Source organism: Vicugna pacos, chromosome 34, assembly GCF_048564905.1.
Source record: "Vicugna pacos chromosome 34, VicPac4, whole genome shotgun sequence".
Taxonomy (NCBI): Eukaryota; Metazoa; Chordata; class Mammalia; order Artiodactyla; family Camelidae; genus Vicugna; species Vicugna pacos.
Genome location: NC_133020.1, coordinates 11,518,023 through 11,590,111, shown reverse-complemented (window position 1 = coordinate 11,590,111; position 72,089 = coordinate 11,518,023). Strand labels below are relative to the sequence as shown.

The following is a 72,089-nucleotide window of genomic DNA, read 5'->3' as shown; positions in this document are numbered from 1 at the left end:
ATAAAAAGTGATTAATAGCATTTAAATTGCAAATAAAATTATGTACATGTTTAATACCCACCCAGCCCCACTCCAGACAGTTTAATTTTCTTTCATGTATGTTTCATCCAGTTCTGATATAGCTTTTTCTTCCCCTTATTTAAAAAAAAATTGATGCTGGAATTAATCAAATAACAATTTGGAAAAGGTATGGAATCCATTGTTGCTGGGTGTAAAGCTTTATTAATGTCAGTTAGATCATTTTGGTTGATAGTCTTGTTCAGATTTTCTCTGTAATCAGTTTACCAAATACTGAGAGAGAAAAGATGAAGTAATTTAACCAAAATTGTAGATTTATCTGTTTTTCTGTCAGCTTTGTTTTACATGTAATGACCCTATATTATTATGTGCACACACATTTAGTTTTACTTTATCCTCAAAGAATCATCAACTTAATCATCATAGCATGACTACAAGAATCCCTGGTAAGGTCCAGAGTGACTCGACACTGTGATTAGTTCAGTTTCACTCCTGATGTATGGCCCTTTTGGCGTCACGCAAAATGCCATCCATGTGTGTTCCATGAGGTTCTCCAGTCTGGCTAGTTAAACCCCACACTTTCCCAACCCTATGAGAATTCTAGGAGTTTTCCGTCTTACAGCTCTATGGCAATGGCATTTCCTTAATGGTTGTTCTTTGACTGGCCTTAAGGAGTCATTCTGTGCATGTGCAATTTAGCATTCAGTGAAAGAATCATGGTGATCCTTGTAGATTCTTGGAGCTTTTTTTCTGAGAAGAAAAGACAACTGAGAAGTTGTCAGTACTCTGCCTTCCAGATACCAATTCTCTAAGACTTGCTCATCTCCAATTTCTGTGTATTCAATTCAGCAAGATTATGAAACCATGCTTATGCCACTTCTCCGTGGGCCAGGGTCCAGTAATTAGCTCCGTTCAGAAAGCTAGGGCACTTTTAGGGCACATCTCTGGGTCTTTTGTTTTGTTTTTTTTTTTTTTCCCCTAAATGTTCACAATTTTTTTGATGGTTATTCTCAAATGATTGGAAACAGTTTTTACATAAAAATTTCCAGTTTTATAGTTGATTATGGCTGGATAGAAATTTAATATTCATTACTTCATCATGGTTGAAAGGTGGAATAAAAGAAAAATGACACAAATGAACTTTTTAAAAAATGGAAACAGACTTACAGAGATAGAAAACAAACTTGTGGGTACCAGGGTGGAAAGGGATATACTGGCAGCTCAAGATTTGCAGATACTAACTACTATATATAAAATAAACAGCAAATTTACACCATACAGCACAGGGGAACTATGTTCAATAGCTTGTAGTAACCTGTAATGAAAAAGAATATGAAAATGGATATTTGTATATATATGTATGACTGAAACATTATGCTTTATACCAGAAACTGACACAATACTATAAGCTGACCATACTTCAATAAAAATATATTTAAAAAGAGGGAAATATTAAAAAAAAGTAGGACCCATATTCCATTTTGAAATACTATCATTTATATTTCCTAGGTTAAAGTAAATCTATCATCTTATAAATTTTATCCATTACTCTTCATTTTCCCTTTTGACATAAAATGGATTTTTCCTATACTTCACCTGCTTACATTATCACAGGCATTACCTTACCTTACCTTACTTTACATATTCACAAACAACACTAAAGTATGAAATAAATAGTAGTTTTATTTCTATTAATTGTGTCAGCCAAGCACTGAACTTACCCATTTGTGTTCATCATTGTATTCTAACATGGCTTCAGTAAACCTTTTTTTAAAAAGGGTTTCAGAAACCTTGTCTGTTTATCTTAGTATTTTAAACTCTATCCTCACCTATTTATAACACTTTTTGGCCCTTTATTTATATTTTGCCTTATTATTTCATTAAACAGTAATATGTGCCCATTAAAAATTAGAATACAGAAAACTACCAAAATAGAAAAAACTCATAACCTATATAACCTTTTCTGTATCTTTTTCATTGCCATACTTTTTAAAAAGCTTTGTTTAGTTATGTTTTGTAAGGTGTCCAAAATAGACAGTAAATCTTGCCTAAGAGAAGGTTTTTCCATAAAAACTCCTGTCTCAAATTATATTGCCATAATAAGAAACATCAATATATAACAACGTTTTTCTTTTTAAATTTCAACCAAATGCCATTTGGAAATAGAGCATTGACCCCTCCACATTCTTAAAGAATTCTTGATGTGGCCAATTATAATGGATGTGATTTCCCTAAATGATGATTTTCTTCAGAATATTTGTGACCAGCTGGAGTATGCCAGTCACCTCATGAAGTAAATTCCCCATTCTTCAGTTATTAGCTATGATTTACACCTCCATTGCTTAGTATATATCTTTGAAAGTATAAATATTTTAAAGTGGCCTCACTAATACAAAATTCCAGTTGTTTACATAATGACACAAACAATAATAATTAACATTTATTAAGAATTCCTTTATATTTTATGTTAAGCTGTTGTGTTTTACACGCACCACGAATTTAAATCAACACTCACTATTTCTTCATTATCTTCCTCCTTCTTTGGTGAGTTGATAATCTTGCTTAAGGATATCTTCTTATCCTCTCTCCTATTGTCATATTTAGTGATGCAAACATCTACATTATGAACATAACTAACAATGTGGTCTTACCCCCTCTGTGTGTCTTCTATTTCAATACCTAGACTCTGACTATTCACCATTATTCCAGCATTTTGGATCTCAGCAACCTTAAGACCTATACAAGTTCAAAAATTTTTCAAAATTAGACCCTGTAATAGGAACTCATTAAGAAAGTAGACCTCCTCTCTCTCTCTTTCTGTACTCAGCCTCACACCGCCATACACTCTTTGCATTTATACAGTATAGCATCTTTTACACACTGCAGTAGCCAAAAGGATACATTGAGATGATGCTGAGTTTGCTCAGTGTACTGCTTGGTTATGAATGAAATGGAACATTGATTTGAGAAATCCAGAAGAAAATTGAAGTTATGAATCTGGAGCTTCAGAAGAAGACTAAAGTTACACATATGTATTTAGATTAGCCTATTTGCTGGCAATCTTCAGATTTTGAGTTAAAGTTTTCCTTTTTCTTGAAGATGTATTTCCTTTACTGATGTGATCATTGTCCTTTTGAGGTCCTGTAATAGGTTAAATGCTGTTCGAGTAATGAATATGGATGATGGTGTGGGTTGTATTTGAGACTATTTTGCCCCAAACATGATGCTAATCATGCATTCTACCTCATTTCATCATAAATAGACTTTTGATTTCTGTAAATCTCTAAAAGATAAAAAGATAAAAGATCCCAGAAGATAATTATAATGTTTTTCAGTTGATCACAGCTACAATTTTAAATGTCTTTCTCTGAATCCTTATTCATTTGTGTTTTATTTTTATTAAAGTAAATGTCAGAAACATTGTAATTTATTGCTCCAAGAACAACTCCTTCATTGAGATGTACATTGTGTGACTCAATCTTCAAATTACTGTCTTTTCTTCTCCTAGAGATTATTCTTAAGAAATTTAGATCCTTTATAACAGAAGCTTAACTTACTATGTTAATTTTAAAAGTTATAATAGGTTTTCTGAGCTGTGAGCTGATGTTTTATACAAGTTAACATTTTTCTCTGCATAAACTGTTTAATTTATATCAAAAATATGCATTTACTGACAAATACCTCTACATACTAGGTTAAAAAAAGTAGCTATGTATCTAATGTTCCGCTTGAAAAATGTGGACTCCAATTAGCAGAAGTTAAGGAAATTTTGCCAAACCAGATTCTCCTAATAAGAAAGACACCAATAGAAAATAAGTTTTAAAGACATTCACTTTATTGTCGTGGAATTATATTTTCAGCTACTTCGTGAATACAATGAATATTCATTGAAAATCAATGTTAGATGCAGTACTTATCTGAATCTATCTTTCAGTTGCCTTTTTTTGCAAGTATTTTTTGTTCTTACAAAATCTGTTGAATGCAGTAGGACTGTTTTCATTCTGCATTGTATCTGGTAATGAGGACCCAGTAAGCAAAAACAGCACACAGATGCCACAGGCAAAGGTGAGCCCTTCTCATAGGTCAGGAAGACCTTGCTCTCTCAGTGGAAACGCTAGAGTTTTCTAAACTAGAAGGCTAATCATGAAAATCGCCTTTTCTCTCTAGAAGCATTAGAGTCGAAATATATTTTATTTGACCTATGCTAAGTTTATTCTGTAACCAAATGGTTTGCTAATGGGAAATGTAGAGGAAAGTATTTATTTATGAATAAAATAGTAGTGTTTCAAAAGATTTCCACCTCTGTTCTTCAGTGATGCTTACGATTCCTTTTCCCCGTTGCAAAGACCTTTTAATTTCTAACTTAAGAGAAGCTTAAAGGATCTTAACGCTGATTTAAATGTTTATTAAGTCATAACACAACCCCTTTTCTTAGTATTCATGGTGGAATTTTAGACAGAAGGAAAGAATAAGTGGACCTTGGCTATTTAAAAGGGGGGGGGGCGGGGAGTAACAACCGGACCCAAGCCAATTTTGCCCAATTTAAATATGTACTTATAATTAGCTTTGCAAGATGTTTGCCCCAACCCATTCCTAATTTAATTTTTGGCAGATAAACAAGGAAATCATTTCCCTTTCAGTTTTACCTGTGCTGAGTTTGTGGTCAGTGACATAGAAGTTAGTGGCATGTGCAGCAGCAGACTGATCCCTGGGAGGGGAGTGCAGGGGGCCAAGAGGAGACTGGACGTGCTGAAGGCTATCGCTTTCTTCTTTCCAGGTGAGTTCATCCCTGGGGCTCTCCTTAGCCAGCTGCTCCTCTGAACTGTCTCTTCCCCCTTCGTCCAGCGCAGGACAGCAGTGATGCATTAATAGCTCAGTGCTGGGAACACCATGGTGTGCATGGCGGTATTCAGAAATCCTTATCCTCGCATGCTTTTGCTGAGCAGTTCATTTTTTAACAAAGGACTAGAAACGAAAATGTGGATGTCAGTGAAAGAGAGGAGCAGGGGGGTGAAAGACCATTTTGTAGCAAATGAATTACATTCAAAGTCAATTTTTAACTAATTCTTCCTGTGGCTATTAAAAGAGCTAGCGTTACGTCGAGTCACAAACCAGTCCCCAGAAAATGAGTATCGGTGAGAGATCCACTTCTGGGCATAAAGCATTCTCTTTAGAGAAAATCATTCTTAAAGTCCCTATGTTAAGTTTGTTCTTGCTATTCTGAGGCAGGTTTAAAAAAATACAACAGGAAAGAAAGAAAAACTGTTGGATTTATCCATTTTAAAGAAACCATAAATTGACCTCCTGCTGATGACAAAGTACTCAGTAGGGGAAAAAAACAAAAAACCAACAAAGAACCCCTCCACAGCCAGCGATAGAGACTGCTTCAGTTCAATTTCCTCTCATATACAGAATCTTGCTTTCTGTTTTAGCCCCATAAAACATTTATTAGGAGAAAATTCAGGAACATTATCAAATAACTGAAAAATAAAAGCCTAATGCACGTGGGCACAAAACATTTTTTATAACCTCTTTGCCCTATCAGATGTAATATAAACTTTTCTGTTTTATTCCTTTATTTGTACTGTGCTTCCTTCATTTTTCCCTCCCTCCCTTCCTCTCTCCCTCCCTTCCTTCCTTGCTTCCTTCTTTCCTTCCTTCTCTCCTTCCCTCCTTTCTTTTTTGTTTTCCTCTATGAAAGGCCCTATTCTAAGCTGTGGGAAGTATTAGGGAAAGCTAAATTTCTTTTCCTTAAAGAACTTATACTAACAGTTCCATTTATTAGCTTGTACCTTTAATGTGGGGTCTTACACCCTTAATTCCATTGCAGTATACGGTAACAACATCTATTTTAATTGTACCCTAAAGGAGAGTCTCAGAAAAGTGCCTTTGTATCTAATCTGTATAATAGCTGCTTTGTAGAAACTTCTTGGAGGTGACCTCTTCAAGATATGCACGTCTTGCCATCAACAATCCATAGGAGAATTTGAAATGGGGTGTGAGAACTTGCAACATTTTACTCAGTATCTTGGGAGACACCATTATCATGACCCCTTAAATTTACTGTCTTTGTAGACAACTTGCTATGGGAAAGGGGGACTCTGGAGTTAACTCAGCAGCTTCTGCAAATGAATGTTCCATGAGAGCATTACTGCAAACCCCAAGAGGGGACATTAGTCTAGCTCTTCATTAGCAGGGGTGAGAAAGAGCTGTCCTTTGTGTTCCTGGATAGGCAGACTTTATTCCAGTAGGGGTTTCTCTCTGGAATTCAATTCTCTGAAATTCTTAGTGCTCCCAAAGTCAGACTTGTATTTAATGGAAGTGGGATAAGGGGAATCTGAAAATGTCAAGTGCAGAGTTTTATTTTTCAAGGAGATTGTGGGTTTACAAATTGGGAGAAAAAAAAAAAACAATTCCTTTAAGCAGAATGAAAGTGCAATGGTAAAAGTCCAACGCATTGCAATTTGACAATGTGCACTAACTGATAATGCCACCCACTTGACTCATTTACCAATTTAAGGTTATTTTGTAATTTCCCTGTGAGCCTCCCAACATAATAGAAGAACTCTTTGTGAATGTGTGTGTGTGTGTGTGTGTGTGTGTGTGTGTGAGTACATGTGTCTATTGCTCTGAAACAGTAAATAACTTCCCACAATGCTTAAGAAAATATAACTAACAACTCCTTCCCTCTCTGTTACCTTACGTAACAAGGATATTTATGCAGAGGCAATTTTTTTCAAAGTTAAATTTTAGTGCAGTGTGTGGGTGAACAAAATGCAACTGAAATTTCAAAAGCTTGTAAATAATGTTTAAGAAAATAATTGAGAACAGATGGGAAATAGGGATGAAATCTCTGGAAGTATTTAAATTTTAATAGATTGAAAGTGGAGTCTGAATAGAAAAAACTCGATAATAAAAGTATTAAAATTGACACAACCTGATGTACTGATTTCTCTGTTCCTAAATTTCAAGTGAATACCCACAGAAACGAATCTAAAATAAATTTGTCTTTTTCTTCTACTTCAAAATGTGCTGATAAAGTTGAATCATAAATGCAAAATGACTTCTCCTGACTAAACTTTTACATTCCTTATATTTTAGAATTTTGAAAATATCTAATTTATGAGACATATCCTATATGTACGAATTAGAGAAAGAGATTTTGATTGGGACATCTTTCTATACCTTAGATGGATATTGTAATGAGTGCTAAGCTCAAATCAATCATATCATTGTAATTTTTTAACAGTACTTGTAAAAGTAGAAAAATGAATAAAGGACATCATTTTAAAACATTCTAATAATGGTCTCTGTCAGAAAAATAATTACAAGTTGTCTACTCATCATCATGCTAGACTTAGCTCTTCAAAAAAAATTCTGTATAAATTCTATGCTCTAGGAATTTAAAAGTGAAGAGATGAATTGCCAAATTAATTTGGTACTTTCTGTATGCCGCTGAATATTTTTCGAACTTGATAGTACGTATAATGTGTGGTTTGAAAAGATGATAAAGATATTCTATGAGGTCTATGAAAGGTGACCCTCCTGGCTCTGCTTGAACAATTCTAAGAGTGGGGAATTCATTGCAACATGCGGGAAACTGATCCTTTGAAGAGAAGTTCTAAGTCTCTCTCATCCATTAACCAATGGGCCAAAGATTATTTTCCAAACTAATCATGACCAAGTTCAGCTCTTAGTTTACTTGAAACCACTTGTCCTAGTTTGCTACCTTAAATTTCCAAGGCTGTCCTGTATTTTTAATAAATCTTTCTATGTCTACCTTTCTTCTCATATTATGGTAATTATTAATTTCCAAGCCATATAGCCCATTAGTTTCAGAAAGCTAAGAGCTTACCCTTTGATCCTTTTCCACTGTGTAACTTGTTAGCACTTCTAGAAGTCTCTGTGCTTCTCTATTTTGCATTCTTTCTCTCCCCTGCCCACCCCTTTCTCTCCATTTAATGTCCTTCAGCCTCTGTTGTGTTTTATTTTTGGCCCAGTCTCCATGGGCTTGGAAGCTTGGTTGGTACTGTTTATTCCCTTCCTGGGATCAGCTACACCTCTAAACAATATTTTTGGTCCTTCCTCCCACAGTCTTCCATGCATATCCATAGTCTTAAGATAGCCCCACTCCAGGTGCACACCAACCTAGTTAAAGGAATCTGACCCAAATCAGAGCTCAAGCATGCTAACTTTCTCAGAGATTTTTGAATAATTATTCCATGAGTTTCAAGTCCCAGTGTCTCCATTGTGTCCCTGTCTCTGAGCCTTAACAGAATAGTGGCCCGCAGTTCCTGAAATTTCGTATCTGCGGCAAATTCTGGCTAATTCAAGCACAGTAGAGAGCCCTATTGCTGCAGTGGTGAGTCTAGCTCTCCTGATTGCCCATTGACAGTCTTCTTAGCCCCATACTCTGCCTTCTTACAGAAGTCTTTCAGTTAAAAATTCATTTCCGGGTTCTTGGTAGGTGCATGCATCACATTTCCCTTCAAGGGCTGGGGATCTAATTCAATGCATAGGTCAGATGGAGAGGATGCTCCAGCCACTGATACCACTGTAGCTGCTAGAATGAGAGAAATTCACCAGTGCTGGAGACTCTCCTTCCTTAGGAGCTGACTGTACTCTGACACAGTAAGTTAAGTTTGTAGGGAGTCGATTTGTACCAACTTCTTGAGTGTGTAATGTATTTCCTTGAGCTTAGTTGGATTATTGCCAGAAGATTATTGAAGCACCTATTCTAGCAGCATTGAGGGCTGTTTCTTTGACCCTGCTCAGATTGGGATGAAAATAAATCTTACATTCAGGATTTGAGAGGAGGCAGAGTTATTGACCCATACAAGAACAAGAATACAATGTCTGGTATCTGTATTGTTGTTTAAGGAGGTCTTCAAATGAACCATACATGGTAAAATTGTGTGATTTCTTGTAATTCCTAATTTTTCTAAGCAGGTGCCTTAGCTCCAGATAGAGTCTCCTGATAAGATCATATCTTTTTTTTAACGTTTTTTATTGATGTATAATCGTTTTACAATGTTGTGTCAAATTCCAGTGTAGAGCACAATTTTTCAGTTATACATGAACATATATATTCATTGTCACATTTTTTCTCTGTGAGCTACCATAAGATCTTGTATATATTTCCCTGTGCTATGCAGTATAATCTTATCTATTCTGTAATTTTGAAATCCCAGTCTATCTCTTCCCACTGCGGGGTGGGAAAAGATCATATCTTTTTGAGGTTTCTACTGATGACTAATTCTTATACTCTATGGATGAAGGGCTTAACCTCAATGGAGAAATGCAATGGTCCTTACCCTCTAACTCAGTATAGTACCTAATGGAATTCTGATCTGTGGGGTTCTACTCTCAGACTGAAGTTATTAGAGACATAGCACAGTTGGTGGCTTTGAAGATAAGCCATGTTGTATCAGACCCAAATTTCCACCTGATCTAAGACTGGGTCCATGTGGAGGAGCACTGCTGATGGATTGTCCCAGGTGGAGGTAGAAGTTTATTTCCATTGCACTCGTCCCATCCAACTACATATGGAAGAGCAAGTTGAGAGGCATGTCATTTATTTCCCATTGTATCTGGCCTCTCCTAGCTGGAAGCCAACTCATCGTGATCTCCCTCCCCTCCACAGTTATAAGTTTAGACTCTTGATTTTTTTAGCAACCATGTAACACTATGGGTTTATATTGAGCTTGTGGAAAACTAAACTACCAGTGCTCTTTTGAGTAATTTTTTTAATCCAGGTTTTCGTATATCCTGTACTTGTCAAATCATTTTTCTTTCTTAAATAAAAATGGTACATGTATCATTGGTCTAGAAGAAGGAGATATTTAGAATCTGGACTCAGTCACCTATGAGCTACTCTTTGCATATCTGCCTTCTTTTTACATTCTGTTAGTTTTGGCTATTTTCCCTTTACACTTAATTTATTCTTTTACCAATAAAACTTGTTTTTCCCATGTTTCAGACTTACAGGAAAGATATTTGTTAGTACTTGAGATTAATTGGAGAAGAAATCTTCAATTACATTCCTTGTGATTCAAAAGATAAACACAAGGCTCTTTCAGCTTGGTAATGCCTTATTCAAGTCAAGATGGATTTTGAAGTAAGGTGTCAAACCCAATTTTGCATAGCCCTACTCCAAGATGGCCAAAGGCTGAGGGGAAATGGTGCAGCAAAGTTTATTGGCTTTGCTTTTCCTCAGGTGCAGACTTATATAGTACTAGTATTACCAACAGAATATCTCCACTCAATATCTCCATGAGGCACCTCAAATAAAGACACCTATCAAAGGAAACATTACTGAAATATTTTTGACTGTCTATCTGACTGAGTGAGGAGAAAAATTGAACAATTATATCAATGAGAACCTCCAGTTCTGCCTGGAAAAGCACCATTCTGCCTGGAAAAGACTATAGCTTTCAGTCATAGGAATTTGGGGTCAGAGCTATGCTAAACATTTGCTCACTTTGATCATTTTCCCATGTGGGCCCAAGCCGAATAGTTGTGTGAAATGGTAATAAGTATTTCTTCAAGATATTTTACTTAAAATATATTCAAGATGACAAGGATTGTACAGTAGAACTCTCACTGACAATTACTAGCATACAGATGACTTCTTATGAAGAGGTAATATATTTTAAGTACACTAAAAGTACTTTCAAAACTGCTAGCATCTCATGGGAAAACTTTGAAGAGAGTATTCAGAAAATTCAATTTAGCCTATATTCTGTTGCTTTTATTTTTCTTACTCTTTATTGATAGAGACAATGATCTAATTTTCAATTATTCTAAAGGTCTCATACATGTTTTGTAACTCTTTCCTCTTATTTTATAAACATCAAAATTCTTCAACTCTATACTATCCTAAAATTAAATTTATTTTTCTATGTCCTATTGCAATCAATTTCTACATGAAAATGGGAATTCAGTGACATTCATCATTATATTTTTTTTTATAATTTCACATACAATTCCTGTGTTTTCTTTAGCATTTTTGATTTTAGTTCTGGTTTAGGGTGTTTTGGGGAGGTTAGCATTTTTCTCAAGACATAGTGATTTGAAGACAGAAATTGTGTATTTCAATACCTAACTATTTTTTTTACTGATCCACTCTTCCTATTACCCCTCAAATTCTATTTAAATAGGATTTTAATACCTGGACAATTTAAATAGGATTTTAATACCTGGCAAGGCTGTGGATTACAGTTACAGATTACTGTTTCTCTCGACAATGTTTAAGAACTTAGCTACTACCGTTCATTTCTTATCAGAGAAGAGAATCCTACTTTGGGGGCCTTATATGTCCTGGGTAATTTTCCAGTCTGCTTTGCTTAATTCTTTCAAGTTCATTTGATCCACAAAAAACTTTATCTAGTAAAAAATCGTAATTAAGGTGTGCACAATCACCAGAGTCACCTTGGCCATTTTTCTCATTCCTACCATCTTTATTATCTTTCACCCTACCAAAGAAATGACAAATAGAACCCATCTTTTAGCAAATATTCTCAGATTTTGGTCATAGACATAGCTTTTCATGAAAACCAAATAAAGGGATTGATATTCCTTTTTAATACACTACCTGATTTCCATTGGACTTAAAATTCCCTTTAGGCCTTGGGCACGTGGACCAGTTCCATTTTCATGAATTCATTGGGCTGTCAAAAGTTAAGGGCAATGACTTGACAAATCATCTTCAGGAGAAGGTGAGTCTAAGAAACATATTTGCTTTCATGACTTCACACAGTTAAAATAAAGAAAGAGAGATGCATAGTTTATGGCCTGTTATAGCAATAAATGTGTTTGTGAAAGCTATTACTCAAACTACTGTTTTTTCCTGCATGGCATCCATTTAAACACAAAGACCCACTTTTCCTATATTTCTAATTTTAGGGCTCTGGGATTAGACAGGCATGGCCCTTACCAACACCGTGTTCTACTATACAATTTCCTATTCAATGCCAAACAGCAAAGCTTATCTCTGGGATGAAAAATCCCATGCCAAATATTTTTCAGAACTTCATACTCTTAAAGCTTACATAGGTTTATTTATTTATGCAACTTTGATTGAATACTGTCATGAACAAAGTACTTTACTGGACACAAGGAACATTAAAATGAAGATGAAACGTCACTTCATGCTCTCAAGGACCATAGTTCCTAGTAAGCGAGACCACTTGGGTAGTGGGTAAAGTAATAGGAAAAATTACTATTATCATCATAATTATTTTATTGTACATATGTGTGTGTTCATGAACTCAGATACAAAACTTTAATTTTATTTGCTTAAGGCATTCGTTGATTATAATGAAGCCCCATCCCCCTGGAAACCTAACCTCAGGACTAGGGCCTCCCACTCCTTTTCCAGAGTGCCATCCGTGTTCTGGGAGGATTTATGTGATAGCAAAATGCTGCCGAGAGTGGAGGTAGGAAGGCCCTTTAATCTTCCATCATGTATTTGTGTTTGAGAAAACCTGCACTCTGTATCTAAAAAAAAGTCACTCCAGCCAACAATAGTAGATCACATTTGCAGATCTCAGGTCTGAAGTAGTAGTTGCTTTCTAACTTTCTTGCTTTGGGAGTGGCATCTTCTCACCCCACAGCAACCTGATACTGAATGCTGCATGTTTTACCAGTTTCATGTAGTTCAAGTACGTTCACAGCTACCTGTCTTCCTCCATCTACACACTGGAAATTTTCATCTAGAATTGTCATTATCATTACAGTGGTAGCAGTGGTCGTGCGAGTCAGAGTCATGAACAACTAGCTAACATTGTTGAATCCCATTCGTTGGGGGCTTTGTCTGTATTGTCTCTGCTAACGTGCCAGGCTTCAGTCCTCTCCTGAGAGAACTTGGACCACACTCTTTCTTAAACTGAGGGACTCTCAGGCGATTTTTGCCTAATGCCTACTCATGCTTCATGTTTCAGAGTAGGTACAATTTTCTAATAAACCTTTCTTGACCCCTTCAAGACTGAAATAGGTCCCCTTCCTAGGTGACCTTTCCTGTACTTTGCACCAACCACTATCACAGAACATACCATACTGTAATAAAATTATCTATCATCTCAACTAGACAATAAGCTCTTTGAAGGGACACACTTTTTCCTGTTCTTTTTTTTTCCCCTCCAGTGCTTGGCACAGAGCTTGGGATAAAGGATGGGGTAACAGGATGGATATATTTCCCTTTTTCCAAGGACAATTGCATATTTCTCTATCAATTACAGCTTAAATTTTAATAAGATGATACGGTCTATTTAGCGGCCTTCAGTATTTAATGGTACTAACGAACAGTCTTGTGTAGGGTCCCTGTAACTTGGAGGCTCTGGTTAGGGTCACCCTAGCTGTGACCTGGTCATCCATGGAAAACAAATGTCCTAAAGTAAGGGAGCTGATCTGTTTATTCTTAAGAAAGAGGATTTGCAGACTCAGCAGCAATGTAAGTAATACCACAGCTCCTTTCACAAATACGATCACACAGTGGTGTCAGGTCCCTCATGTCGTGTGACCTGGGGCCCCTGATCAAGCAGAGCCTGGACATACAGAGATTAAATACTGTGCTTCGGAGGACTGCTGGTTACCTCCCTCAGCCACGGGAAGGGCCCCACTCGTGTCTGCTAGCTCAGTTCCGACACTCACAGCCTCTTCCTCTGTAGGCGATGACACGTGTGGATTAAGGAAAAGGCAATTCTGTCCACACACTTTTATAAACAGACCCCCTTCAGGTAGCATCTGAAGTACCTTGGGGAAGCTCACGGGCTTAAACCAGTCAGCCCTAAGTGTGCCCAGCGCCACCTGAAGCTCTGGAAATCTGTCTGAGCCTTGGCTGACTTCCTTCTGTCTCATTCTGCCCCAAGGTTTCCACAGTGCCGTCTACAACTGAAAGAGGCCGTCGGTGTCAGCTACCCTCTGAGATGTTCCTCTACCTTGCCTTACCTAAATGTTGGCTTTCTCCTAAGAACAGTAATTTCTTTACGGTCTTCTCTAGGGGCGTTACTCATTTTCTTAGATAGAATTGAAAGGAAGATGACACCAAGTGCAATGCAGGTTCCAGATCATACTTCTGTGCCTTTCTTTTTAAAATAAACAAAGGCACTGCTTTGGCATTCATGCTCCTCCTGGTAGGCTTCCTGCTTCCTGTCACTCACCTACTTTCTGGATCTTCCACCCAAAGTGCACTTTGTCAACTGGCATCCTGTCTTCCTCTCCACCTTCAGACTTCTGTCATCATATCAGGTGATTCTGATCTCCTGATCAGCAGCCTGACATAAATGAGCTGATCAAAGCTATCATTTTAAATTTCAGAGCTGTTAAATTTTACTGCTAATTCACTATCTGAGAGAAGTGACATCTAATAATTAGCCATGTCCAGCTGCTGTATATTATCAAATAACCCAGAAGTAAAACAAAATTGCTGATTGCTTAAAATCCAGTTTCTCATGGTGAAAATGTATTTCTTTAAAGAAAATGAATTAACACTTCCATGGTATTAGTATCTCAAACTGAAATGCATCCATTTGTATCCCTTTATAGGGTTAGATTGATAAGAACAACTTCCAAAATCCCAAGTATTTTCTTATTTACTTGGTCTTCCGTTCAAGATATTTTGTTGACCAAAAATATATTATCACCTCCTAGTTAAAAATTTAGGCTTTCCACGTAGAATGGTTAACTGAAAGATGAGCAAAGGTAGCCTTTAATTATCTCTTGCAAAATAAAATTTACTCATGCATACTTTGATATTTAATTATTTAATGAATTTACAAGCTTCATAAAAATCTAGACATTTGCTACCATAGGGGAGGAAAACTTTTCTTCTCCACTTCTCTGGTCTTTGGCTAGTCTAATAATTAAATTAACATAGGACAGATTAATGGGAAAAAAACGGATTTAATTACATACATACAGAGGTCCCATAAGAATATGAGACCTACAGACAGTCAGGCAACTGAGGTTTAGATGCGATTCTCAGTTAAGGAGAAGTGGGTAGAGGTCTGGGACTTCAAAGGCAATTCACAGGAAGATGGGAGGAACAAATGTTTGGCAAACGAAGGTTTGCCATACCGTGCAGAGACAATGAAGCACAGGGAGTATTTTGATCTCCAGGTCCAGCTCAGCTCCTCCATAGCTTAGGACACCTTGCTCATTTTCTCTGTAGTCATCTCTGGTGATGGTTCTCTTCCTGGACCAGATTTTCCGTCTAAATTCTTTTAGGCAGTTAAGGGAGTGGTAAGAGTTTTTCCTGAATCTGCTGGATCTTGATTGTCTCTGAGTCAAAATCATCCACGTGCCAAATGGCCACATTTTTGGGAGACTTTTTGTGAACTCCTTCACAACTGAGAAGGAACCATGCCTTTTTAATCATTTTTATTAATTACCATGATTGATTCAATATATGTTGGGTCATCAAGCAACTGTTTTGATATTTGGGATCTTAGAATAAGCACTGAAGTTTTGAGCAAGGATATTAAATTTTAGAATAAGTAAAGATATTTCCCAGCCTTCAGATGTATAGTCTAGGAAGGAGATAGTCCATGATCTAACCATATTCTAATTTCATTCCAGAGGTGAGATAGCATAAATGAATTAATGTTCATTTTTATTCTTGCCAGCTATTTTCATGTCCCTACTCCTCTAAATTAGAAGAAAATATCTTCAAACTGAAAAAATAATAGAAAATATTTTAAAAGAAGAATATTGATTTTAGGAGGTGGTATTTAAAATGAGAAAAATAACAAAACCAATTAAAAGTCCTCAAAACAAAGAAGGGAACTCATTAAAATGGCAGGGCTAACATCTTCATAGTATTCTTATTCAAGGCATACTGAATTTGTATTTTTGACATGATTTTCACAGAACTAAATTTAGTCTTGAATATTTTTGTTCAAGAATATCACACATTCATTTTAGCGAATTATGTAGGCTTCTAGATAAAAATTCTCATGATATAACTATTTGTCTATTTATATGAATTATTTTTATCTCTTGTTCTTAATCTCTCATTCCATAACACACGCGTAAGCTCAGAGTAATTGAAAATGTTGGAAAACTTGTATTGAGCAACAGGAAAATAAAGTTATGTACCTTCTAGCATATTTAGGATAAAGATAATATTTAAAACTAAGAAATTCAAGAAAATTGTGTTTGCCATAGAATTTAAAAAGTGCAAATGTGAAAGCATTAGAGAAGTTTCCTCAGGAAAACAGTCATGACAAAAGAGTATTTGAATGACAATATAGAAGAAAAATTAAAACAAGAGAATTAATCTCTGTCTTCACACACACTGGCTGATGCTAACCCAATTGCAGAAACCATGTATTTAAAGCTACATTTTATACAACCTCACTGGCAAAAATCAATAGGGAGCCTTAGTGGGTAGAATGTGTGTAACAGTAACAAGTAGAAAGGTTAGTGTAGAAGTTAATGGTTCTATCAGGAATAAAACAGAGTTAAAATGTGAGGGAAAGGTCTGCCACAAGTGGTTCATTAACCTTTTCGAACCCCAGCGTGTCCTCGCTCTGAAGATTACAACAAACCTGACTCAGACTTCCCTGGATTTTGCTGATACTCCAGCTCAGCACACTGCTGTGGTACCTTTCCTAAGACAGAATTATTTCCATTATTATTCCACGTTACTGTTAAAACCTAAACGGTAGGACTGGATCACAGCACACACCACAGAGATTTGTTTGTTGGTTTTTTTCCCTCCCAGGCATTCTTTTTCCTTCTTCTGCATCTTCAGACACTGTCATGTTTTTAATGGATAGCCATACTTATCTCAGAATTCTGTTAATTTTCAGCTTACTCTCAGCATTGATTAAATATTGAGAAGGGTGAAGAAGTTCTCAGGCCCTATCTGTATCATTTATAGAAATAAAATCTTATCATTGTCTTCTTTTTGAATAAAAACATATTCTATGACCTCTGAATCACCTGCCAAAATGTTTTGGAAAAGGATGAGGATTTGACTTGCGCTGTAATAAATCAGAGGTACAATTATGGTTAAAAAAAAAAAAAGCAAACTGTGTTAGATACACAATGGCGTTGACAATGGCTTAATGTCTTTGGATAAAATTTAGTCACAGTGTTGTCCCCTATTTTCTGTAATTGCCTTTGATTGTATTTCCATCTTAACAAAAGGATTAAGGAAAATTCCATTCCAAATTTCCCTCCTCACACCACGGCATCCTTCCTTCTTCCTTCTTCCTTTCTCCTCCTTGTCCCTTCTCTCAAATCTTTCTTGTTTTCCTTTCAGCAGATTTCAGGGTAGAAGTTTAAATGAGCAGCTGCCACAGCAGGCCCTGCCAGTGTTCTCTGGCCAACCAGCCAACAGGGGGTACCCTTGTACAGGATAGCTGGCTCCCCTTCGGAGACAGAACTAACCTCTGTGACAAATTCCGAGTCCACCGGCTTGGAGCCTGAAATCCCAGACCTTACTTTCCTTCCAAATTTTCCAGTTGGTAATCTATCCTGCTGGGCTAATTCCTTTCAAATTTCCATATAATCCAAAAATGAAGTTATTTTTATTTCCTCCTCTATTTTTTTTTCCCCAAAGAGGGGAGAATTCGGTTCATAATTAGAGGAGGAGTAGTTTTTGGATTCTGTCCCCTACGTGAAATCTGTTGTAAATATGTCCTGCCAAAATCCTCCACAGTAATGTGCCAGTGTTGTAAAAGGTTTTAGTTCCTGGTTTTTCCCTCTAAGTCCAAATTCTCTGTCATTTTGTCACATTTTGTCCTTGAAAACCTTTTTTTGCTCCCCCCTCACAATTTTCTTTTTAAAAGACAATGTGGTATGCGTGTTTTAAGCCATCCCATCTGTCTAAGCTAAAGACAAAAACGTCAGCCTGAGTTTTGGCACAACTTGGGTCCCTGTCCTGTAATCTCATTTGTGTGTGTCCTAGAACTGTTCTGATTAACCAGAATTCTTATCTCATGGCCACAGCCGACGGTGGTATTGTGGCTCTTTGAGCACAATTGATGCACTGGCTAAAGCCGCATCCCAGTCTTTGTCAGAGCAGACACCATCTTTGGAACGGATTCTGATGTTGAGAACTGCTAAACCTCTTAATCCGTTTTATTTCTCTTGCTTGGATGATGGTCTGAACCGGGTAACTTCAGAGAACAATGGCTCTGGCTCTTTGAAATATGTCATCTGTGCCATGATGTGATGAGCACATAAACTTTTTATATAGTTGGTCAATGATAATAAGGCCAAAGAACACCAGTATTTACCATACAGTGTTCCTCTCACTTGCCAGAAAGCTTTGTCCTCAAACACACAACAGACTTCATGAAGCCTAGAATTAAAAGAGAACTTTGACTTAGCTGCAGTAATTTTATTTTTGATTTTATTTCACTTCTTTTATATAATTTTAAACACAAAACTTTATTAGATCCTGAGTCTTTTGGAACGAGAATTTTTTTATGGAGTCAAGATTCTAATTTTCTTTTTGCTTTGAAACTTACATTTTTAAAAAAATTGATAAGCTTTTACATCTTCATGCTGTATATTAAATAATACAGAAATCTTTATAATAAAATTATGGCTATTTATCATAATGTTTAGCTCACAGGATCAGTCCCTCTACACTGTTGCGCCTCATATTATCTCTGTGGCATAAATAATTTTTATGAATTTTCAGTAACTGAGGAGTGTGTTTATTATCCTGGAAGAGTGACTATATAAAATATAACTCCATACAAGTTATTTTGTATTGTTGAGACCTTATAATTTTTTATTAAGTATGGACTTATTTCTTTCTGCAGTATATAAAACCCTAATGTTAATCTATTATCTTTGGAAATATCTCAAAATCTAAAAATTATATCTAATTTACAACTCTAATATCCCAAATAATTGATAGAATTTTAAGCTTTAGAAAAAGAAGCATAACATTTTGCTGTGTTAGAATAGTCGAAGTTAAAAATAAATGTCTAAGGACATAAAAGCTACAATGTTAGTTAAGAAGTAGTTTTCTTTGTACTTCTTATACCCTGAGGCCAATTTCATCAGTTTTCAGTATTTGCAAAACCTACATATGGGTAACACCCTTACTTGAATAGATTTCTTATTTTCATGGTGTAGAATAGAAATGACTCTCATACTTTATTTATTTTGATGTTCTCAATCAGAATCTAGGGTACCACATCCTATGGGCTCCCCAGCTGTAACTGTTCTGAACCCACTGTCACATACTGGGCGGGAAAAAATGTGTACAGGTCGTGGAGGGACTTGGAGTCTCAGGGAACCTCACAGACTGCGTGATGACGGGTTGTTTAAATTGGCAATGAGAGACAAGGTCTCAATGAGCTAGACTCAACAAAGAGAAAAGGGATTATAAAAATCTAAAACAAAATTTCTGGGTGCTGAAAAGCAAGAAGAACTGGTGAAAAGCCATGATTCCCTTCTAGTTAATTTGATTGGATAAGAGATGAACAATTTTACAAATCAAATGAAACAGAACATTTAAATAAGTTTTTTTATAAATTTGATCATGAAAACAGACTATCAATCTTTCAGTTTTGTAAGTTACATGTTGCTTATTCTGTTCATTAAATTCATTTGGAAATTCCTTTTCTGACATTGTTTTATTTTTCCGTGACTTACAAATGTGTGGGAAATAAGCTTCTGATCTCCAGTCTTTATATGCTTAGTGATCTCTAACCATTTTCAGTGTGGGCAACAATCTAAATGTTAATTTACTGGTCAGTCTTCATGCTCTCCAGATCTGCACACAGACCTGACTCCAGTACGTATCAGCTTGTGATGTGTGGCCATGTGCTTAATCCCTGTGAGTTTCAGTTGCCTAATTTATAAGATAGGGATAGCAAGACATTTTTCTACTAAGGTTCTTCAGATTAAATTTTATACTGTTTTCCTCTACCTCCCTCTAATCTCTCTCTCTCTCCACTACCTCCCACTCCTGAGAGTATTCATCCATCATTCTATCTATCTATCTATCTATCTATCTATCTATCTATCTATCTATCTATCTATCTAATAGACTGTCTGTCTGTCTGTCTGTCTATCTATCTATCTACCTACCTATCCATTCATCTGCTTATTTACCTGTTACCACAAGAATCTGGAAATAGATAGTCAATATCTACAATACGAATGAAAATACAGTGCGATAAAAATAAAGAATGATACAAAAGGCAAAAAAAGTTATTAAAATTTAGATGTAGTCAATAGAGTCAATTGATTATACAAAAGGGGAAGGAATGTAGTCCTTTTTGTATAGCTATATTTTCCAACTGCTTTTTTTTTTTTTGGCAATTTAGAATATGGTTGTACTCAATTCTATATCATCACCATAAACCTTGGCTTTGTTTTCACCACCAAATGGAATCGATAGGGCTGGCAGCATGGATGTAAAGAACGTCATTTTGAAAGAGAGCTGTAACAGTGTCAAATGTGCAAACAGTGCAGTGTGTTTTGCAAAACAGTACATTGCATTTTGCCAGTGTGGAAATAACCATATTTTTTACATTTATGTCTTTATGAAGCCAGGATCAGTAAACCTAAATATAGAAAAAATACTTAATTCTCATATTTCTATAATCATTTGTATCAGTTTTAATGATGATAATACAAAATGTTACAGTCCAAATAATACACTGGCTCAAAACAGTAAAAAAAAAAAAAAAAAAGGATTGAAACTTTAACTTTGCTGGCTATAAATGATACAATTTAAACTCCAATTTTCAACATTCTTTCATATGAATTAGCTAGATGATTGAGATACTCCCATTTTAATTTATAGGAAGAAAACAATAGAGTTTACTACATCTCACAGGATAAAACAAGACAAGAGGATTTAGCAAATTCCACTCAATCTTGGATTTTCCCGTATTTGAACATATTTCCCAAAGTTTAGAAATTGTGACTAAAATTAACCGTTTGAAACCCTAGAAAATTTAGTTTAGTTATTCATGCTTTAGGATGGATTAATCAAACTCACAATTTAGAGTCAATGGGAATAATTCTTAACTATTCTTTTAGGAGGACAAAGAATGATCATTTTTCATCCACTAATTCTACAGATGATTTCGTACTGTCTATAAAAGATCTTACATGTATGAGTTCCTTGGAAGTATTTGAATGCAACATTCTCTTAAATCATTAGCTTGGTATATCTATTAACTCTTGGCCTTAATTAACACATGAAACTTACTGTATAGGAAACACATACCCATTAAATGAGCTTGTAATTGTTAAGTAAGGACTCTGCTACTGGCTGTGCCAAAAATCCTTAGGAAACAAATGTGTCTTTATTCTTTCAGTAAAATACCATTAGATCAAAAATTTGACAATATATCTCAATTTAAGTCAGGCCAAAATTTCAAGCAATAAAAACATTCACCATTTACCTCAGAGATCAAGGAAAAAATACTTGGAATCTCACGAAAATTTCAAGTCTGTATGCGTGATGAAGACTCTCTCTTTGGCTCAGACAACCAAGATGAATAAGCATTCAACTCTCCGGGTTGAAACATTTTCCTTTATGCATCTTGGTTGGCCGTTTATCTCTGTGTACCTACTTTGCACGGTTCTTACGAAGACAAGTGGAATAGTTTACTCTAAAGTGCTTAAACCCTTAGGAGGAAAAGAACGCTATTAGACAAATTATGATTATCTTTATTACTGTAACAAACAAGGAGATAATTGTTTTTGAGTCAGAAAGAACAAGGCAAAGTGTGATTCTGTATCGAAAATGACATGGTGGGTGGTAAATGGTTTTCACTTCTGTAAAGAGCAATATAATAATTTTCACATCGCACTGCTTATAACATGCATCCTCTAAAGACCTTGATTCTTGTGCTTGCTTTATAAAAATTTTGACTATCTTTCCCCATATAACTTTGCTAAGTTTTATTGTCCTTTGTGTCATCTGTGTAGGTTTAACAAAACTGCAGAAAAGCAGCTAATTTTTTTTTGCCAAAAACAAGACTGTCAGGATCCCAAGACCTCATGCATAATAAGTCACTGCACTGTGTATTTTCTTTTACATTATAGTTTTAATATAAGTTTGTAATTTTTAGTAGTTTCTTTTTTTGCAGTTTTTCTGTGATTATTTCTTGTTTATCCCAATGTAGCATGAGAGACTATCCTATTAGCTTTACAAAGAAGCACTGTTTCTGAGCTTCATTTCCTATAATGCATACATTTCCTGGTTTGCTTTAATTGCATATGTTGTGTGGAGCTCTTACTGAGCTTTAATCAGTTGCATTTTGGGTAACAACAGGGGAATAATCCCATTCCTTAGGTCTAGTGTTCGTACAAAACTCCCAACTAGATTTGCAAAGGATTGTAGGTAAGAGCCACCAAGAGGTTACCACTTCTGCAAGTGACAAGTGTAAAAGACTGGTCTCCTATTTGGAGTTTTCTATCTTCTCTTTTAACATAATACTCTTGACATCTCTCTTTCTCTCTTCTGATACCTCTGTATTTGGGTTTTAGCAGGACACTCAGCCTTACTCCAAATGTCACATTTGGTTACCCACAGAGTCTAGTTAATTCTTGAGTTATTTCCTGGAAATCCTACCCTATCCTCTCTTTTCCATACAAGCAGTTCCTGGCGTTAAGGGATTAAGACAGGAGGTAACTGAAGAATCCAGGTGTGAAACATGACTCTATCTACTTTCCTCCTTAACCTCATTAATCACTCTGGGACACATGGCAATAAAGCAGTAATTATATATTATTTTTTATTCTATGACTGTCTCTCTCTCTCTCTCTCTCTCTCTGTCAGTCTTTTTTTTATTGAAGTATAGTCAGTTTCCAGTGTTGTGTCAATTTCTGTAATATGTGTGTGTACATATATACACACGTACTACAGCTTCTTTATCCAATCATCTGTCAATGGACATTTAGGTTGTTTCCATGTCCTGGCTATTATAAATAATGCTGCTATGAACATTGAGGTGCATGTATCTTTTCAAATTAGAGTTCCATCTGGACACATTCCCAAGAGTGGGATTGCTGGGTCAGAGGGTAAATCTAGTCTTAGGTTTTTGAGGAATCTCCATGCTGTTTTCCACAGTGGCTACACCAAACTATATTCCTACCAACAGTGTAGGTGGGTTCCTTTTTCTCCACACCCTCTTCAGCATTTATCATTTGTGGACTTTTGAATGTCAGGCATTCTGACTGGTGTGAGCTGATACCTCACTGTAGTTCTGATTTGCATTTCTCTGATAATTAGTGGAATTGAGCATTTTTTCAGGTGCCTGTTGGCCACTTGTATGTCCTTCATTGGAGAATTGCTTGTTTAGGTCTTCTGCCCAGTTTTGGATTGAGTTGTTCGTTTTTTTGTTATTAAGCTGTATGAACTGTTTACATGTTCTGGAGATTAAGCCCTTATCAGTCACATCATAGTATTTATTCTAAATAGATTTCATAAATCAGAAATGAATTTATTCTGTCAATCATGCATTGCTCTAGGCTTTGGACATATACTGTTGAGCAAAACTGACCAAGAACACTTACTTAGTGGGGCTTATATTTCAGTATGGAGAAACAGACAGTGAACATTAGGTTCCTAAATAGGTAAATTATACAGGATCTGAGAAGTTGCTGGACTAAAGAAAGAAAGCATCATATGAGGCTTTGTGAGTAGCTAGAAGTGTGTGGACAGGATGAAATGTTAAATAGGATGGTGGATAATTCCCATGAGAAAATGAAATTTAGAAAAAGAGTGAGGATGTAGTTAAGTGGATGTCTGGGACAAAATAGGCGCAAAAAGAAAAAAAAAAAACCAAACAGCCCAAAACAAAAACCTGGAACAAAGGCCCCAAGGAAGAAGCATGTTTGGCAAGTTCCATGAAGAAGAGCAAGTGGGGGTAGTGTAATGAGCACAGGGCATCGGGCTTGTCAAAAAGCAAGTCAGAGATCATTCGGCCAATTAAGTTCTGCTTTTGCTTGGAGAATGTGGAGCCACTGCAAAGTTTTGAGCAGAGAAGTGACATAATCTGACTAATTGGAATTTGTATTCCACTAGAATGGAGTCAAGGGGTAGAGTCAACATAGGATACCATATCATACAAAGAATAGCAAAATGTATCTTTCTTTACCCAGCAAATATGTTTCAATTCTCTGTAGATCAAGATTTTTTTTCCCCAGTTGAATCAATTAGAATTCACTTGAGGATATGATTTTTAAAGGAATCCTATAGTCACCCTTTTGTAAAGTCACATCTTTTTTATTTCTTTGCAAATAATCACATCATAGTTTATACTCAAACCATGCATAGTGTCATTCCTAATAAAACGGAAGTTAGAATAAAAGGAATCCTAGATATTCAAAGATAACCAGGACCGATCGCAGATACACTGATGAATGTTTTATGGGGTGAGGTCCGAGTGAGGATATATATGTTGAAGAAGTTCCACAGGTTACTCTGCAATTGCACTGGACTTCTGCTTATGTGTGTTTGTGTGTCTGTGTGTTTCAGAGAGAGAGAGAGAGAAAGAGAGAGAGAGAAACAGAATGGAATAGCTAGATGAACTGACAAATGTAGGAATGAGCAGCTTATCTACCTATCAATCATCCATCTATCTATATGTAATTATATTTTTAAAAACAGCAGTGTCTGATTTCATTATGGAAAATCAACAAAACAAAACTTATCTGGCATTACTTGTCAGTAGGGATAATGTCAGGCTCCCAGGACACTGTGACAGAATGTCTTTTATCCCAAGCAGCAGAAAAGATAAATCATTAAGGAAGAACAAGTAATAAAAGTTGGTTTTGTCCTGCCATATAAGTTCATGACCCTCTGGACCCTACCTGTTTCTCACCTCCTGCTTACAACAAGGACCATGCCAATTGCCCAAGTGATCAATGTTTTTATTAGAATTGTTAATCTCACTTCCTGTCATTTCACTATTTTACTTTTGTTCTATATTTTTGTAAGTTGTTACCTCAATTTTGAATTAAAACCTGAGCAACAATATATAGGAAATAATATGTCAGAATAGGGTACAAAGGAAATATCTGCAGGTAAGAACTCTTAGAAAGAAATGCCACAAGGTACACAGACATCAAAGTAATGTTTGTGTATTTTCTCTAGGATTCACTGAGGTCATTCTGCACAGATTCACCTTAAGTGTCGTTTTGTGACCAGTGCTGCCACGTGGCTCATCACTGTTATTTGGATATTTCTTACCGTTCTTTTCTTTGTTTTGATTTCCTTATGTAGAGCATTCCTAAAACTTCATAAAATTTTGAAGTTCCTTATTTACAAGAGACGATTTAACAAGCAAAAATTAAGGAAGCTTTTAAATTATTTTAGTTAACTTTCTTTCCTTTACGTGTTCTGGGTATTAACGCTTTTCTGATGTCTTGTTGAAGCCAAAGAGAAAACAATATCCCAGAAGATTTTTTTCTTTAAACCTAGGAAATCTTACATAAAATGCACTCAAATTGAAAAGGATTTATATTGTAAGTACTAACAGTGTATTGCTGGTAATAAGATGAGGAAAAAGTCTAGCATACGTTTATACACAGTTCATAAGTACACGTGACCTCCAAAAAGTGATAGGAATATATATTGTAAAAATAAGATTTTATACGTATCTCTATCAGTATGAAGATTTTCTGTCAACATGCATTCACCTTGTCACGCTGGCTTTTCATAATTGCTGTCTCATGAGCTTTAATTATGTCTTAAAATTGTAAGTATTGACATTGGCTTTGTCTCATGATTGTTTACCACTAATATGTCACTTTTTTCCCCATGTGTGATGACAACTGGTCACTCGTCATTAATAAAATGACGAGTCTGTCATCCAAGCTGTAAACACAGTAGGTTTTTAAAGCAAACTTCAAAGATGACATGTTCTCTGTGATTTCCTACAGAGTGTGCACATCAATAGAGCTGACTGTGTGCTTTCACTTTACTCCGTGAAGGCTAACGGAATCATCCGTTCCGTATTATGTACTTAAACTCACGGCATTCTTTGAAAGACTCCAGTTGAAAGTGAGCAAGCAGTGAGAATACTTGCCTTTCTTTTGGGAATCCAGGTTCATTTATGAAATGGAAAACGAAAAATATACCTTCAGGTGATCTCACATCTCATTTGTATCTAACTGTGTTGTAGCTAATGGTCCTATATAATTTTTCTAAACTTTTTCCAGTCACTAGAGAGCTACATATGTTAATTTAAAATAAATAAATAATTTTGATGGCATGTGTGCGGGGAGCCACTCGTGACGGAGGGCTGCCGCGCACAGAACTTGGGCGTAAAGCCCCAAAGTGCAGGGCGCCAGGCTCTGAGATTGAGGCTGCCGAGCACAAAAGTTGGGCCTAAACTCCCACAGTGCGGGGCGCCCGGCTCAAAGGTCAATTGAGTTAGAACAATCTCTGTCCCGCCACCCCTTTTACTAAAGAATGCACCAGGTGCGCTAATTCCTGAGGCCATTAAGTCACAAAGGACCTTCAGAGAGAGAGAGATATGATCGGCACACAAATCAGTGATCTTTATAGAGAACAATCACCTGAGTTAAATATATACGAGTCACGATGTTAGTTTATAGTTTAGAGAAACAATACCTAAGTTTATGACTTTGGTCATATGATCCTGTTTTGGGGAATAGTTGATCCGGGTTTATGGGAACAGTAAACAATAATGATGTCTTTTAAGTTAATGATTTTAGTACACGTTGTTAATGTACCCTAAAACAATACCGCTGCCTACGTGCAGGAATGTATGAGCTAATGGGTTAAAATCATATAAATGAACTGCTGAAAATAAACTCGAGGTCCACTCTTGACCTAGCGTCTTGCGGGCTAGAGTGAGACCCTCTCAACCCCAGCTTGTCTTGTCGTCTCTTTGTCACGTCTTTCCTTTTCTCAGTCCTGCAGCACAGGTTTCTGGACCTGATCGATTGTCGGCAGGCACCGACACATGTGAGTTTGGATAGCTTAAGCCATCCTTGAATCAGTTATCAAGGTCTCAGATCAGGGAAGCTGAAGAAAGAATTGACTTTGACCTGCACTGCCCTTGTCAAAGGGTCCTTGGCACAAGTGTAAACCAGGCAGGACCCTATTGTCATTGGTGACAATCCAATATCTGTAATGGTGTTTGTAACTGCTTAACTGTATAATGGGTTAAAGGATTTTTTTTTTCATGCTCTTGCTGACCAGGTTAGGCTGGAAAGAAGGGAGGCTTGTGTGCTCTGCCCGACCTCCTTGTGGTGCCAGTGCTGCATGCAGGGATGATGCTCAGTGCCCTCCTCTTGACCCCTTGTGGTTTCCTTGTTTCCTGTTGTTCCAGGGTGGTTGCGGGAAACCCGGCAGCCACTAGACCAGTTTTCAGTCCACCCTTTCCACTCTGCTTCAGGAGCAAGCCAGCATGTGCACACTCCTCATGAGCAGAACCCAGGCTCCCCACAGCCCTTCTGCTACACCCGACAGTGCTCTCAGCAGGCCAGGCTGCTCATCTCCCCTGCAGTGGACCCAGGACTGGGGCACACAGTGCACAGCTAGAACTGCCCACTCCCCAGGGAATATCTCCACCCCATGTAATCTCCCTTTTCCTTTGTGTCCCTTCCCAGGGGCACAGGTTCTGACCCAATTGCTTCTCTTCCCGTCCTACCCAATCCTGTATGGATCTTTCTTACAGCTGTGGTTGTACAGGAATCTTTCTGCCAATTGCCAGTTAGTCTTCAGTGAGAATGGCTCCACATGTAATTGTATTTTCAATGTTTTAATGGGTTGAGATGAATTCCACATCCTCCTGCTCCACCGTCTTGATCAATCTCCTGCAGTATAAGTTACTTAAGCTTAGTAATAGCAGGAATTACTTATTTTTAAAACTGACTTAGCAATTTGATATGGCCCACGTGTAGGGTGGGTTATTCTTTAACAAAACTTTGTTAAAAGAAAATGGATCATGTCACAGAAAGTCAGTCTAAGAATCTATTTGTGTGAAACAGATTTAAGGATATAGTATCACCTGAGCCATTTTTGAAAAAAAGTGCAGCTTGCAAAACTAAATAAATACATACTGTTGGATCACTGTGACCTACTGATTGTATTTTCTTTCATTGTTTAAACTCTATTTTGCAATATTCTAAAATAAACCAGTTATTTTTTAAATTCTGTTCTCAGTTTTTGTGGTATACAAGACTCTATTTTAACTTCAACTTTGTAGGATTTAGTTTTCCCGCTGGGAATAGACTTCTGGTTTGGCTGTTGTCTTTTGTCTAGCACTTTGAATATAGCATTCCACTGTCTCCTAGTTCTCATCATGTTTGCTTGGACATCAGCCGTTACCTGTTTTCTTCATTTGAAAATATTATGCATTCTTTTCCTTTGGCTGCTTTAAAGATTTTTCTTTTTGTCTTTGGATTCTAGCAGTTTAAGATATGCTGAGGTGTTGTTTTTATAATTATCAGGGTTCTCAGAGATTTCTGAATCCGTCGGTTAATGTCTTTCCTAAATTTTAGAAGTTTTAATCAGTATCATTTAAAATACTTCTTCCTTTCTACTTACTTTCTTCTCTCCTCCTGTGACTCCAACTGTTGTTATGTTAGCTGTTTTCATTTGTCCTACATGCCACTTACACTTTTTGTATATTTTCTATTTTTTCCTCTATATTTCACTTGATATGTTTTCTATTGCTCTATCTTTAGTTCATTCACCTTTCTATCTAATATGTGTTTAAGCCCTTTTATTGATTACCAGTTATTATTTTCAGTTCTTAAGTTCCATTTATTTTTATATGATAGGCTTAATCTCTGATAAATAACTTCATATTTTTGTCTATGTTCTTAATCTTTTTCATACATTAATTATAGCCTCTTGAGAGCTCTTGCCTGCTAAATGCAATACCTGGTTCTGCTCTGTTTTTTTGTTTTTTTCTTTTTTCCTTTTCCTTAGTTTTCGGTCTTTTGGCTTGATCTTGTGAATTGATTAAAGATTTTTTGCTTCATGCAGAGGATTTGGGGACTTTGCATAAAAGATGAAGCAATCTTCCTCCAGTGAGGCTACCCTTTATGCTTCCAGTCAGATTGAACTGGACTTATTCACGGCAGGGACAGACTCGAGAGGGGGCTAGGCTTGCCTTTGCTCTCACAGCATGACGTGTTGCTTTTCACCTGAGAGCCTGGCACGTGGTGTGTTCACTGGGACATCTTGCCCTGGCAGTTCCCACACTCTAACCTTTATCTCCTTAGCTTGGAGAGGCGGCCATCAAGAGACGGTGCCTTTTGTAGGCACTTTTAAATTCTACCCAAATATCTTCTGAATTTTAGAATGTCTTAAGGAGAGAGCCAGAATTCACAAGGTTCAGTTCTCCAACTCCCCTTCTCATCAGGATGTTTTCATCTCAGGCTCCCAGTTCTGATCTTCTAACCACATGAGTCTGGACCTTCTATTTGCCTTCTGCCCAGGCAAGTTTGTGTTCTTCAGCTCATGTCTTGAACCCAGTAATGGCAAATACTCTCAGGGCATGGAGATACTCCTCCACCTCCACCTCCACCTCCACCTCCACTTTGTAATACTGATCCCTTAAATCCTGGTTGCTTCAGCTGTTTCAGCTGGCCTCCAAATGTCTTTTATTCAGCAGCTTTTCTTGCTAGTTTTGGTAGCAGTGTTTCTCTCCCACATATGCACAAGTAGAAGTTCTACAAAATCTCCTGAAAAAGTAATTTGAAAGCATGGAACAAATTAAATACAAATAGTGAATATTAAATTTCATAATCTTACTTCACAAGATTGATTTGGAGTTCATACGAAATTCAAAGTTCAGAAAGTGATGTGGAATTATGTGCATATTTATTACTTTCATCATTAGTAAGAAACTAACTTCAATTTTAGAATGTCTTAGCAATCCTATGTTGTGTTACTCACAGAGACGTGTTAATAAATAGTGATACTGATTATTAACAAACATACAAATAAACATGTCAGTATCAGGACAAGCTTGAACCTTCTTTTCTCTAAAAGTCGCAGATGTGGGTGAGCAATATAAAACGGCAGTCAGTGGTGGCGGGGGTACAAGGCACAAACTTCTGGCTATAAACTGAAAGAGTCATGGGGATTTAACATACAGTACAGTGACTATAGTTAGTAATATTTTATGACATATTTGGAAGTTGCTAAGAGAGCAGATTTTTAAAGTTCTCATTGTAAGAAAAAAAAAAGACCTTCAAGTTCTTTGGCAAAAAAAAAAAAATTGAGAATGCATGTGATCATCTGTTAATTATGGACCTCTTATGTAGTAGCCATTAAGAAAGTGAACCAGTTCCCTTGATGCTCAACTTCCTGGAGAAGAGTGTGTTGAGTGTTGTAAAAGCATGTGACATTGGTATAGTATATAATTTTACTGAACTGAAAAAAATATATGAACAGTTAATATGTGGCTCTAATCTGTGGACTTCCTTTTTATTGTGATAAAGAAATTCTGAATTACTTGAGGTATTATCAAATGTATAATTCATATTTATGTGAACACTTTCATCTACAAAAAATGTAGTTAAATACAGTAATGGCAAAATTAGTTATAACATTTTTGAAAGGGGTGGAAAAAATGGGGCCTATTCTGTCTTTACCAAGAAACTAATATGCATGGCTGTGTGAAATTAGATGTGAATGGTGGTAATTTTGGACACAAAACCCCCAGCCAAAGGGACTACTTTGAACAAGACCAGCTATAAAATTTAACAAATGCTTCAGACATTTACAACTCTGCACAAATATAATGGAACCTGTACCTAATACTTATATTAAACTGCAGATTTTATGTGGTAAAATGCTATGCTCAATGAATTAGAAATGACCTTATCAATCTTAAGGTGAATGTGAAGACAATTGACAAAAGATCCTATTTATTGTAAAGGATAAATAAGGTAAAGCATTAGGTCTTAGTGGGAAAAAAAAAAACCCAAAACTCATATATTCCCTTAAAATAATAGCACACATGCTACAATCCAGAAAAATAGTTTCTGGGGTTTCTGATTATGAAACAAAACCTGAATTTCAGTAAGAATAAAGGATTGTTTTTAAAGATATCACACAGTATTAAATCCTAATCTGATTCAATGATTGTGTTATGAAGGTTTAAAAAATAAATTTTTGGGGCATGGAAGACTTATGTTTTGAGGTAGAGCATAGTTACTAGAGATATTACTCATTGGTTTTTGTAGGGACTGCATCATGAAACAATTTTCCCTTTTCTCTCCATTTTAATGTAATACGTCAGAAAAGAAGAAGACGTTTGATCTGTTAATTTTAAGCACTTGAGTGGAAGTGTATTCAAACTAAAAATTGAGATAGCAAAATAAGGATAAAGATGGTGTACAACTATTTCTGCATTTAAAAACTTATTGAAGTTCTTTATAATCTTTGTATAATATAAAAATGTTGATAAAAATTACGATGATACTACTTTAAGGCAGTTATTGTTAAAATCTGGACACAAATGAAAAATCGTTGCCTCTTGACCCCATGACGTTAAGTTTAGGACCTGATCAACTGCCTGATCTCACATGTTACCAGTCACTATGTTTCCTTAAAAACAGGGTTTATTTCCACTGACATTACATGTGTAGCAGAATGTTCCCTTTTGAGTACTGGCACTTGCAGTAACACTGTGCTAAATGTAGCAGTGGTTAGTTAGCTAGCTACCATCTTTCTTTCTCTCACCAGTTTATTTATCATCTATCTCAAATCTCTGTGCAGAAATACAATTTATTATGAAATCAAGACAAGATCTATGGATGCAATGATTTCTCCCTTTCTCCTACCCCCAAGGCCTTTCCATAAATTCTACATTACACCTTCCCTCTCTCTCACTACCCACTGAAGGAGAGAATTTGTAAAGCCACCTATATTTAGTAAGTATTTCATAATCTGCAAGAAAGATTTAACTATGTTTAAAAAAAAAGAAAAAACACGACAGAGATTTCTAACAGATGGGGAGGAGAGAAAGTAATAACTACTCAAGTGTGGGTCTGGAGGCAGAGGTTTGAGATTTGGCTTGTGATGGTCTATGCATAGGTTGGTGTCACCAGATTATCAGACAAGGGAGATGGGGTTTTTGAGTGGCATTGCTTTGAGATATAAACTGGATCTCTTTTCACACTTTTGAGAGATGAGATCAAAACTTTCTATTGTTTTAAATTATGGGGCCGTTGAAACCCTGCCCTTATTTAAATATGAGCCTTTGCTAGGTCTACCACCGAAAAACAAAATGAACAGGTGGAAGATGATTTGGTGATCCAATGAGAGTATGAGAGGAGGCATCAGACATGTAAGTGGACGGAGAGAGAAAGGGGGAAACAATCTAACACTATGTGAACCCAAAGGGACAGCAGTGGTCAAAGAGGTACATGAACATGGAGCCACTGAGTGAATGTCAGCACATTCTAACTACTTAAGAGCCTCCAAGCCAACCACCACCATTTCCTTGTCCCTCCTTCATTAATTCACTGTGACCTTTGGGCAGCTAATTAGCACTGAAACTTCACAAGCCTAAAACCAAATTCTTGATTTCTCTCACTGACTTTGTTCTATTCCCTGTTCTAACTCTCTCGGTAAATAGCAACCCCTTTTGACCAGTCACTTAGGTCAAAATACTGGAAATCATCCTGAATGCCTCTCTGTTTCTCACTTTCACACTGACTCCATCAACACATCTTATGTGCTCTGTTTTGACCATAGCTCCCGAATTTAACCATTTCTTGCTGCCTGTGCTCTAGCATGCCCCCCGACCCCGGCGCATTGCCCTCACTCCTGACCCTGTTCTCTTCCTTCTGCCCTTGCCCTGACCCTGTTGTCAGAGGGATTCTTTTAAAACATAATCCAGTGGGGAGGGTATAGCTCAGTGGTAGAGCACATGCTTAGCATGCATAAGGTCCTGGGTTCATTCCCCAGTACCTCCTCCAAAAAATAAATAAACCTAATTACCTCCCCCCACTCCAAAAAACAAAACAAAACAAAGCATAACCCAGATCATGTTCTCTTCTGCCCAAGCTGACCAGTGGATTTTATTTTACTTAGGATAAAATCCAAAGTCCTTTTCTTTGCCGACAGAGCTTGCATGAGTCTACTTATGGTTTTCTGATGTCATCTTCTACTTTTCATGCACTCTTTCTTCTTCATTCTCCTCCACTCTTTCTTCCCTGGTCTTCTTGCTGTTTGTCAATCACTCAGAGCAAACTTCTCACAGCCTTGCCACTGCTAGTCTCCTGGTTTGGAAAGCTCTCCCATCAGATATGGGCATAGTTTGCCCCTTCAAGTGTCATAGGTCAATTATTAGGATGTATCCATATCTGACACATATGTTTATTTTTTTCCACCTCCCACTCTTATGTAAGTTTCCCAACACCAGGCATTTTATTTGACGGCTGTATTTTCAGTACCTAGAATTGTGCTTAATGCATAGTGGACCTTTATTTAATGTAATATTTAAATGAATCAGTGAATAACTCCACTAGAGCAACTGTTTGTTTGCCTGTGACTTAATACTACTAATATTGAACATGATTATTATTTTAAGAGTCTAAGAGACTAAATTGTTCCATGACAGTTTTTCAAAAGATCTTGAAAGATCATTCAGTCAGAAATCCACCTAGTAGTGCCACCTTCTAAATTTGAATTGACTACAAATATTCACCACTTAGAATTATGTAAATAGACTATTATGGTGCACTGCTTAATGGCTAGTTAGGAGTACCTATTACTCTGAGGGATTAAAAAAATGTAATACAAATTCCCTAAGTAAAATAAATATTCCCCAAATTAACTCTTGAACAAGAGCGATCTGTTCTTTGCTTGAGGATCCTGTTCCCTCTGTCGCACATCTGTCTAACAGCTTGACTCTTTTGGAGGAAAGAACTGATAAAGTGTAGCATGTAAACACTGATAACTTTATCAGCTTCTGCCTCTTCTTGAATCACTTTCCTTCAAAATGTCATTGAGAAGACTGAGAAAAGAAAATTTACCTATAATCCATAGATATGTGATATATTGAATGCTTGTTCATCTGGTCTTCTGATCTATAACAAAAAAACTGTTTACACTAGACTTTGTGATTGTTTCCAGTGTTGTTCAACTGACCAAAATTATACTTTGCTTGGAGAGCCTGATAGACAGGTATCAGAATATAAATGTTAGATGCCATCTTTAGCAATTGTATCTCTGTCCTTCCATCCTCATTGTGCACTGGTGTTTTAGGTAAAGACAATCAATATTGTAAGATACCAAAAATTTAGTGCTATCAGCATGCAAGAAAAGCGATTTTGTGCTTATAATTTGTCAGCCTTATGCTGGATCTCAGTTATGAAAATTACAGAAGGAAATGTTTGCTTCTGTGGGATTCTTCAATTGCCGTTTCTTACAAGGTGTAATGTAGCACTGTGAGGAGAAAATCATGCAGTTCACTATCAAACGTGTAAAATGATCATTTACAAGCCTTGGGATAAATCCAGACATCTGTGGAAAATTTTTTAAACTACATATATCTTTTGCCCAAAAGCATAAAAACTGACTGAGAATTAAAGTCTAGGGTTTGGGGTTCTGAAATTTACATACAGGGCATTTCTACATGTAATATCTTTTAATCTAAATATTTGATGTACAGGGAAAATGACATGTAGTCATTTTAGACTTCAAATCGTGTATAATCCATGCTCAGTCAATGATTGATCCTGTTGTTTAAAAATAATGATCTCCATCTATCTTAATATTCTTATTGCCATGGTTTTATTTCAAAAATTTAGTCAACAATTTTGATTTAGAGTTTACCAAAAGCCTTCTCCCTGGCTCCCCTGTATATTATTTTGCCTCTTTTAAACTTGCCCTGTACCAAATACTAGAGTAATCTTTCTAAACTGTGGAGTTGATTGTGTCACTCTCTGACTTAACTCACTGCTTTTTTTAAAAGTTCTATTTTCTAAAAAACAAAAACAAAGCATAAATACAGGACAGAAATAGACTCATGGACAGAGAATACAGACTTGTGGTTACTGGGGTGGGGGGGGTAGAGGGTGGGAAGGGATAGACTGGGATTTCAAAATTGTAGAATAGATAAACAAGATTACACTGTATAGCACAGGGAAATATACACAAAATGTTATGATAAATCACAGAGAAAAAATGTGACAATGAGTGTGTATATGTCCATGAATGACTGAAAAATTGTGCTGAACACTGGAATTTGACACAACACTGTAAACTGATTATGAATCAATAAAAAATGTAAAAAAAAAGTTCTATTTTCTAGAATGTTGTTCAAGACCTTACCTTGTGTTCCCCCTCCCTGCATCTCTAATCTCAGCTCATAAGACTTTCCACATGCACTCTACTCTTCAGCTATGCAGAACAGTGAACGGTTCTTGGATTTAAAGCATCCTGTCTCTTTACTGCTATGTCTAGCCCATCCTCTTTATAAGCTTCCCTGCTTTCCTCTGTCATCTAGCACCCACTCATCAACCCCAGCACCTTTGTCATGTCACTTACGGCCTGACTTTCTAATTGTTTGCTAACTTATCCAACCATTCATCTATATTGTGAGCAACTCGGAATGGAATTTACCTTTCATCTCTGAGTATCTAGTGGCCAATACTTATAGGAATCATCCAGTAAGCATTGTTAAATAAATACATTTCCTGGGACACCTGAATATCCCTTTCAATGGAAAATCTTACTTAGGCAAATGTATACAATCAAGTAGCCTATAGGATATACACATATATATTGTTATTAGAGGAAAATAAATCACTTGAATCTTGGTGACCAAACTTGACACCAAGAGTTTTCATATTCACTCAGCCTGTTGTAATCCTCATAATTTCAATGTATGTTATTTGCATGTAACCAGCATGTAACTAGCAACATTTCTCAGACCATCTAAAAATGTCTTATTAGGTTGAAATACACTAAAGTCTTTATTGAAAACAGACATGAAAGTGGGCTAAAACTGATGAAAATCTGAGGTTTATTTAAATTGAATTTATATATAAAACACTAAAAATAATCAACTTCAAAATTCAATCTGACAAATACTACCTTAATGAAAGTTTTCTTGAAATAATGAATAGACAACACTCTCAAGTCATATTAAAATAATGAAACAGAGTTGTGCACATGTGGTTATATGCTTCTGGACTTTTTTTTCACTCATGTGTCCCTTTTCACTCTTGATAGGTAGTCATCCAGGTGGTCAAGAGCTATAACAGTCAACAAAACCAGACCTAAGGATGAACAAGATATTAGAACTATCAGGCAGGGACTTAAAAATAGCTGTGAAAAAATATGCTAAAGGATTTTGTGGGAAAGGTAAACATAACCAATAAAAATGGAAAATATTATCAGATATATAAGCTATAAACAAGAGGTAACTGGAAAACCTAAAGTAAAAAAACACATCAGAAATAAAGAGTTCTCTTAATGGGATTATTAGACAGACAATAGCGGAAATAAAATCAATGAACTTAAAGATAGAGCCAAAGAAATTATCCACAGTAAAACAAAAAAGAAAAAGAAAGAAAAGAAGGTAACTACAGCATTTAAGTGTTATGGGATAATATCAAGCATACTAATATATATGTAGTGGAGTCCAAAAAGTAGAAAATACAGAGGAGAACAGAATGGAGAGGAAGAAATACTTGAAGCATCTGGGTTTGGGTGGAAGTGAGGAGGGAACCTTACATGATGAAATGAATGAAAGCTAGCTAGTTATCTGTCTATCTATAGAGAGAAATTACAAAAGCTATAAAAGAATAGAGTAGTATCTTTGAAGTCTGAAAGAAACTATATTGATACAAAATTCTATGCAAGAATTTGTTCAAAAGTGGCCACTAGACTTCTGGATCTGGTAAGAGGGAAGATTGGGAAAAGCCCCTGTGGTTTGTTGAAGCGTCATCGTTGAGAATTGGGAGAATGTTGAAAAGGCTGATTAGAAGTCTGAAGGTGCTTAAATTTTTAATAATCTCTTTTCTAATGCCTTGGCTTTTTGCAGTAATAGCAGAAGCTAGGAGGGTTTTGATTTTATCTTCATTTGCTGGATCTGAAGATTAAGAATTTTAGTGGTCTTCCTTTTCGGTGACTCATCCAGAGTGCAAGAGAGCAGGTTTGCCAGATTAACTAAATCTGGAGTGGACATAGACCTAGTGGAATTCCCATCTCCTCCTGGTCCTTTTTACTAGAAGTGAAAGATCCCAGTTCAGTTCATTAATAGATGTAGAGCTAAAAGCAACCCAGGTGGAGCCAACATCTGAAGGAAGAACAGATTTTTTTTTTTTTAAAGACAGTCTGAAGTCAGTTGTAACAGTCGTGAACAAGTTCATCAGATTTTTGTGTGCATGCCTGGATTTTGTTTTCATCAACAGGCTTTGGAAAAGCCCTAGAAATGGCTAAATGAAGTCACGTAACAGTTGCCTGAGTCTGATTATATAATAAGTCAGCAGGCTGGTCTCCTGGTTATAATGCTAAAAACTTTTCAGGAGTTTTTCCAATTAGCAGTTTTCACCTAATGTTGGGCTTGGCCTTTATCAACAAGTATATGAACTAGCTGATGTAAGTTGGAGAAACCAGGTTGCCAAGTTTGAATGAGGATATTACGTTCCTCAGCAAATGTGTGGGGATCTTTGGTTCCTTTGGGATAATCTTTGACTGTGGCTCACCACGGTTCAACCTTAGGCTTAATTTTAAAGTGACAGGTTCCAATAAGTTCAGAGGAAAAGGGAGTGCAGATAGTTTCAGGGGAAAAGGGAAGTTCAGTGAGATCATTAATGTGGAGGAACTGAGGCTGTACAGGCAGCATAGAAGGAAAGGAGGGAGACGGCACCAGAGGTAGGGCCTGGGCAGAAGGAGCAAGGGAGAAAGACAAGATGGTGCCAGAGGCAGAGCCTGAGACAAAGCAGCCCAGGAAGAGGAGCATGTGGAAGCCATTTCATTTTTTTTTTCCTGAATTGTTAGTTTGCCTCAGTTAATCTTAAAATCTTATTTTATAGAGAGGCAATTTTAGTCTCCTGCTAACATTTGGAAGTCGCTAACATTTGGAAGTCTCAAAATACCAATCAAAATAGGCATTCCATTCAATTTTAGAAATTTTGGAGTTATAGTTGTCCAATTCAATTTTAAGAAAAGCGTATTTAGGGATTTCAAAGGTTCCCCATAATGGCCACTGATGTTCTAAATTGCGTTTGAGTAGGTCGGTCCATTTAGCTGAAAATGTGCTGGAGGAGAAATGTGGTTTTCAAACATAAAATTGGCCAGAGTTTCTGTAGTGGGAGGCACCTTCAAAATACTTAGATAACTGGGACCCTATTTTTCAGAGGTTTTTCTCTAAAGTAAGACAATAATTTTCAAACAATGTAAATAGCTCAAAAAACTCAAAGAGCCCAAAGAGCTCAAAGAGTTCAAACAGACTGCAGGCCAAATAACCAGCCCGTTCTAAGGAAATCGTCTGGTCCTGAAGAACAGGCTGAAGGCAGCTCAGTTCCAAAAGGATGGGTGCGTAAAAGGGAATGCGCCAAAGGCTGAACTGTCACAACCCCAGTGAAATAGCCCCTATTCCTGAAGGAACGGGCTACTGACTAGAGAGCTCCTGGAAGAGCCCCTGTTCCAGAAGGAATGTGCCGAAGGCTAGCCCATTTCAGTTCAAACAGTCTGATTTTAAAATCAGACTGAAGTGCCCAACAAGTACTCAGATGCAGAATAAGGCCTTACTCAGAAAGGATGAAATCTTAAAATCATTCCCAAATAAAACCTGGAGCATGTCAAAACTCAAAGAGGGAGGCAGCTCAGACCCAGGAAAATGATTCACTCTCAGACTCCAGGGCCAGAGAGATAGGCTGCAGCTACAGTGGGCGGAGTGTGGGTGCCGCACCTGTGTGTGCACTGGCCTCACACTTGTCAGCGGTCTTCTCTGCATCCCCCTATGGGCCACCTAAATGTTGATCTTAAACAAATAGCGAACATAGGTTTACTCAGGATCAGAAAAAAATTGCAATTTGGAGTCTGCAACCATGGTGAGCCAAGTACTAGTCCTCAGGAAAACTGGAGAGGAGAACTCTGTTAGAAAGGGGGAAAAAGAAGAGGGGAAGGCTATAGCAGACAAAGAGTCCATGGCTTTTCAAAGGCTGAGGTGTGGCAGTCTCTCATTGGCTAAGCTCTTACTGGGAAGGAAGAGAAAGTCTTTCCTCTTCCTGCTGGGTTCTGCTGTCTTTGTAGGGCATGAAAGCTCCCCCTGCTGGTCTCCCAACTCTATTTAACTGAGATTTCTGTTAATTATCATTTTACATCAGCAAAAGAGCTGGTCATATTATTTGCTTTTTTTTTTTAATTGGGTACCTTATCCTAGATATGGAATTGCAAAGTTTCTTAATATATTTTGGATATAAATTCTTATCAGATGCATATGTTGCAAATTTTTTTTAAATTGTTACTTGTTGGCTTTTTAATTTTTAGAACATCTTTTGAAGAACAGCAATTTTTAATGCTGATAAACTCTAATTTATTAACTTATTTTTTGATTTGTGATATTTTCGTCCTGTTTAAGAATGCTGCTACACCCATATCACAAAGATTTTCTTATATGCTTTCTTCTATAAGTTTCATAGTTTGGGCTATCCTAATTCTATGATTATTTCAAAAGTTAATTTTCATATGTGCAGTGAGGAAATATTTTTAGTTAGTTTTCTACTATCTGGATGCCCAATTCTTCCAGCATTATTTGTTTCTTTGCTTGCTTCATTTTCATCCTATTAAAATGTATTCTAATTTCCCTGCCATGGGTTATCTAGAAGTGTGTTATTTGATTTCCAAATGTGTTGAGATTCTGTAGATCTCTCTCTGCTCTTTCTAGCTTACCTTCATTGCTGACAGAAAACACATTTGTGTGATTTCAGTCCTTCTGAATCACTGAAAAACATTTCATGGCATAAAATATGAGCTGCACTGATGAAAAGAATGCATGTTCTTGTGTTTTGGGGTGAATCATTCTCTACATATAGTTAAGACAAGTTGGTTTAGTGTGTAGTTCAGATATACTATACCTTCCTTATTGTTTGTCAATTTATTGTTTAATTACAGAAAAAAAAATGTTGAAGTCCCCGGGCATTATTTTATCTTTGTTTCTTTCTCCTTTCCAACCTATCAATTTTTCCTTAAAATATTTTGAAACTCTTATTAGACACATACACATTTAAGATTGTCATGTCTTCTTGCTAATTTGACTCATTTATCACATACGATGTCTCTACCCACTGGAAATATTCCTTATTCTGATGTCTGTTTTGTCTGATAGTAGCACAATGTCTCAAGCTTTTTAATCAGCATTTACATGGTATATTTTCTTTGATGCTTTCACTTTTAACTCAACTTTGTCTTTATGTTTAAAGAAGGTGTTTTGTAGTAAGAACATAGTTTTCCTACTTTATCAAGTTAGAAACGATCTGCCTTGTAATGAAAATATTTATATTACATGTAATTATCAACATGGCAGATTTATGTCTACCATTTTGCTATTTGTTTTCTATTTCACGTTTTTTGTTCCCTTGTTTTTCTGCCATTTTTGTATTAGTTGAATATTATTAAATTTTTCCTACTACTGTCTTATTGTTATCTTATTGTTTATTTTTTAGTGGTTGCTTTAGGGTTTATAATACACATCTTTTATTTATCAAAATCAACACTCTAATGTATCATGCAACTTAAAATTATATTGTTGGAATCCTACAACAGTGCAATTTAAATTGTACCTTCTCATTTTTTTTTTTTATAATTGCCAGATGTTTTATTTCTACATATGTTAAAACCCCCACAATGCATTGTTACTTACTTTTTTTGTTTTGTTTTCGGCCATCAACTATCCTTTAAAGAAATTAGAAATAGTGACTTTACTTGGAAATAAAGTTATTGCAGATGTAAGTTAAATTAAGGTGAGGTCATTAGGGCAAGATCTAATCCAGTAAAACTGGTATGCTTATAAAAATAAGAAACTGGTTCAAAAGGTAAGATCAGAGCAGAAATAGTGTGAAGAGACACAGGGGAGAGCCAAAGGGAGAGCCCTGGGAAAGACCTTTCCCCTGCAGCACCTCAGAAAGAACCAATCCAGCAGATACCTCGATTTCAGGCTTCTAGCCTCTAGAGCTGTTGAAACAATACATTTTCCATTTTTTTAACACACCCAGTTCATGACGCTGTTATAGCAACTCTAGCAAACTAATACAGCCACTCTAGAACACAGTTTGGTGGTTTTTATAAAAATATATACTTACCATACTAACTAAAAATCCAGCTCATAGGTTTTTACCCAAGAGAACTGAAAATATATATTCATTCAATGACCTATGTGGGAATGTTTACAGCGTTATAATGACCCTACACTGGAAACAACCAGGGCATCAGCTGGTGACTGTATAAAGTTACTGTAGTACATCTATACACTAGAACACTGCTCGGCGATAGAATGGAAGGAACTACTGAGGTATGCAAAAACAGATGAATCGGAATTGTGTGATGTTAAATGAGAGAAGACACAAAAGGCTGTATTCTGCATGACTCCATTTATATGATTGTCTGGAAAAGGGCATCTACAGAGACAGAACAAATCAACCATCAGCAAGGTCTGAATGGAGAAAGCGATTACTGTAGTCAGGCAAAGAATATTTTTTGAAATAACGCATGAAAAAAAAATGGGACTTATTTTTGCATTTTGCATCTTTGTTCCTTTCTGAATCCTTATTTTCTTCACACGTGAAAGGAAGCTCTTGTGTTCTCTAAAAGTTGAGTGTTGTAGTCTCATTGCAGTTGCCACACCATAAAATGTTGCAGTAACTTGTAAATAGAAGAGATTTAATTGATCAATTCACAACTGGAACCAAAGCAGGGATAGAATAAATAGGAAATGGGCACGAAGATACTGTTTTAAATAAGGGGAAAACCACATATTCCTCATACATGTAATTTGCGTTAAGTGTGAAAAGAAAAAAAGATTACAGAAAAAGTTGGAGTTAGTCAGCTACCTCTGTCAGAAGTTAGCTGTATTAGTTTAGTCTAGCAAATTTTTTCAGAGACTTCAGTTTCTTCATTAGAATAATGAAAGAAGTTGAAGGAATAATATGTAAGTTTTCTACCAGCTCATCACAGGAAGACAGACTCAGATCTGAAACTTTAAATTGCTAGGATATGTCCTCGCGGTCCGAAATACAGCATAAGGACATGAAGAACATGTTAGGTCTTAAACAGGACACAGATACAGATGGTGAGATGTGGCAGGGATAAAGCACATTTAACAAAGATTTGAAGAATTTCACAAACAATAAACTCCACTGTAACAGTGATACCAGAAAAGCTTTAGGAGTTTTAAGGAAAAATAGAAGAAATGTTAACTACAGACAGGAAAATAACACTGCGTTACACTGTGTTAAAGAAACCATGCTGGAGTGTTTCCTTCATTCTGAGAATCCCGTTTTTAGAATGATGTAGATACATTAGGACATGTTCAGAGGAGAATGGGCACCGTATTGAAGGGTCTTCAAACTGTAACGTGCAGGGAAAAACCAAAAGGACTGAATCATCCTATCCTCTGTTTCACAAGGATAGCAGGCCATTTTCAAATACGTAAAAAGGTTTGCATATGAAGGAGAAATTAGACTTATTTAAATTGATTGTGTGACTCAAAGGTCTAAAACTGAGATCTGTTTATAGATTAAGCATAGTTTTAGGCAAACTTTTTTAGTTAACACCTGTCTAAAGATAAATGCACATGATTAAAGAACTGTTTAATATCACAAGGGTTATTCATGCATGTGATGAATGGCTGGGTGTCCTGTGAATTATAAGAATCAACTGAGTGGTTAGAATAGATCAGATTCAAGGGTTTTTTTCAATGCAAAGTTTCTAAGATTCCCTCATAATTCTTTTTGTGCTACATAAGTAAGAGCAAGTGTGGAAATTAAGGGAAGACAAATTTCAGTTCAAGATAAGTAAGAACTTGCAAAGAATTATGGTTGCACAATGATCTAATATGTTCTCTCAATAGTAAGGCTCATTCTCTACTAGTGGAAATGTCAAGGTGTATTCACTGTTTAAGATCATTTGTAGGTCCCTTGAATGCTATTACAATCAGAATATTCTGCCTGGCATTCAGGCCTTTCCTGAAGGACCCTCCTCTATCCATCTGTATTTATGTCTAGTCCCCAAGTTAGAATCTCTACTGCAGAAAAATTAGCATTTGTACTATGCTCACATATTGTTTCCAACCATTATAACTTTGATTTTAACATTCTCCTAAAGAACACCTTCTCCCTTTTCTTCCTTCTATGCAAATCATATACATTTGTTAAAAACCAGTTCAACTTACTCTGTTCCATGAAGCCTTCCCTGATTCATCCCATCATGCTGTTTTTTCCCTCCACAGAGTGCTATCAGGTGCATAAATCTGTCTCTCCAAAACCAAATCAATTGTTTCTAATACTTTCCTATATGTATATCCTCCATTCTCAATTTGAAATGAGAAATGGAATTGTATCCTGCTCCTGTATCCACCAAAGCCCCATAGTATAGTTTGACACAGAACTGATATTTGGTGAATACTTGCTGTTGCTATTAACAGAATCCTAGGCTTCTGAGTAATTGCAGCATTCTCTGACTCCACATTCTATAATTATCATTGTTACTTAGTTACATTATAGTCATCTTATATTAGCTAGCTATTGCTGGGTAACAAAGGACCCCAAGACTTAGCAACTAAAAACACAAATATTTATTATCTCAAATAATTTCTGAAGGTCAGGAATCAGGGAATGACTTAGCTGGGTAGTTCTGGCTTAGGGTCTAAAGTGAGGCTCCAGTCAAGGTATTAACTGGGGCTACAGTCATATGAAGGCTTTTCTGCAACTGAAGGATCTTCTTACAAGATGAATCACTGAAATGTCGTGGTCCGAAGGCCTGAGTTTCTTGCTGGCTGTTGGCAGGAAGTCCCAGTGTCTTCCTATTTGGATCTCATCACAGTGCTGTTTGAATGTCCTCTTGACGTGACAGTTAACTTAAACCACAGGTAGAGCAAAGAGGGAGTTGCCTTGTCTTTCATATGTGTACATTGTATTAGAAAGCACACGCCATTACTTCTGCCATATTCTGTTGGTCATCTATACACCAACTGTAATTCAGTATGAGGGGGAATTACACACAGGCACAAATATCAGGAGATGGGTGTGTTGAGGGGCATCTTGGGGGCTTGGACCCACATATCTCCTATTAAATGTTTAATATAATCAAACTTAAAGGTGATTTTCATGTGTGCTTCATATAATTGTAAAATAATAACAAAGCACATCAAGTTATTTTAGCTATTCCTTCCTTTTAGTTTTACATATTTTGAGTTTTCTTAGTTGAATTAATTAGATGTCTTATATTTTGATTTCTTAATGGGAAAATAAAGAAAGTTGAATAAAGAGTTTAATTAGATTTCTTTAAATTTCATTCTCTATTTTCAGTGTGAATTTTATTGAATCAAGGGGGAAAAGAGCTTAGATTTAACTGACAGGAGACATGATCTTAAAAGATGTTGAAGAACCAAATGTACCTTTCTCATAATACTTGCAAAAGTTAACTATTTTTCTAGAGACATCTAACATTTTCCTCGTATCAATGAAAAAATACTTTTTATGAAAATAATTTTGAACAATAAGTGAGAAAAATAAAGGATGAAAACTATAGATGTCACTTTAAAACATGCAGTCAGTTTCAAATGTTTTCTGAACTGAAACATTTTCACATATTTGTTCACGTAAAATTAAAAATAAGTTGATATAGTCTTAACATCATTGACATTCACAAACTTTGTCTAATATAAATCTCTTTGAATCTGAATTTCCCTTTGTTGCAAATGTCTTCATCGGTGAACATGTTGATCTTCTCTTTCGTGTAAGTTGATCATCCCAAATGAAGGTGATTATTTCATACTCCAAATTCTACTTCACTTGTTGTCTAGTCAGTCCACTTGTGCAGGTATCATTTTCTGTGTAATTTGACCCCTTTTGTGTTTTTGTGGTAACGTTTTATCTTCCCAGCTAGAATGTCATCTCCTGAAGATGATGACTGTACTCCTCACACCTCACACTATGCCTGGCACATGTCAGTTTTCCCCAAACGTTTATGAAAATAACATATCCTGCCCTTATTTCACATTTTATTCTAAATTTAGAATGTATGTTGTATTTATGTCTTTATAAGCCTATGTATGACATTTCTTCTGTATGTATAAGTGAGTTTACTTAAATTGCTGTTACTGTTAACACAATCAATCCCTTATTAATTCTCCTCTTTAGTAATAAGGTATTTCCAAAACCATCAGCCATGCTCTACTGTAAAATGCTTTTTTGTGTGTGTGTGAAGTGATTTTAATATATTATTCTAGCTGGAAATGCTTTCTGAATCATCAGAGATATATGTTATATTTAGCTTGACTATAGTATTATGCAATTGTATTTTATTATTAACTTTCATATGGAAAAGCTGCATATGATAATTTAGTATTTCTTTACCCTTCTTCAGATAAATATCCTTACCCTGGCTTTTGTTTGGAAAGCTTTTTTTTTTTTTTTTCATTTCTTAGTCCTTGTCCTGTAAAAAGGGCTCCACTCCTGATGGGTAGAGGATGGCTCCCAGGCTCAAACCATTGAGATTATCATAAAGTCATCAGTTAAGTGATTGACATCATGCAACCATACTTTCAAGACCAATAAGAAACAAAATGTATTTAGAAAAGATATTTCTGTTTTTCCTTTACTATATTTGAATTTGGAGTGAATGCAAGGTGAATTTATTCCAGTATCTTTGCATCTATAAAAGAAATACCTGTCTTAAAACAACCCAATATAGAGGATTGAGCCAAGAGATAGAAAGAAATCAAGTTCTTTCATCATTTGAATCCTTGGTGTTTGTCTCATACAGAAATCAAATGCTAAATTTTTCTACTGCTCTTGATGAAAGCATGGTATATACAAATGGCTAAATAATATTAGTATTTTTAGCTTTTAGTATTTGGGGACCTGATAAGTATCTTTTTTCTCAGAGTTTTCAGTGGCTTTGCTTACTTTTACACATTCTATTAGCTAAATACGTCAAACACCACACCTGTTAGCTTTTTTTCTATCCTACCTAACCTATCAGATAATCACTTACTGCTTGTATACTCTGGCTATGGTCACTTTCTAAAGATAGCTTCAAATGCTTAGTAAGTATATAAGGGCATTTTCTTCCTACGTAACTATCATTTAGTAATTTCACTGAATTCTAGAAATGGAATTGTGACTTTGAGATAGGCTTAGGGATTGTCTATATGATCAATACACAGTTGGGAAGTGTGACTTGGTTTTTGGTGGAGAAGAAATCTATAAACCTGAATCATTACAGTGCATTCAAGTCTGTATTACACTCAGTACCAGATCTTGTCATTTCCCTCTATATTTATGTATATCATATATATTTATACTTACTTTATCCTATAATTATGAGCTAGTAACACCCATGTTATATCAGTTAGGCTGCTTTGCTTCAAATAGACATTGTATGTTAGGTTTCTCCAAAGAAACAAACCCAAGAAAAAACATGTGTGTATAAAGAAAGATTTATTTTAATGAATTGGCTCATGCAGTTATGGAAATTGACAAGTCAAAATGTACAGTGTGGGTCCACAGGCTAGAGACCCAGAGAAGAGCCAAGGTTGAGATTCAGATCTGTTGGCAGAAGTCTCTCTTGCTCAGGGGAGGTCAGTCTTTGTTCTATTAAGGCCATCAAGTGATTGAATGAGGCTCACTCACATTATGGGGCTCATTCTGCTATACTCAGAGTCCACTGATTTAAATGTCAATCTCATCCAAAAAAACCCACCTTTGGACAGAATAATATTTGACCAAATATCTGACACTGTAACCCACTAAAGTTGATATATCACAAAAATTAAAATCAACCATCACAAACTTGATAACAAGACTATGAATACTTTACATGAAATTTCTTTAATGTCACCTATTTCATGTTAGCTTTACCTTCCTCTTTGGTATCCTTAATATCTACTTACATTTTTGATTATTTCATAATAAAGTTTACTGTTGACCTTGGTCAACAAACTGTCTTCCTGCAGTAAATTGCAAAGTTCATATTATGTTATCGCTTTTATCAGATCAACTCTCAGTTTGGTAGTCAACATTTGTTTCCCTTGCCCAAAGCAATTCCTGAAGTAGCATCACAGAGATTAACACCAATCGGCAGGAGTCTGCCCTAAAATTTCCACAAAGAGTTCGGGGTCTTAATAGGTCATTGGCTAAGACCTGATGAAATTTTAAAAGGGCAAAATCTTATGTCTACAGAATATCTTATCTTAGTTTTTAATATCTACACATCTTAAAGGATTCAAAATCATTTGAATTTTTAACTTTTCATAAATCTAGTTGCACTACATTTCAACCTACTAAAAATACTGTATTAAAAATAATTAGATTGAATTTAACATTCTCAGTGTAACGGTTTCCTGGGTTCATTATCTTTTACTAGAGCAAAGCTTTGATGTAACAGATAGGTGTAAACATCTAAACATCTAATATCAAGATCTCCTGGAAAAATGATTGCTTTCCTGGTGATAAACAGGTTTATCAAACTTTTATCAAAGTTCAAGCTATAGTTCAAGACCTCAAAAGAAAACTGTAACTTCCAACCTTACAGAAGTGGATTTCTTGCTCTTTAACTATCCTTTAATTTGTCTCCCTTTAATGCAATCTTTATTATATCTTCACTTGTGTGATCTTATGCTTTAGAACAGTTTGCAAGAAAGTTTCTAGGAAATAACTCTGCCTGCTGTACTGAGTTACAGTATTTCCTCAGTCATACCACATCTGTGATGCCACTTAACACCTGCAGCACACTTATACTGGTGAATTGCTGTTGCCTGTTCTGTGACTTAATGGCACAGAATATATAGCATATGTTGGTAATTCTTTTGTAATATGTTTGAAAATGTGCATACAAATGAATCCTCTTCAGGTGCAAAAGCATGAATTTATAGTGCAGTTAACAGTTTGAGCTCACACCTGCTTTAAATACCACATAGGCTTGTATTTTAATTACAAGGTATGCAGTGAGACCACCCAAAGTCTCTATTCCATATGCAGTCTAAAGTATTGGGGCAGAATCCAATTCCAAGTTTTGAGCCTTGTTTTCAAAGCTCACACATTTTATACTTAAGAAATAAATATTCTTCTTCTAGACAACTCAACTATTTAAGGAATTAAACAATGAAATGCCATGTATTTTAAGTAACAGAAGAGGAAAATGAAGATTGATTAAATGATAGAATATTGATTGGTTGAAAATATACTAGAATTCTGCACCTAGGAAGAATTAGACTTATACTCTTAAATATTTCTTGAATCTGTACCTCTTATTTGTCTAGTTCAAAATGTCTGACCTGGGTTATAGAAATAGTTCCATAACTAGCTTTGTCAGTACCGTTTTTATTTCCAGAAGCAGTGTGTCAAGGTTATTTTTGCTTCATATCTTTACCAGCGCCAATATCAACAAACTACTAAATCTCGGTCAATCTTGCAGTTGTATTACTGTGGTTTCAATGGACATTTCTCTAATCCTGATGTGGTTTTGATATTGTGATTGGACATTCTTATTTCCACTTCCTTGAAATGCTTTCTGCTAGTTTGTCCCAATGTCTTTTTCTTATTTTAAATGGAGTTGTTCATCTTATTGATTGGAAGGAATGTTTTGTGCTCTGCATATTAATTACTTTATGACTATGTCAATTGCAATTAGTTTCTCTCAGGAGCTATTTAGTTGTTTATTGTCTTTGTAGAGTCTTTTCATGAATAACAAAGCTTAATTTTAATGTAGTAAATTCACTAATATTTATCTTCATATACAATTAATATTCTCCTTCATATATCAATATTTGAGTATGTACAATAATAATAATAATTAATATTTTAATATGTGCAATATGATAGTAAAATAGAGACAAAAAGATCTGAAAAGTAGAATCTTTTTTTTTTTAACATTTTTTAATAGTCATTTTACAATGTGTCAAATTCTAGTGTAGAGCACAATTTTTCAGTTATATATGAACATATATATATATATTCATTGTTACATTTTTTTTTCACAATGAGCTACCACAAGATCTTGTTTATATTTCCCTGTGCTATACAGTATGATCGTGTTTATCTATTCTGCATTGAAAAGTAGAATCTTAAGGTCAATTTTTCCAGGAGCTTTTATCTTTCTACTAAAAATTCAAAGAGTATTTCGTTAATTAGTATTTGCTTTAATGGAAGACTTTATCAAGACATTAATTAGCTACCTTTCTGTAAAATTCAAAAATAAAATATGAAATTAAAATGTTACTTTAAAATAAACCTGACAAAGAATGCTTAATTAGAAAACTCTTAATGAAGACCTAAATACTGTAGATAAATATATTCATGATGGAAAGTTAAAATATCCTATAGATTATATAGATTTCACTTTTTCCTAAATTTATTTATATATTCAATACTATTATGATAATAATCTTGAGTTTTCCAGGAATCTTTCCAAGCTAATTTCAACATTTTAATCACAGAGCTAAGGTCCAAGAAGAATTAGTATACATGTGAAAAAAATAGATTACTTTTTTTTTTAAATAGAGAAAAAGAAAAGAAAATAGATTGAGCAGGGTTATATACCATAATTGACATATATAGAAATTTAGGATAAAACTCCTGAAATTAAAGTAGAACAGAATTGATGCCCATGTAGCAAATTAAGCATTGAAATATATAGAGGTCCTAGAGATACTACACATATATGAAAACTAATATGTGAAAGTGGAATAAAACAAATAGGATAAAAAACATGGACTAATCAATAAAGAGTGTCTTGACAATTACCCATTTTAAGGGTTAAACAAAATTGGATCTCTTCTGTCTACCATACACAAATGATGGGTGAAGCTCTTAAGTATGGAAACTAAAATTTCAAATTACTATGGCAATGTAGAAACATAGTATTTTGACGATGAGGGTAGAATTATACACTAACACATACATACAAATACATGCTAATCACAACATAAAATACTGATACAAATAAAGCATTTCTAATATTATGAATTTATCTTCATCAGAAGATACCATAAAGAAAGGAGAAAAAAGTCACTAAAGAGAAACAATAATAATAAAGCACATAACATTAAAAGATTAGCATCCAGAATATCTATAAAACCATTTCAGATGAATAAGGAAGACATGTTGCCAAAAAAAACAAACAAACAAACAAAACAACCCAAAACAACAAAAAGATATTTCATAGAAGACATAATTTGAATTGCTAAACTACAAATGAAAATATATCAACTGTATTGTTAATCAGAAAAATACAAAATAATATTTGCATTGATTATATTTAATATCCATCAAATGAACCAAAATAGAACTGGGAATTGGCAAGTGTTAGTGAAGATGTGGAACAACACAGGAAGCTGAGTATGAACACATAACGCTTGTGTAGCTGTAGATTTGCAAAATTGTTTTTCAAAATAGTTTCCTATTACCTAGTAAATTTGAATACGTATGAGCCCAGGGTCCCAGAATTCCCACTTATAGGAATTCTCCTTAAAGAAATAGTTGCTTATTGAAGGATATTCAAAGAAACATTGTTTTGAAATAGCAAAAAATTGGAAAAAAAATTCTAAAATCTCTCAGTAGGCAAAAAGATAGAGGTATGGTGGATATAATGCTAAAAATATACAGTGGGACACTATGTAATAGTGAAAATCAACTATAGTTATATGAATCAACATAGATTTTTTTTCTTTAAAATGTTATGTTGAACATGATAAAAGCATCTCATTCAAAAACCTATTCAGTATGATTCCACTCATAAAATTTTTTTAAAACTTGAAAAACTTGAAAAATAATTCACACATATGTGGAAAAGCCATCAAGAAAGCAAGGAATAAGTAACATAAAATTCAGAATATTGCTTACTTTGTGCGTAGGAAATGCAACTTGGGAGAAGTTGAGAGGAGGTTTGAAAGTTACTGTTAATACTCTGTTTAAGCTGTATATTATATGTTTAAACATGTATACACAAATATAAAATGTACAAATTTCTTACGTATATTATAACCTCCCCAAGATGTTACAAAATATTATATACATTATTTCTTCTCTTTCAGTTGAAAAAAAGTAAAGTCTTTGAAAATATAATTATTTAATCTGAATCAGGTAAGCTGTTTCACTGTATACTATGTATTTGACTTTTTTTTTTTAAATTCCATTTGGCAAATACTAATGGATGACATATCAGTAAAGAAGAAGTTTTGAGTATTCCAAAGCAATGCTGGCAAAAAAGGGATAACACAGAAACTGAATAAATCAAGAAATGGTGTAGATAAAACAGATTTGGCCTTTTCACGCTTGACTGTTTTGGAAAGAACCACAGATGGTTGTACATATACGACTGAGGACTTGCAGGTCTGTTGGAGCCAGAGTTTGTGGTTCAACTCTAAACAGCATTTATACAATGTCTACCACCAAAATCTGGACAATATTTTAACATTCATTTTATGATTTACAGAAAAGCATACTTGTGAGGTAAATATTATTCCCAGTTTACAACTGGGGACACTAAAACTAAGACAGATTAAATTACCAGCTCAAGGTTATCTGATATGCAGGAGTGTCAGTTTCAACTTCTGCCTCCCTATCTTGACCCAGTTCTCTGAAATTCTGATGTATTCAGAGACAGGTTATGTTGAAGATGAGCATCTGGAAATAATCTCGCATTCCTAGGACAGCTCCAGTGAAAATCCCACTGAATCTGCAGCTAGCCTTAAACAATAGATCTCAAATGAATGATGTTGTGCTCCAAACTCCAAGTCTGCTGCCCCAAGCCAGCAACCTCTACTGGTATTCCCACCAGAAATAGATTCTGTGTGGAGCCCATCACCTCATTCCACCACAAGAGCATGTATCACACATCTGGGTCATCTCTGCCAGGCAGGGTGAAGATACAGGTTTTTCCCCAATTCCCTAAAAGCTATAACTCACCGGGGGAATGTACACAAAAGATGGATGGTCAAAATATACGTGACCACAATTATGCCACACATGCCCTCATTATATCTATCAAGATGTATGTCAACAAAGTAAAGGACCCTATTCCCTGAGGATTCAGAGGAAGGTTCGGTTCTGAAAATTGTTGATTATAGAAATGAGAAGGAAATGTTTAAACTCTTTAAAGAAAGATTTCAATAGGATAACAAGAAAAATGTGACTCCTTTAAAAAAGATGCAAAGGGCTATAGAAAGAGAGGATATGGCCATGATAACTGACCCAGGATAAGGAAATTTGGGGGGGAAAAGCATGCAATATCAAAATTTAAATTACCACTAGTAACAGTAAGAGCAAAATTGACTTTTAGAAAGTTGAAAAAGTAATACAACGGATAGTATCAATCAGAGTCCCACCAATGAATGTGCACTAAAAGGGGTAATTTGAGGAAAGTTGAGTAAAGCAAAGATATAGTCAAGTGTAAGGAAACCAAAAAGCTATTTAAATGGATACAATATTTTTTGTTTCAATACCATTTTTCTGAGATTAAGAAAGCATGAAATTCAAAAGAGAACAGTAATTTATATCCAAAATTAACTGAAAAAATTAAAATGGACCACGTGCATTGACAATTTGTTTTCAAATTATAAACAAAACCATACAAATCTTATAAACATGTCGGAAAATTAGCAAATATTTATATCCAACCATACAACCAACTGGAGTGGACTGCCCTTTAAATTATTTATTAACTAACTTAAATTTACCTTTTGAGATACCTTCAGGTAAAATGACTGCATTCTGTTGTGAAGACTTTAGGTGCTATAAAAAGATCCCCAAAGATGTCAGATCATCTGATCCTTGGTTAGCATGAAGACTCTTCCCAGTTGGAACATGCAGTTGTCTGGCAATCAGCTAATGCCTGATGATGGCCAGCAAATGAATAGCCTGGCCAATATGTTCACAACCTGATCATTTTCTTATTTAACTGACAGCTGATATCTTCATTCAAGGCTATTAGTAAATTAAACCAGATTTCTAGCGCTTGTCGGTGTTGTTTGTTTAGCCTAACATAGCACTAATCACTACAAGACATTCACTGTTGCTAGTAAGAGGGATCTTTTTCTTCTACATGGAAATACGTAATCTAATTTATCTTCCCAGTAATTCCAGTTATCAAAGCCAAAGATCTGAGCATCATCCTGAATTCTTTACTTTCTTGAAACCAGCATAATTCAAATCGTCCCTTCTTCTTAGAGGATTTTGTTTTAACTTTTGACCTATCTTCTCTCTCCCATTTTTCTCTCTTCCTATTTGCTCGTCTATATTTAGATTCTGATAAAAATAAACAGCATCTCAACCGATCTCCCAGTATCCAGACTAATTTTATTTTCCCTCTTCCCCTTTCTTCGGTATTTCTAAAAATGAACATCATATGTCACCTTTCTGTTCAACGTGCTTCAGTAGCGCTATGTTAGCTACTCACTGAAAAAATACTTTCAAGATTCTCATCCATTCCTCATTCAAAGAATAGGGAGTTCCTTTACAGACCTGTGCTATGGTGTTATCCCTCTTAGAAAATCTGATCTCTAGGTGAGGATTTCTCACTGCTGCTTGGCTAGTGCAGGGAGAGGGAGGCTCATACGTAAAATAATCCTGAAGAAGGCAGATCACATTTACCCTGAGATTCATTCTCAAACAATTTTCAGTTCTTACTCTCTTCGTTTTCCGTGGTGTTCTCTCTCTCTCTCTCTCTCTCTCTCTCTCTCTCTCTCTCTCTCTCTCTCTCTCTCTCTCTCTCTCTCTCTCTCTCACCTTTCCTTACCATCAGTTTGGAAAGATACTGATGGTAGAGTTCTAGGGTAAAATGCAAGTTGGAAGCTGCCAATGAGGGCTTTGCATTAACACTTATTACTGTGGGTTTCTAGAACCAAAGTCTAACACAGAGCAAAGGAATTTCTTCCATGGCCTAAACCAGTCCAAGATGATTAGGTTGGTGCCATTGATAAAAATCTTATGTTAATAAAGTTGCAAATTTGTCTGGTCTGTGTGCTATATACTATTTTTTTCTTAGAGACCTTTTTAAGGAAGTGATCATGGTAAGTAGAACTCTAAAGTTCAGAATTTTGATCCCTGGCCAAAGAGCATTACTTACTATACCAGCTAGTCAAACATCTGAACTAGGAAGGGAGGTCTTGTGTCCTGTTTATTGCTGTTAATCTTTTTCATTCTTAAAGCCATCTCCCCATTCTCTCCACTCGCCCTTCTTTCTCACTGCCTGAATTTCTCACTCTCTCTATTTCAGCCATGTCTTTAAAAACACCTCTAAAGTACGTAAAATAGTGGGGGGGGGTTCTCCTTTAATATTCAATCAAAAAAATTCTCATTGAGTTTAAATGAATATATTTAAACCTAGGAGGGTATTGTAAGTCCTGTGAATATTCATTGTTTATTTGATATCTGTAATAATCATCAATTCTTCACCTGTTGAGGAAAATCTCAAAGGAGTATCAGATTTGTTAAATGTTAATAAATAGGTAACATTTATTTATATCTTTGCATATTAAACACACTTCACTATTTAATGATATCCCTTAATAACCAACACACAGTTTGTTTCTGTCTTTCAGATCTTGGCCTAAGCTCTGAAGAGTTTTGACATGCAGTTATAGTGAATGTGAATATAATTTTAAAAAATCTAAAACATACTTAGTCACTTTAATAAAGTTGATGTGAAGGCCTGCCACTTTACTTTGCATTCTAACTCAAATCAAATATGATTATATAACAATTTTGATGCGTTTCCTCATCTTTGTACCCCCAAATCATTGTCTGAACCCATCCTTTGCATAAGGTCTAGAGATGGCTCACTCAGAGAGCTAGTGGTGATGGTTGTGGGGTTATGCTTCTCCAGGCAGGCGTTTAAGCAAATCTTCCTGCCCAGGAAAGCATAGAATGTCACAGTGCGGAGGGACAAGTAGTAAGTAATCATTTATTAAGAAAACTGGAACTATGAGATGAAAATGAGACAGGGATGAGCTGTAATCTGAATAAGAGCAGGAGAGAAATAAAGAGGTGGAAGAGATTTCCAGGTATTCACAGGCCACTAATGTCATTACTAAAGATCAGCTTCATGTTTTATAATTATTATTACTTTGAGCTCTACTAGGTAATGTCCACATTGTTGCATTTAGAAAAGCAACTTGCTAAATTATACTCTAATAACCTGAGAGACTTACATTTGTCAAATGTTAATTTGATATCGATGATTTAGACAAAGAGGCTCCACAGCATAGACTATCCTGTTGTAACTGCAAAGTCTTGAATTCACCTAGATATGAAATACTATCTTAATGCCTAGGATCAATGAAAATGACTACTTTTTTTCTCTAGTGCATATGACACTACACATTGCCTCATGTTAATGCGGTTGGTTTTACACGACGCTTATAATAATCACAGAAAGACTATGAAAAACAAGGAAAGTTGATAATTAGCATTTTTAAAAATTCTTGATTCCTGAACAAAAGAGACAAAACTAACAGGAAAAATGACATGGATGATGAAGTAATTGCCCTGTTTAAAAAGCAAGACACTAATGGGAGGGAAGGAAAAAGGACGAGAAAGCATAACCACAGTGATTGCTTTAAAAAAACTGGGAAAAAAATTATAGGCAAAAACCAGATTTCTTTTCTGCTTCAAGAATTATAATTTATATAATTTGAAACTGTTATCTTTTTTTGATCAAGCACACTTGATCATTTTCCTAATTTGTACTTTTTCTGCATCCTTGCCTGATACCTTTTATCATTTAATTACCTTATCAATCACTTTTCCCCCTTTAGTTCTTAAGTGCTACTGAAAATCATCTTCACAGTGTTGGAAAGCAAAATTGATTTGCTCTTCCTCTTCCTTTTTTTTTTTTTTTTTTTCCGGCTAGCGAAGAATGAGCCCAACATAGTTTAAAATTACATATTAGATTTTGAGTGGTTAAGTGTTTATTAAACTTTGACCTTTCTAGCTTGTACTTGTAGGAATCTAGTGGAAGAGATATAATTTAAAGAACAAAATGAAATGATATATTGGAACAACCAGAAGAAACTGAGCATGCCTTTAGTGGGTTCATTTCTTAATTACAGCCAACCAAGGATAAACTAAATTAGGAAACACACACACTTCTTTAATTATTTTGAGAAATCCAGAATTGCCCTATCCCAAATTTAGTAAGGAATGCATGAAGAGTAGAGTTGATGCTTATTTATTGCATTTTATTATTTATTATTGCATTTTATTTATTTATTACTTATTATTGCATTTATTATTTATTATTGCATTTTATTATTTATTGTATTTATTTATTATTATCTGCATTTATTGCAATAATCTAGCTGTGGCTTCAAACACTATTCTGAGTTCTGGAATTATTTCTAAATTTTACAGTGTATTTTAAGGATAAGCAAATAGAAAAAAATCACTATGACTTGACAATAGCTTTATTTTCATAAACCAAATATCATTACCATCTAAGCCTGAAAAAAGAATAATCAAGATGGGTAATAATTTTGCCAAGAAAATAAGGCTGTTAGTCATTAGATCTTAAATTTATCTGAAAACATTTATTTGTTTTGAGATAGAGTTGCATACAATAAGATATGTTTAATAAAAACAAGTTGCGATTTCTGGGGGGAAGAGGCAAGATGGCGGAGTAGAAGGACGCTCGTAAGTCACCCTCTCCCACAAATACACCAAGACCCACATCTGCAGACCCACTCAGCCAACCAGAGCACCTGCGGAACTCCGACAGATCATCGCCCTCTTCAAAAGATAAAGACGCCAAAAATCTGGTAGGAGAAAAGGCAAAAAGAAAGAACAAAAGGCAAAGCAGCGCGGGACGGGTCCCGCGGGGAGGGAGCGGCAAAGGAGGACTGGCGCTCGCTCGCTGGGTCTCCCCTCTCCAACTGAGAGGCCAGCGGGACGGAGGGGGAGCCTCCGAGGCTCGGATCTGTACAGAGCAGCCCTTGTCTGACAGAACTAAGTTAAACGGGCACAGAGCGTCCCCCCGACACCCAGCCTGAGACGCGGGCCGGCAGCGGCGGGCAGAGCCAGGCTGCCCAAGCCGGGCGGAGGACGGGGGCGGCTGCACAGAGGCAGCTCCGGGGGACTGCAAGGGGCTGGGCCCCGGGGCTGTGGGTGTACAGGACAGAACAACCTGGGCCCTCCATAAAACAGCCAGGTTGATGTACTCTCGGGGGAAGGGTGCATACACCCATCTCTGAAAACCCGCGGAAACTTTTCAGGGGAAGAGAGGCGGGGCCCAGGCAGGGCCGCCATATTCTCCGGCGCTGAGCACTCAGGCGGGGGCAGAGGCGAAACCTGCGTCCGCACCGAAGGGCTTAGCAGCCTCAAGGGCCAGACTGAGACGGGCCTACAGCCCTGGGCAGATAGGATCCTTCCTTTCTGGTCCCCCAGAGAACTTGCTCCACAAAGACAAACAAGCAGCTGGGTCTTGGCTCGGAGCAGGGACGAGGCTGCCCCTCGGTCTTCCCCGAGCCCACCCGCGGAGCGCGACCAGGGCGGAGCGCGCAGCCGCACAGAGCAGCGGAGCTACCGGCGGCGCAGGCAGGGGGAGAGCGGCCCCCTGCCTGTCAGGCAGGAACACAGCCCCTGACCGAGGTGCTGGGAGAGGGCACGACCCGCCCTCCTGCCTGGCCAGTCTGCAACATCTGACTGCGGCATCCGGAGGGGCAGTGCCCCGCCCGCCCGCAGCAGAGGAGAGCTGCACCTGACCCCGTGTTAGGAGGAGGCGCGATCTGCTTGCCGACAGGTGCTGGGAGCAGCACAGAAGAGGGCGCCAACGGAGGGCCTATGAAAACAAGCTGAGCTTCCAATACAGGACGAAGACAGAAGGACTTCACATTAAAAGCACACAGACTCCAGGAGAACACCAACAACCCTTTTTTTTTGTTTTTGTTTTTGTTTTGTTTTTAATCTGTTTTTACCTGTTCTATTTTCAATTACTCTCTTAATTTTTACTTCTTAATTCATTTCTGTTTCTCTTGGGTTTTGAAGTCCTGTTATTGATTAGACACAGGCTTCAAACACATATATTCATCTCCCCACCCCCCCCTTTTTTTTTAAAGGTTTTAAAAGGACGTCTCCACCCGATTAATTCTCTGCTTCAACCCGCTCTTCTATTATTCATTATACACTGTTTTCAAACCCTCTTTCTCCCTTCTTTTAAAAATCTTTCTCTCTCTCTCTTATTTTTCTCTTTTTTTTCTTTTTTCTTTTTTTTTCCTAAGTTCTATTCCTAAATAGGCATTAGATAGATAAAATCCTTAAGATCCAAAATAGACAACTGATACTCCATAAACCACAGTGCCAGAGAGGTATGAGCAAGATGAAGAAGCAGAGAAACCTTTCCCAATTAAAAGAACAAGAGGAATCCCCTGAAAGAAAGCTCAATGAAATAGACATCGATAGCCTACTAGATCAAGATTTCAAAAAAGGAGTGATCAAATTGCTGAAGGAATTAAAAGAGATAATGCTTAGAGAAATAAAATATGTCAAAAATGAAATTGAAGCTATAAAGAAGAGCCAAGCAAAATGGGAAAACTCATTGACAGAGATGAGGAATGATCTAACAGCTGTGCAAAGCCGACTAGTTAATGCAGAGGAACGAATTAGTGATCTAGAAGACAGGGCAACAGAAAGCACCCATTCAGAAGAACTACAAGATAAGCAAATAAAAAATAATGATAATAGCATAAGGGACCTATGGGATAATATAAAGCGTCCCAATCTTCGCATAATAGGGGTCCCAGAAGGGGAAGAAGGATCAAAGGGAATTGAAAAGGTTTTTGAAGAAATCATGACTGAAAACTTCCCAAACTTACAGAAGGAATCAGATATCCAAGTACAGGAATCTCAGAGGGTCCCAAACAGGAAGAACCCAAATAGACCCACACCAAGACATATCATAATCAAGATGGCCAGAGTCAAGGATAAAGAAATGATTCTAAAGGCAGCAACAGAAAAGCAAAGAGTGAACTACAAGGGAACCCCCATAAGGCTCTCAGCTGATTTCTCTACACAAACACTACAGGCCAGAAGGGAGTAGCAAGATATATTCAAAGCCCTGAATGAAAAAAAGATGCAGCCTAGGATACTTTATCCAGCAAGGCTATCCTTTAGGATAGAAGGAGAAATAAAGAGTTTCACAGACAAAAAAAAGCTGCAGGAGTTTAGCAACACTAAACCCATGCTAAAAGAAATATTGAAAGGGCTATTCTAAATAGAAAAGCAGCAGGATGCTACACAAACGAGAAACGTACAACTGGAAAGGTGATAACTCATGAATTACAAATAAAGAAAACACAAAATTATAAAAGAAGACATACAAATCACTGAGAGTGGGAGAGGGAGGCAGGGAAATAAAGAATTTTTTTCTTTCTTTTTTAAATTTTTATAACAGTAGGATGGGTTTGAGATCATGTTATTATCAGTTTAATAAAAATGGGTATAGGTTAATAGATTTACAAAAAAGTGTAACCACAAGTCAAAAATTTACAAGGGAGTCACAAAAATTAAATAAAATCCATGATAATACAAAGGAAAATTACCAAACCACAAAAGGAAGAAGAAAGGAACAAAGAGGATATACCAATTCAACTGCAAAGATAAGTTCAAAATGGCAATAAACACACATCTATCATTAATTACTGTAAATGTTAATGGACTAAATGCTCCAGTCAAAAGACATAGAGTGGCAGAGTGGATAATAAAGCAAGAACCTTCAATATGCTGCATACAAGAGACCCACTTTAGGGAGAAGGACACATATAGATTGAGAGTGAAAGGATGGAAAAGGATATTCCATGCAAATGGAAAAGCCAAAAAAGCAGGTGTTGCAGTACTGATTTCAGACAAAATAGACTTTAAAACAAAGGCCATAAAGAAAGATAAAGAAGGACATTTTATAATGATTAAAGGAGTGATACAAGATGAAGATATTACACTCGTTAATATATATGCACCCAATATAGGAGCACCTAAGTACATACAAGAATTACTAACAGAGATAAAGGGCGATATTGATGGGAATACAATCATAGTTGGAGATTTTAACACTGCATTAACATCACTAGACAGATCTTCCAGACAGAAAATAAACAAGGCAACAGAGAAATTACATACTACAATAGAAAAACTAGATTTGGTGGATATTTTCAGAGCATTACACCCCCCAAAAATAGAATATACATTCTTTTCAGTGCACATGGAACATTTTCCAGGATCGATCATGTACTTGGACACAAAAGAAACCTCAACAAATTTAAGAAGATAGAAATTATCTCAAGCATCTTTACTGACCACAATGCCATGAAACTGGAAATCAACAACAGAGAAACAAAGGAGGAAAAAAGAAAAGCATGGAGATTAAACAATATGTTATTGAAAAAACAATGGATCAATGAGGAAATCAAAGCTGACATTAAAAAATACCTTGAGACAAATGATAATGAAAGCACAACCACTCAAAACCTATGGGACACAGCAAAGGCAGTGCTAAGAGGGAAGTTTATAGCGATACAGGCCTTCCTCAAAAAAGAAGAACAATCTCAAATAAACAAGTTAACCCACCACCTGAATCAATTAGAAAAAGAAGAACAAAAAGCCCCAAAAAGCAGCAGAAGGAAGGAAATAATAAAGATCAGAGAGGAATTAAATACAATAGAGATTAACAAGACCATAGAAAAAATCAACCAAACCAAAAGTTGGTTTTTTGAAAAAGTAAATAAAATCGATAAACCTCTGGCCAAACTCACAAAGAATAAAAAAGAGAGAGCACAAATTAGCAAAATAAGAAAGGAAAATGGAGAAATTACAACAAACAAAATAGAAATACAGAATATCATACGAGAATATTATGAAAAACTATATGGAAACAAACTGGATAACCTAGAGGAGATGGATAAGTTTCTGGAAACATACTGTCCACCAAAACTGAATCAAGAAGACACTGAACACTTGAACAATCCGATCACTAGAAAGGAAATAGAAATAGCAATTAAAAACCTCCCTACAAATAAAAGTCCAGGACCGGATGGCTTCACGGGGGAATTCTACCAAACATACAAAGAAGAACTCATACCAGTCCTTCTCAAACTCTTCCAGACGATTGAAAAGGAGGGAATACTCCCAAACTCATTCTATGAAGCCACCATCACCTGATACCAAAACCAGGCAAAGACACTACAAAAAAAGAAATTATAGGCCAATATCACTGATGAACATAGACGCCAAAATCCTCACCAAAATTTTAGCAAATAGAATCCAACAACACATAAAAAAGATTATACATCATGACCAAGTGGGGTTCATCCCAGGGACACAAGGCTGGTTCAACACACGCAAATCAATCAATGTAATACATCACATCAACAAGAGAAAGGACAAAAACCACATGATCATCTCAATCGATGCAGAAAAAGCATTTGATAAAATTCAACACCCATTTATGATAAAAACTCTTGCCAAAGTGGGTATAGAGGGAACATATCTCAACATAATAAAAGCTATATATGACAAACCTACAGCCAGCATAGTTCTCAATGGTGAAAAACTCAAAAGCTTCCCACTAAAATCTGGGACAAGACAAGGATGCCCACTATCACCACTCCTATTCAACATAGTCCTGGAAGTCCTAGCCACAGCAATCAGGCAAGAGAAAGAAATAAAAGGGATCCAAATTGGAAAAGAAAAGGTAAAAGTGTCATTATATGCTGATGACATGTTACTATACATAGAAAACCCCAAAAGGTCCACACAAAAGCTACTAGAGCTGATTGAAGAATTCAGCAAGGTAGCAGGTTATAAAATTAATGTTCAAAAATCAGTTGCATTTCTTTACAGTAACGATAAAGCAACAGAAAAATAAAGTAAAGAAACAATCCCCTTTAAAATAGCACCCAAAGTAATAAAATATCTGGGAATAAATCTAACCAAGGAGGTGAAAGAATTATACACAGAAAACTATAAACCATTGATGAAGGAAATTAAAGAAGACTTAAAAAAATGGAAAGATATTCCATGCTCTTGGATTGGAAGAATCAATATTGTTAAAATGGTCACACTGCCCAAGGCAATCTACAGATTTAATGCAATCCCTATCCAATTACCCAGGACATATTTCACAGAACTAGAACAAATCATAATAAAATTTATATGGAACCATCAAAGACCTAGAATTGCTAAAGCATTACTGAAGAGAAAGAAAGAGGCTGGAGGAATAGCTCTCCCAGACTTCAGACAATACTATAGAGCTACAGTCATCAAGACAGCATGGTATTGGTACCAAAACAGACATATAGACCAATGGAACAGAATAGAGAGCCCAGAAATGAACCCACAAACTTTTGGTCAACTCATCTTTGACAAAGGAGGCAAGAATATACAATGGAATAAAGACAGTCTCTTCAGCAAATGGTGTTGGGAAAACTGGACAGCAGCATGTAAAACAATGAAGCTAGAACACACCCTTACACCATCTACAAAAATCAACTCAAAATGGATTAAAGACTTAAACATAAGACAAGATACAATAAACCTCCTAGAGGAAAACATAGGCAAAACATTATCTGACATACATTTCAAAAATTTTCTCCTAGAAGAAATAAAAGCAAGAATAAACAAATGGGACCTAATGAAACTTACAAGCTTCTGCAGAGCAAAGGAAACCAGAAATAAAACAAGAAGAAAACCTACGGAATGGGAGAAAATTTTTGCAAGTGAAACCGACAAAGGCTTGATCTCCAAAATATATAAGCAGCTCATACGACTCAATAAGAAAAAAATAAACGACCCAATCCAAAAATGGGCAGAAGACCTAAACAAGCAATTCTCCAAGAAAGACATACAAATGATCAAAAAGCACATGAAAAAATGTTCAATATCACTAATTATCAGAGAAATGCAAATCAAAACTACAATGAGGTATCACCTCACACCAGTCAGAATGGCCGTCATTCAAAAATCCACAAATGACAAATGCTGGAGAAGCTGTGGAGAAAGGGGAACCCTCCTACACTGCTGGTGGGAATGCAGTTTGGTGCAGCCACTATGGAAAACAGTGTGGAGATTCCTCAAAAGACTAGGAATAGACTTACCATATGACCCAGGAATCCCACTCCTGGGCTTGTATCCAGAAGGAAATCTACTTCAGGATGACACCTGCACTCCAATGTTCATAGCAGCACTATTTACAATAGCCAAAACATGGAAACAGCCTAAATGTCCATCAACAGGTGACTGGATAAAGAAGTGGTATATTTATACAATGGAATACTACTCAGCCATAAAAACCGACAACATAATGCCATTTGTAGCAACATGGATGCTCCTAGAGAATGTCATTCTAAGTGAAGTAAGCCAGAAAGAGAAAGAAAAATACCATATGAGATCACTCATATGTGGAATCTAAAGACTCATGGACAGAGAATACAGACTTGTGGTTACCAGGGTGGCAGAGGGTGGGAAGGGATAGACTTGGATTTCAAAATTGTAGAATAGATAAACAAGATTACACTGTATAGCACAGGGAAATATACACAAAATGTTATGATAAATCACAGAGAAAAAAATGTGACAATGAGTGTGTATATGTCCATGAATGACTGAAAAATTGTGCTGAACACTAGAATTTGACACAACATTGTAAAATGATTATAAATCAATAAAAAATGTTAAAAAAAAAAAACAAGTTGCTACCCAACTGATAGGTCTTATAAAGTATTTAAATGTATTAATGGACTAATTCTTTATTAACTCAAAGGAAGATTAGCTATTTAATATCCAAATTTTGGGTTCACAATATATTACAGCTGGATCCAAATGAAAAATAAAATTGTGAGATAAAAGTTTGATGAGTGGACTCTAAAATTCCAACTCACACTTCCTTTGCCAAGCCATCATCTCAGTACCGGGTATTACCTCAAGGAGAATAAGGCATCATTTTCCAGTTTGTGTTGTCGCTGTCCATGGTAGTTACAGTCCTGCTGCCACCACTGTCAGACAATTGCTACTTTATTTTCCACACTCTGTATTCAGTTATCTTCATTAGCAATCAAATAAATGAAACATATTCTGAATTAAACCGTTTACAAAAGATAACAGGCTGCCTAAGGAGTTTATATTTTTTTTAAGGTTACATTTTATATTGCTGTAGCTTTGAGGATTTGGTGGGGGTTGTTTTTTGTTTGTTTGTTTTTTCTTTTTTTTTTTTTATAACAGATCCATTTCTAGGGTCAAAGCAATATAGCATAATGACATAATGAGAATAATAGAACATAATGACATAGATTTTTGTAATTGTAACTTTGAGTATGGAACGTACACAGAAACCAATGCTTGGAAGGTGGAATGGGGAAGTGATTTTTATTTCCTTTCTTACCACTTCGCTGTGTCTTCACATGTTAGTACTTAGGTTAGAAATTCAAAATACACGAGGTGTGTTCTGTTGTGACTAATGGCACAACCTCTAACAATGCATAATTTCTGTTACAGTAGCTACTCTAGAAATCTTTTTTATACTGTACAGATTGCCTAATGATGTCATAAGTAACATGGGCTTTAGAATCTTTTATTGCCTGTGGCTAAATCCTTCCGCTGCCTCATTAGATAAGCTGCTCTGGGACATATGTTTCTTCTTTTATATAAGGTTATTTCTAACCTTTAACTTCATTTACATTTCCCATAATGGGAACTCAAATGGAGAGCTTAAGGAAAATTTTCTTTCATTTACTGTTTTTGTTAATCTGAAAATATTAATTGGGCACCTACTGTATTCTAAGCACTGTTCTAGGAACCACAGGTACATTACTGAGGAACTGCAGAAATCCTTGCCCCTGTGGGGTTTATATTTTAGAAGAGGAAACAGATAAATATTTATTCTACACAGTCATATGTCTATAGAGAAAAATAAAGCACATTAGAGGCATATGACAGCAGTGAACATTTAAATAAGTAGATCAGAAAAGACTCCTTGAAAAGAACCACTTTAAGTAAACATGTGACATATTACACCTGGAAGAATTTGAAGAAGTCAGCCGTGAAAATATCTAAGGAAAGATTGTTTCAGAGGGAACAGCAAATACTGAGGCTCTGGAGGTAGCATCCTGGTAAATGTGAGGAACAGAAAGGAAGGAGTGTGGCTGGAATAGGATGAGGATGGACAAGAGTAACGAGCAATCAGGTCACAGCTGATGGAAGACTTTGAAGATCTTTGAAGACCACTGGGAGGACTTTAGCTTTTATCCCACTTGTATAAAATCAGCGAAGAGTTCAGAGAAGGAGAGTGAAAGCTTAGTTCATGCGATAGAACAATGAAAAATACAAATCTGTGCTTTAATGTCATGGAAAGTCCAGATTAGTAAAGAAGAAAACATTAGTTGAAGAAACACTTGCAGTACGATGTGCTAAAAAAACACAAGTAGGGGAGAATGGGAGTCACTCATATCCAAGTATTCATTTTCTGAGTCTTTGAAGTTACAGTTTTGCCTAGGGAAGCAAACGTATCTCACACTGGGAATGTTCACTAGTAAACTGACTACTTTAAAAAATGATCTTAATTCAAACATCCTTTTCCACCTGTTTTCTATCCAAGGATGGGACAGTCATTAACCAATCAGAAGGGACATCTGCTAAAGCACTGGGACAAGACCATGAGGACACTGTGCTGTGCTAAAGATTTCTACTCTAGTTATTGCATTATGAGGAAGTCTAGGCATTCCAGAGTAGGGTTAGGCTAGTGGGCGTAGCAGTCCATGGCTTATTTTGGGCCTCAAGGTAGTGATTTTATTTCAAGGTGTGGATGTATGTCAATAATTTAGCTACTGATATGGCCACCAGACTGTTAAGTGGCTGAAGATCAGCTCTGCTTCTGATGCCAGCATCTTCCCCATTGCATCCATGTCTTCATTTCTTATTGGTCAGTGTTTCACCAGTTGTTAGCTTCTGTAAACATCTAAAAACAGTGTAAGTACAACAGCATGTGATTGCAAAGTGAATCTACAAATCTTGTAAGACTTCACAAAACTCCTGACAATGATGTTGGAGAACTATGTTAATCACTGGTAATGATTAACTGTGTTAATCACTGGTAACTACTAATTAATGCAGTTAAATATAGTTAATATAGTTAATGCATATTAATGTAGTTAAAGCTACTACTGCATTTTTCCGTGGTAGAAAAAAAATGAAAAGAGAAAGTCAACTAGGATTAGAGATGAGCTGTTCAAAGAGCTTGATTTGACAATCTAAGGATAAGTCAGACTTAATAGACAATTGACAAGCCCTTGATTGCTTTTTATGATCCTGTTGCAAAAGTTCAGTTATCTTTGTAACTGTGGTGGGTGATTGTTATAATTATTCTTCAAATTTAGGTTCTCCTTATTATGTTAGCTAAGTTATATATAAAGTCAAAGATGACTTCTTTATTGTCATTTGTTTCATTCTTTGTTCATTTTAAGAAAAGGAATGTTGTTCCACTTATGCTAAATTTGTTAAATCTCAGATAAAACAGGCATACACAAATTTTTAAATTGAATTTTTCAAGATAAATTTCTTGTGAAAACAATTGTCAGTGCTTCCTATAATTTTTAACATTTGTTTGAAATGAATTAAAGTAATTGTACAGTTTATTGTTAGATTCCACAAGAGGGGCCCCAAAACCAGACTTGGAGGTGGTTTGCTACCACTTCCCAGAAGTCATAGGGTCTGGAAGCTGAAGAGTGAATTTGAGAATTAGTCACATATAATTCAAGTGCCCGTTTTCTCCTCTTTTAATGGATATCTCCTGGCATATTTCCATGTGGTCTTTGCACTCCAGGTTTTTCCTTCCCTTTTCAACTATGGGTTTCCCATATATTCATTGCTCATCAGGTCTGAAATTCAGAGATTGAAAGTCCCCTCAATGTCATGGTACTTACTACGTCTGCAAGACCCTACCAAGTGGGAGCTGATTTTGGAGCAGGATGCAACTCCATTTACTGTCTTACATTTTGGTTTCCTCCTCAACTCCTCTGACAAAGTCATGCTGGTACAACAGGATAACTGTAAGAAACCATTTATAAGGTAAATGCGTGCGTAGAAAACAGTCCTACTATTTAAGGCTACACAGGATCTCTTCTTATTACAGATAGTGAGACCAGGGAGCTAGACAGTCACTGGGAAGCAAAGGTGACAGGCAGTGAATGTGAACTCATCTTATTAGCTACAGTGGAATATACCATGATACACACTGAGGAGTGGTACATGAGATAATTTGTTGCTTCTTCAGTACTTCAAAAGTACTAACCCATTATTTATATTCCATTTCATTTCTAGATGATCTAAATTTCATGCTCCAGTGCGCTTTGTAGAGGCAGTGGTAGTTAACAGTGTAGTTTTTGGAGCTGTACTGCCTGGGTTTTACTAGTGCTCAGCTAAAACATATCCCTGTAGTCTTAGGCAAAGTACTGAATCTCACCATGCCTTTGTTTCTTCATCTACAAAAAGAAGATAATATGAGCATCTACATCATAGACTACTGAGGGTTAAATTAGTTAACACATTACTATGTGATATAGAGAGCTTTGAAGTGTCTGTCTGTTGTCACACACTCACTATAGGTTAGCATTTGCTATATGAGTAAATAGTTAATCTTTCTGAGATTCCATCTTCTTACCAGCAAAATGGAACTATTAATGTCTACTTTGTTGTAAATATAAAATCAAATATGTTCATGTAGGTAAAACCCTTAGAACATATGTGAGATGGGTGAAGATGCAGAAATATGCCTCTCCATGTTCTTAGGTTAAGCAAGCTTTTCCTTAAACCAGTTGCCATTATAGGGAGTAGATGAAAAGTGGAAGAATGATAAATCACCCTGATAAGGAGTTGAACTCTGAACTGACTGACTACCCAAAAGGGACTAAAATAATTTGAAAAAAATATTATTAAATTAGACATGAATAAGACACCTCTAATTGGCATTGTAAGGCCCTTCCATCCAATTGGTAGGAAAGGTGCTATAAAAATTGTAATAATATATAGTAATAACTCTAAAATTTTGCTCATCTTAATTATAACATACAAACTTTGAGTGAATAATACTAAGGAACCGGCAAATTTCTAAAAGTGAAGTTCCCTTGTGCTTTTATTTTTCCTTGTACAATATATAATACTGATATTCTTTAAGAATTCAACTGCGTAACTTGGTTTACATCTTTGGAAGTATGAATCTCTATTAGCACATACATATATTGAAAGCATGAACAAAAAGATATGTAACAGTTGTAGGCTAGCAGAATTTTGATTTGTTTTCATTCCTTCCTGTCATTATGGTGTCATATGAATTTTATTTCCAATTGCACACCATCTTTCTAAGGTTTACATGCTTGACACTTAGCAAAGTGTTTTTTTTTTTCACCAGTCATTATTGTTGTTGTTTGGCTAAATACTCCAGGTTTACTTGTACTTTGATATTACACAAGGGGTATAGTAAATCCATACGTTATAACTTCCAGGCTAAAACACACAGACACCATCAATAAAAGGATATTATGTCATCTGTGAATTAAGCAACAATTGGCTTCAGCCATTACTCAATGAAGTATAGCATATTGTCATTCTCTTTGATAATAAAAGATGTTCATCCACTTGTAATTGACATTTTAATTTGTGCTAGTCATAGTGCAAAATGAACAAAGCAATGAATAGGTTCTGATTTTTTTTAAATTGTACAATGGACTTTTGTTTGGTCACAAATATAAGAAGTTGCTAAGGTTACAAAATTCCCTCTGATAGAAGAGGAATTATTTCTTCAATATCAATTAAATTTCCTAAGTTTTCATTGAGGAAGGATCATTCTTTATTTGAATAAGCCAGTCTTTCTAAAGAAATAATAAATTTGTTTTTTATATCATACCCAACACTAGAAATCATAAAGGCTGTGCTATTACAGAAAAAGACATATTTATTTCCTTTTGTTTTTATTTTTATTTCCACCAACCTCTACCTGAAATTTAGATGAATGTCAAAGTGTAATTTCTAAAGAACTGTGTTGTATGTAAACTTGAAAGGATGTTTTGAAATGTGTCTGAAAAAAGCATGGGTCCTTCCTTTACTCCCATCAAGCTTGAAGGAAAAGAAAAACAAAACATTGGCAAAAAGATTCCTGGAGTTTAAGTTGCTGAGGTTATAGTTTCTACTGTAGTAAAAACACTCTCTAGTGGAGAAAGTATTTAAACACTCAAAGACGGGGAAACCAGGTCTCCTCTCCGCTCTGCTATCTTCTAGCCACGTGACCTTTGCTGAGTTAATCAAAATCAGGTTCGCTTTCCTTATTTGTAGAATGAGAGGGTGAGTCCTGACTACCTTTAGAACACCCTCTGATTCTGAAATCTAATATTTCAAAATAAAATAAAAATATTAGAAGAGAGACATTCAATGATTAAAGGTAGCACTTCCCACAGAAGTGTTGTATTTTTTTTTATCTTGTGATACCCATTTCTTCTTGCACTTTTGACCTTTGAGAAGACACTTGCTGAACAGATAGGTTAGAAATATTCTATACATTTAAGGAGTTTAAGAAGCATTCATTAAACTAGGACATGAAAACACATGAGATACAAAAATCCCAAAATAAAGTCAATATTCGCCCAAAAACCAGGAAAGAAGTTAGTTTTTCAGTTTGAAGACCCTTGAAACATCACTAAATTAATAGGAAAGTATATTTTTGTAGCACAGTGCTAAGAGTATAACAGTGTTTTATTAAAATTGATTGGAAACTATAAATAAATTCAAATGGAATATACTTCAAGTACCTTTGCTATCTCAATTGTGTAGACCAGGAATCACATAATGAACTGGACCACAAAAATTATTTGTGTGATTTTTACATTTCTGTGTAAAATTAAACTACCATATGTACAATATTCTTTAAAAATATTGCTCTTCAAAGGGGAGATCACGACGGCAGAGTAGGAGGACACTGAGCTCAACCTGCCCCCGCAACACATCAAAAACACGTCTACACGTGGAGCAACACTCACTGAAAACAAACTGAAGACTGGCAGAAGGTTCTGTAGATTCTGCTACAACCAAGGCTGTAAAGAAAGATCCACTCAGAGTTGAGTGGGAAGGGAGGAGATGCCATCAGGTCAGGACCCACACTCCAAGCAGGGGACACAGAATGGGAGGGGGACATCATGGAGATATTTTGGGAATCGTCCCTGAAGAGAGAGGGGTTCAAACCAAATATTGGATACCCCAGCCCTAGAGTTTGACACCAGGCAAATGAGTCTCCTTAGCGGGTCTGAAAGAGACTTACACTCCTCTCATGAAGAGCATATGCACACACACTTGCTTACTCCCAGGGAGAAAGTGAGGGAAGTCGACTGAAAACTTCCTGGGATCCTCGATAGTTTCCGGAGACCACCCCAGCCCTCGGTGGGACTCTGCTCTAGCCTCTCTCACTCTGGCGCTGCTCCTTACTGGCGTGGAGGTGCTGTTGCCAGGGGATGTCCATGAACTTGGGGGAAGCAAAGCCAGCTTGAACCTGGTCCCACCTCTGAGTGGGGTGAGGACAGTCACTGCATGTGTAAAAATGGAGTCAAATGGAAAATGTCCTGAGGCTTTCGCTGGCATGCTGGGACCATCCCAGAAAACATCACTGCCCGCACAAGGTGCCAACTCTAGAAATCAAACCTTCTCTTGGAGCAAGAAAACCACTAAACAAAATAGTGCATTGCAATCATGCCTGACATAGGAAGTACTCAAAAAATCTTAACTGTATCATTGCTATAAAATCATCTCTGATGAATAAATGTGTGTAAAGTTCTAAGGAAACTTCACATAGAGAAGATTACATTTGTGGGTTAGATAAGGAATCACAAAGGCTTAAGGTACAGTCTGAGTCTTTTACGATGAATAGAGTTTATCAGGTCCTCTTGCACAGAGCTGGATGCAAACATCACATTTTTAAAACATAAACACTTGCAAGTGGCACACAGTAGGCATCTCTCTGTAGCACTGAATACTGAACATGTTTAAAGTAATAAAATATAGATGGGATGAAATGCACTTGGAGACATTTTGCTTCAGGATGATAAACATGTGTTCTAATATAGTTAGAATGATATATTAATTTAACATACATAAACTATGAGCTAGAGAAAGAATCTAATTAATAGCATACTTTCAAGGTCAATCTTCATCTTCATTTTCTTACTCTACTCATTCCTTAATTTCAGTAGTCTTTTAAAAATCCTGTCAAGGCACCATTCACATACAATATTACTAATTTTCTTCAGCATGCAAACAAACTATAAAATATGATGAGGAAGCATAAGAAATTGTTAGGATAGCAAAGCATGAATGTACACCATGTGGAATGTGAAACCAAGCCTGTCCTTATCATATTCTGAAACAGATTGGAAAGGACTCACCCTACCTCCAATTAATGAGAAATGGTAAAGGTCATTAAAATGTGTGGATAAGTAAAAAAATATATACTGCACTTGTTTCTGTAAAATTGTAATACAAGAGAAAATCAACAGGGTAACTTTATCAAATAGACTGTGGTTTAATCCCTAGTCGTTAAAAAAAAAAAAAGAAAGAAAAAACAGGAGACTAACAACATAACAAACAACAAAGAGGTTTATTCTCTGAAAAAAAAATTCAAGCGGAAAATTTAATCTAGGATTTAATTATTTAAAAAATTTTGTTATTAGAACTATTAAATACTCCCCCCATCAACCATATCCCTATCCTAAAGAGAGGTTTTTCAAAGATCTCAGAAATTCTAGGTTTGCGATAGGCACTTTCTGACATTCATATTCACTTGTAAATTCCATGCTCAAGGAAAAAAGGTATCTCAAGTTCCTTTAAATTAAAAAAAATCTGTGATATTAAGGGAAAAAGAAAAATGAAATGGCAGTTGGCCATGCCTTAATGAT

At 36.0% G+C, this 72,089-nt stretch overlaps 1 long non-coding RNA gene across 1 annotated transcript; it reads right to left on the bottom strand.

The window, feature by feature from the left end:
• Positions 1 to 35,955: 35,955 nt before the first annotated feature.
• On the bottom strand, positions 35,956 to 43,578 carry LOC140691249 (uncharacterized). The gene is made up of 2 exons (XR_012066818.1): positions 43,353 to 43,578; positions 35,956 to 36,234 (listed from the first exon to the last, which is right to left on the bottom strand). It is a non-coding gene; the product is annotated as an uncharacterized lncRNA (long non-coding RNA).
• Between the last annotated feature and the right edge of the window lie 28,511 nt (positions 43,579 to 72,089).